Raw genomic sequence first — 72,089 nt, 5'->3', positions numbered from 1 at the left:
GTGACCTGCATATCCAAGCTCTTTCCCCAATCCTTTCCAACCTCTCCTGATTGATTCTCATGGTTGCCATGCAACACTCTATGTGCTCTACCAATTATTCCTTTCTTAATAGCAACTTCTATTCTAGATTCTACTAAAAACTCTACCAGTGCTAGTCTTTCATTTAGGATCCCCCCTTTTCTTTCTCTTTGCTTATACATTGATATCAATCCTTGATAGGGAAGGCAATCTCTAAAAACTGCAGTCCAAATAAGTTCTTGGTGTTTCTTCATTCTGTTACCTTTCCCTCTCTAGTTATTAGCTCCAAATACCTTGGTTCCTTTGCCAGTTTTCTGCAATAAATTCCAGCCCCCTCTTGAATATTGTCTGTATCCCTAATTACATTCATCCCTATTGGTGGAATCTCCTTTCTCCATTCCCATATTGGCTTAGTTCTTAGAATGTAGAACAACAGCAAATAGCACCAAAACACAACAGTAACCAACAATAAAAAGATTTTAATAGTAATGGTAAGCGCTTTCACACAGTAAATATGCTTCATCAGACCATATACAACAAAAATTCCATGAGCAAGGCTACATCTATTAACAGTTCAAATGCACCGATAAAAACACTCTATTAATTAAATCAAATAAAATCATTTAAAGAAACCTCTAGCTTTAAGGACAGGTTTGATGGAAAGTCTCCCATTAATGCCTGGAAATTTATCAGCTTGCATAGTTATGATCCAAAACAACTCATGTTGCTCTGTATAATTTCTAAAGTCACCCCCATGTTTATCCATTTTTAACATTTCTATGACTCTAAAACCAAAAGTATGTCCACTACCACACTCAATAAAATGTTTGGCTAAGGCATTGCATTAATCTAAATTCTGCATACAATATAGGTGTTCCCTCATCCTCTCCATAAGTGACCTGTTCGTTTTACCTATATAAAAACACTCACATGTCCTGCACTTGGCCAAATATATCATGTCCCTGCTACGATAATCTGCTGTCACCCTAAACCTATAATCCTTCTTTGTGACTGAGTGGACAAAATTAACTAGAGGATCTATATGCGTACAATAGTTACATCTTGAACAACTACGCATCCTAGCCATACCTGTTGTACTATCCCCCTTAGATGAAGTATGTCCCTTATAGCAAAGCTGTCTCTTCAATGATTTTTTGTTTCTAAAAATAAATCTAGGTTGTTCACCTTCAATGGTCCGAATCTGCTCAACTAAATGTAAAATGGACCAATTGTTCTTAATTATCTATAAAATGCTATTTACATCACTAGTGTAATAAAGAGACATTGATAATGTCCTCTCTAGGGGCATTGTATTATTAGTAGCATTCCCCATTAATGGCTTTTGAGAATAATGGGGGCGGGTTCTCTTTCACCTATGTTTAACAGTCTCACATAACATATTTTCTACCTCCTTCTTCTTATACCCTCTATCATAAAGTTCAAATCCTAACTTATGCAAGTCTCGTTCAAATAAAACATCATCATTATTTAAATGTGAAAGTCGCATCCCTTGGCCTTTGGCTACATTCTTAAATATATGGCCAGGATGCATACTGTTCCATTGTAAAATAGTATTTTTCATACAGTCTTTCCTATGCAAAGTAGTTATGAGCTTGAAAGAAGCATTAACTTCAAGTTTGGCATCCAAAAAATCCATTCCAGTTGGTGATGACCTATAAGTAAAATGTAGAAAAGGGGTAATATTCTGTAAGAAATCAATAAATTCCATCAACTGTATATAGCTGCCCTCCCAGATCAAAAAGAGGTAATCTACGAACCTCCTATAAAATCTAATAAAAGGGGCAAAGGTGGACGCAAAGACAAAAGTTTTTTTCCCATTGAGCCATAACAACATTGGCTTAGCTATTGGCACAACACGTGCCCATAGCTACACCAATCCTCTGTAAAAATGGGTGACCATAATAAATAAAAACATTATTCTCTAGCACTATCTCGAGGAATAAACAAATCAAATCAATATTCATTGAATCATAATCACTATTAATCTCCAAAAATTCCTTAACCATACAAATCCTTGTATCCCGAGAAATACAAGTAAAAAGAGACTCAACATCTAAACTTACTAATAAAAACTGTCCTCTGAAACACATCACCTCAGTATGCTCATACATATCCTCTAAAAACTGCTGTGTATTTTTTTAAAACCTGAGTTTGTGTATTTAAAATCGGTGTCAACTGTTTCTCAACAAAAATTGAGAACGGTTCAGTTATCCATCCCTTTCCACATACAATAGGCCTAAAGGGTGGACACAACAGGCATTTATAAACTTTGGGTAAGCCCTGAAACTGAGGAATAAGAGGATGTTCAACTGTTAAAAAATCAAATAAATCCTTAGAGATCAGGTCACTAAAAAAACAGTCACATAAACTTGCATTAACCCTTGTATGTATTGAAGCAGCATATGTAAAATCATCTTCTTCATAGGTGTTAGCATCTTGTAGCAGCTGTAAAATACTATCGTTATAAAACTTAAAGTCCATAATAATAATCGCACCCCCTCCCCCTTGTCTGCGGATTTAATGATGATATCTTTATTGTCCTGAAGTTCAAATAAAGCTTCTCTCATCAATAGTAAGATTCACAAAGCTCCTTTTCATCTTCCCAGCATCATAAGCATTCTTTAAATCCAGTTCTCATTTCTTTACAAACATCTCTAATACTGGATGGGGGGCAGGTTGAAATAGACTAGGTTTCCTAAAATTGCAAATCCCTGGTATAGCACTACAGAGCAGTGTGAGTTGTTTTGGATCATAACTATGCAAGCTGATAAATTTCCAAGCATTAATGGGAGACTTTCCATCATACCTGTCCTTAAAGCGAGAGGTTTCTTTAAATAATTTTATTTGATTTAAAAGAGTGTTTTATTGGTGCATTTGAATTGTTAATAGCTGTAGCCTTGCTATCTAACTCATGGAATTGTTGTTGTATATGGTCTGATGAAGCACATTTACTGTGTGAAAGCGCTTACCATTGCTATTAAAATCTTTTTATTTTTAGTTACTGCAGTGTTTTGGTGCTATTTGCTGTTGTTCTACATTTTGCTTTTGCTGACTAGCACCATTTATTCCATGAGGACTGTTTGTTTTTTTTCATCCTTAGTTCTTAGAATACTTTCTGTTACTTTATGAATATAATATTCTGTATGATTATTATTATTCTCCTTAAAGGTCTGCATCCAAATCCCAGTCTCTCCTTGTTTCTTGAGCTTCCCCCTGGTATATCATCATCTCTTTCCACTTTGAATTATAGTTTCCTGCTTGTATTATGTATAGGAGCCTTAACTGTGTTGCTCTGAAATACCCCTTCAAATTGGGTAATCCCAATCTGCCCAGTTCTATTGGAAGAATAAGCTTATCCCACTTGACTGTTGCTGTGTTCCCCTCCCAGATAAAATCATTCAGCTCTTTATTAATTGCTATTCACAACTTTTCCTCTGGTTGATAAAAATATGCCTGACCTATGTATAAGACTAAAGGGACTAAAAGTATTTTAAATTCTTGTATCTTACTTACCATCGATATCTATATAATAAAGTTTCCATTTTCTCAGTTTTTGTATTATCTGTTGTTTAGTCTCTTCCCATATAGCCTTAGTTGCCACACTGGAGTCATTTTTAATCCATACTCCTAAATACTTAATTTTATCATGTCTCCATAAGTATAGATATTGCTGAACCAGTTTGTATCCATTCATTCATCAACCCCTTTTTCCCATTGTACACATGGGGTCAGGGTGTCACTTCAGCAGTGACAATCATCTTGAGTCTGGGTTTACACCACTGGGTGACTAGCCCTGCTGTGGTAGCTCATTCAAACCACATACTCGCACACACACACTTACCTACAGCCAATTTAGAGTGTCCATGTCTTTGGAATGTGGGAGAAACCAGAACACCTGGAGGAAAACCACATGACTGCAGGGAGGACATGCAGACTCCACACAGAAGGCACCCCAGTTAAGAATCTAACCGGAGAACCTCTTTCTATGAGGCAACAATGCTAACTGCCGCAAAAATGCAGACACCCCAATATGGGTACATAATTTACCACTATTGCCTTTGTTTTACCTTCATTCATTTTGTATAACGAAAATATTTTAAACTGTCTCAGTATGTTCCACAACACTGTAATGCCCCCTTTCTGGGTTTGTCAGGTATAAAATAATGTCATCTGCAGATAGAGCCAGATTTTCTTGACTACCATACCAATTATATCCTTGAATTTCTGAGTCCCTTATTTTTTTTGCCAAGGGTTCTAAATATAGGGTGGGAAGGTGGTATAATGGTTAAGGTGCTTACCTTATAAGCACAGGGTACAGGATTTGATTCTCACATGGGTTAATTGGCTAGGTTTAAAATGGCCCATAAGGACAGTTAGCCTTGTATTAACCTATGAACCTATGACCCAATAATGCAAATAACAAAAGGGGAAAGAGGACACCCTTGGCTAGTTCCTCTGGTCAAGCAGAAATTATCAGATGACCCCACCCACTTTAATTTTCACCTCTGATCCCTCATATATCCTCCTAATCAGTTTTATAATTTTATCAGGGAATGTAAATGCTTTTATTGCTCTTCTCAGAACATCCCAGCTTACTCTGTTAAATACTTTCTCTGCATCAAGACCCACCAACAACAGCTGTATTTTCTTATATTCTGCTTCTCTCTGGATCATCAGTGTTCTGTTAATGTTATCAAATGTTTGCCTCCCCTCCACAAAACCACATTGATACAGATCTATCAATTTTGGTCTCACTTTTGCCATTCTTTTAGCCATTATAGACATAAACACTTTCTAATTATGGTTTAGTATTGAAATGGGCCTGTATAAAGCTGGATCTGATGGATCTTTACCATCTTTATAGGGAGATTCCTCAAGATTGGAGACATGCGATTATTAAACATATCTTTAAGGGCAAGGGGAGTAGGACAAACCCAGAGTCATATAGACCCTTACGTTTATTTTCATGTTGTGGAAAAATAATGGGGAAGGTAATATTGGATAAGTTATTGTCAGAACTGGAGAGGTTGGGACTTGAAACCTTATATCAGCATGCATATGTTAAAAATAGATCTATTACCACCTGTAACATGATGTTCTATAACAATATAATAGTTATGAATGAAAAAATTGTGCTGTGATATAATTTATATAGATTTAATTTCAGTATTTGACAGGATCATGCACAAAACACTGATCAATAAATTTGTATAACTAGGTATTGATGTACTCTTGATAGGATGGATAGCTGCATGGCTTACAAATAGGACATGATAAGTATCATACAGCAACTGGACAGGTGAAATCCCTGGTTAGAGTCAGGATGTCCCATAGGGCTCTGCCCTAGGCCCTTACTTGTTTAGATTGTATCTTTCAGACCTAACTTTTTCATCTGAGGTGTTTTACAGACTATATGCAGGTGATCTGAAACTGGGTAAACTGATTACATGTGTTACAGATAAGGCATGTTTTCAAAATAACTTGAATAAATTGACCATTTGGGCAGAAGAGAATAATACACTGATAAATACTTCAAAAACTATGCATATGAGATTTGGGAGACATAAATTGAAAGGTGAATATTTAATACAGCACACAGTGATTAAAACTCTAGACTAATTTAAGGACCTGGGTATATTGGTAGATTCAGCTATGAGTTTTTCTAATCATGTCAACCAATTGGTTAATGATAATTATAGAACTATAGTTGTCGCCTCACAGCAAGAGGTTCTCCCGTTCGATTCTCGGCTGGAGAGCCTTCTGTGTGGAGTCTGCATGTGGTCCCTGCGGTCGAGTGGCATTCGAAAGACATGCGTGAATGGGCGTGCCTTCGTTGAAGTTTGGGCATCAAGCTGGCACCTTGGCACCGTAAAAATCTACTGCCAATCATTAGCAGACCGGAGTTCAGCTGTGGCGACCCCTAACCAGGAAAAGCCGAAGAAGAAGTTGTATAAAAAGATTTATAAAGTCTAGGAAATCAAAAATGATGAAGTCATTGTTTGTTAGTTATGTTATACCCAAACTTGAGTATGGAATAAAAATATGGAAACCCTATAAGAAAACAACCATGAGTAAACTGGAAAGAGTACAGCAGGAATATACCAAGAGTATCCATGGATGTGAAAATTTAAGTTATTATAAAAGACTGAAATATAGGGCAGCCATGGTGGTGCAGCAGTTAGCATTGCTGCCTCACAGCAAGAGGTTCTCTGGTTCAATTCTCATCTGGGGTGCCTTCTGTGCGCAGTCTGCATGTCCTCCCTGTGGTTGCGTGGGTTTCCTCCGGGTGCTCCAGTTTCCTCCCACATCCCAAAGATATGCTGTAGGTGGACTGGATACTCCAAATTGGCCCTAGGTGTGAGTGTATGCGTGCGTGTGCCTTCTGTGGAAGGTTGGGTGCCAGGCTGGCACCTCAGCACTGTAAAACTCCACTGCCAATCATGAGCGGACAGGTGATCTGCTGTGGCAACCCTTAACCGGGAAAAAGCCGAAAGAAGAAGAAGAATAAAAGACTAAAATGTCTGAACTTGTACAGTATCTCTTACAGATATCTAAGAGGACATCATATTCAGGTATATAGAGCATTTAGAGACAAATACTTCTGGGAATGTTTGGGGTTATCAAAAAGTACTAGAGAATCATCAGACAACCAATGAAGAAGATTCTATAGGAATTAGAAGTGTACTAATTGGTTCTTTGACAAAATAGCTGATGCATGGAACAGACTACCAAATTACATTAAAGCAAGAACTAGTTTAGATATTTTTAAGAACAGCCTGGACATTTATTATGGAAACAATAGTTTTTGTATATTGGCACGCTAGAAGGCCATTAATGCCTATGCTTGAAATATTTATACGTATGTACGTATGTATCTTTAGGTATTACAGCTAGCACTACTTTCTTCCAGGATGTTGGTACTTGTCCTTCTCTTTAAATACTGTTAAACAAAACCTTCCAGATCTTTATCAGTATTTTTCCTCATAGCTTCCAAACTTCCACAGGAATACCATCTATTTCTGGGGACTTTCCTCCAGATTGGTTACCATTTTTATCTCATCTCCTCCTATCTTGTTAGTAATTAAGCCTCCTCTGCCTCTAACCTTGGCATATTTCATTCTTCCATAAACATTTCCATTTGTACCATCTCTTGATTTCCACATCTGTCTGCTTTACACAGACTTTCAAAGAATTTTCAAAATATTTCTAAGACGTCTACAGGATCCCTTGTTATCTTCTTTGTTATAGGCTCCCTAAGTTTGGTGACAGCCCTTTCTACTTATCTGTTGCTAAGTTATTGTGCTAAACATTTTTGTCTTCTAGAGTTATTGTAAAAAAACAGTTGCTTTACAGCAATCTTTCTAAACGCATGCATATTATTTAGGCAATCCCTTATTTTCTGTTCAGCATTCTGCAGTTGCTCCTCTTCTTGTTCTGTGAGATTTCCCCTATTTTGCAATAAAGTTCCCCTAAATAATTCTTGTTAATTCTAAACCGTATCTCCTTTCTTTTATGTCCACCCTATTTTTAAACTCCACTTTAATTTTATTCCACCCTCTAGCTGTATTTTCTGAAGAAGTTTCTATCTTCTCTAATAGCTCTTGAATAATTTCCACTACCCATTCTTTAAATTCCTCTCTTTTCAACAGATAGATGTTAAAGTACCAGTGTTTCATTTTTATTTCATTACCCTGTGTTTTTAATTTACTTATTATTGGCACATGATCTGAAGAAGTTATTGGGTGTGTATCAAGACCTTCAATTAAGTGCAGATGTTCCTGTGAAATGTAAATTATGTCTAGCCTAGCCCAGTGTTTTGTATCTTGGGAATAATATGTAAATTCACTCCAAACTCCTAGTACTGAATTCACATCTTCCATGCCAAATATTTTCATAAATTTCTTTAAAAATCTACCCTCATTTGTTATATTTCTCTTCCGGGCCCCCCAGACACATCTTCATTGTTGCAAATCAAATTCCACTCCCCACCTATAAGTAATATTCCTTGCTGAAAGCTGATTGTTTCTCTCTGAATTCTTTTAAGCTCCATTATAGCAGTTTTCGGTGGAATATAAATATATGCCAGTGTAATCCTCCACCCTTGCCAGTAGCCCCTTAGTACTACAAATTTACCATTATTATCTTTTTCATCCTCTTCTATTACTATTGGAACTCCTCTTGCAATTAATGAAAGTACTCATATCTTCCTTTGCCCCAGGTATTCCCCCTGAATAACCATCCTGAAAACCTTTATCAAATTCACATGTTCAGTTCTTTCCAACTGTGTCTCCTGTAGCATAGCTATTTGTACTCTACATTTTTTTAATATAGTTCACTATGCTTTCTTTTTTGCATTTATCTGTGAGACCATTAACGTTTAAAGACATTAGAAAGGATCATATTCTTGAGAAATTATTATTCCCACCTTTTATGTATAACAGCATTTTTTGTTAAATGCCTAGTTCCAGCTTTTGTGTTACATGCACGTACTATTTGGCAGGTTAATCTTTTATACAGTTGTCTCTTGTCATCTCCATTTGAGCCTATATCACACCTTATAGAACTTTTTGTTTTATTGAAAACCTTTAAACAAATACACACACACACCTAATACCCCCCCAAACTTATTAACTTAATAATAACACACAAAACTATGTACATCTTCAAATACTGAAGTTTTATCCTCCTAATAGGCACACATGATCCAAGCTGACAGCCACAGAAAGACTTGAGCTGACCTAAAAGAATTATTTATGCAAAGATGCATGGTACAGCCTTTCATTCTATTAAGTGCAGTCTGGTTTAATTTTAACTTTATAGTTCTCTCAGCTGGGAAAACACTTGAATGCTTTCAGAAAACATTTTCTCCAAGCCTTTTCTCTTTATCAGATTGTCTGCTAGTGACATGAGAACCAGGCACAAAACTGTTTACTGGCAAAAAAGCCTTATAATATTCAATATTATTTTTCATTTACTTGCTTTCTCTTAAAACTTGTTACTAGATTAAGTTAGTGCCTTAACCCAGTCATTCCCCTATGCAAGAATGAGAAAAAGCAGACTAAATTTTCTTTTGTTATGCTCTTTTAGCCAGATCTATTTTTGTTACATTGCAGTGCCCACATTTCTTAAAACTGAACAAGGAGAAAGAGAGGAAGGGAGAAAGACAAAAAAGAGAAAGCAGGAGCACCCATTTACATTAGTATCCCCATTATGCTTAAAAAGTAACTGAAAAAAACTTTACTTTATAACATGAAAAAAAATCAGGCACTTTTTAAGTAGCACTATTAAGAAAAAAATAGTTTTACTTACAGTTAACTTTCTCCCTGCCCTTCCCCTCTCCTGAGTATTTTTTCGAACATTAATGACATGAAGTAGGGCATATGGTTTAGAGACTCCTGCAAGTTTAACAAAGTCCAAATAAAGTCCAATATTTACAGATTTTCTTGTTCTGTTATGTTTTATAAATATAAGTATTGCTTTGTAATCCCACACTTGTCAATTTCCAAGTTACTGATTTTATTCTTCAAATGTTAATGAAATGAAGTAGGGAATATGCTTTAGTGTCCCCTACAAGTTTAGCAAAGTCCAAGAAAGTCCAATATTTTGAGATTTACTTGTTCTATTCCTGTTCATCTCCATCTCCCAACCCTATCTCTGCTTCATTTCCAATGTACTCTTGATTCTTCTAGTCAACTTTTATACCTTTTTCCCACTGTCAAACATTTTATTACCAGAAGGACAAGAAGCAGAATCTCCTCCTGTTTCTCACCTCACTTTTTGTTGGACAAACTTTTGTATTTTTTCTTTAGCTTGTACTTCCTCCTGGGAAAATGTTTTGAAGATAGTTGTGTATAGCAGTTTCATGCCTGCTTCTCTAAATTCCCTGAATAATGGAATGAATCTACTCCTCTTCTGCCTGGTGTACAGTGAGTAGCCATTCTCTGCAAACACTCTGATGTCTCCCACTTTTAGTGTTTTGTCCTTCTGCCACAGTTTTGTCAGAATCAAATACTTCTGCTGGTAAGACTGCACCTTTACTATTAAAAATCTAGGTTGTTTTCTCACAGCCAGGTTGGGAGCCTACATATAATGTGTCTTTTCAATTAACAATTCCTATTGTGGAATACCAGTCCAGTTGCTTATTTGTTCTTTCATAAAATTAATACAGTCTGTTCCTTCCATCTTCTTGAGTATCTCAGAAAATCTCCGGTTTTCCCTATGTGCCCTGTCCTCTAATTCTATTATTTTTTTTGAAAAATCTCTTCTTGGGCAGTCTCATATTCAGCCAGCCTTTTCTTCATTTTGACCTTTAAGTTTTGCAGTTTAAACTTTCTCCCATTTTCCACCCTTTTATTGTTTGCGTTGATATACTCCATCAGTGTTTCATTTATTTTAGTCTGGTCTATGTGCAGTTGCCTTATACGTTTCTCATGGTCAGTGGTTCTGAAACTTTGCAAGCTGGAGGACCCCTTTTATAAAGGAAATATTTTGGCAGACCCCTATTGGTGGCGGTACACATATTGTACATTTGGATCAACCCCCCCAACCCCCCAATTAGCCCCCCGCCACACAGCCATTTCAGTGTCCCATTACTTGGCTGTTTCTTCCCAGTTGCCATAAACATTGTTCAAACTTCTCAGTGTGCATACTGTTTTATGCTTTACTTCTACAATGATTACAGATATTTGGATTTAATATAAAACTTTTATTTCAAATTTTATAGCACAAACACTGATATACATTTGCTAAAGCTAAACAAAACAATACAGTCTCACAATGAAAACAGACTTAGCATTAAAACTTCTCTGTCTTTGAGACTCACATTCATAGAAACAGCACTGAAACCCACATTCAAAGAAAATGCAATTGGCCAGTGGCAGATTAAGTTTACCTTTGGGCTGTTTTCAAAGCATAGATCCCTTGTGAACATTTTTAGGACCACACAAAAGTTCTCTGATTCACCTTCCTGATGCTATAATTAAATTTTAATGTACAGTAATTAAATTATATCATTTGTATGATACAGCACCACTTGGTAGAGCGTGTTTTAAATGTATAGTTTTGCACATTTTTTCTAGTAAGCAATGAACAAGACACATGAACCAATAATGACAAAACTGCCCAGTTCAGAGCATTTCAACCATAAAAGGCCACTCAGACTTCTGCCATTACAATCCACCAATATCAGTCAATATGCACAATCTCTGCAGAAGTAAATCACCCGAATAATTCCACCTTAAAGAGATCTGCAACTAATGAAAAGGTTGCTGCTAGCAAACAACTTTATATTTCAGTATTTCATCTACAAATTCAGTGCCTGCTGCCCTTGAAGAATAATTTGCTTACTTATGTTACATTAAAACATTGGTAAGCTTGTAATATTGCATGGATGGCAAACTGAAAACAAGTTCATAGTTACTAGGCATCTCATCCAAAGGAGGACATATTCAGGACTTCAGCATGCCGCACCCTGAAAATGCAACACAGTATCAGCAAATCCATCAATATGCTGTGAGAGTAAAACCCACAGCCTACTGCATCAGAATGCAAGCATACTACCTGTTGTGCTACTAACACTGCTTTAATGCTCTGTACCACAATAGTGATACCATTTATTAGCTAGCTAAACAAAGTTGCACATTGTAAACAGACTTAGCATGAGCAACAATAAACTTCTCTTCCCTTGAAGCTTACAATTCCTTTGAAAACGCACTTTAAACTAAATTTCTTGAAAAAATGCACCTGTCATATTGGGGGGACAGAGGGCCAAAACTAAGGACACATTTTAATTATGCTTTTATAAACTTAGAAAGATAATAGAACAACAAGTTTTGCATTAGTACGAAGTCTAAAGCTCAAATGTCTGCCATTATTTTCTGACTTCAGTCCTCAATGATTTGCCAGGGATTTTCCAGAAAAACACAATTTTATTAGAAACAGACTAAAGGTATGAGGCAAAATTCTGGACATTATTCAAAAACCTGGACAGCTGAAGAGTATGCTGCCTACCTCTTACACACACACCTACGTGTCTGCCTCCCTCTTACACACACACACACACACACACACACACACACACACACACACACACACACACACACACATACCTATCTGCCTCCCTCCCTCTTACACACACACACACACACACACACACACACACACACACACACACACACACACACACACACACACACACACACCACTACCTGCCTTCCTCCCTCTCTCTTACACACACACACCACTACCTGCCTTTCTCCCTCTCTCTTACACACACACACACACACACACACACACACACACGCACGCACACGCACACACGCACACACGCACACACGCACACACACACACACACACACACACACACACACACACACACACACACACACACACACACACACACAGACACCTACCTGCCTCCCTTTCTCTTACACACACACCTACCTACCCCCCTGCCTCCTTCCCTCTTACACACACACACACACACACACACACACACACACACACACACACACGCACACACACACACACCTAACTGCCTTTGTCCTTCTTATACACACACACACACACACACACACACACACACACACACACACACACTCATACACAAAATACCTCTTAACCTCTTCAGCTCAAGAAATATGGACAAAGCCTGTCATAATGGTGAGAACAAAGGGCCAAAGCTAAGGACACATTTTAAATATTGCTCTTATAAACTTAGAAAGTTGATAGAACAGCAAGTTTTGCATTAGCACAAATTATCTGAAGCATATTAAATCTAAAGCTCAAATATCTGCCATTATTTTCTGACTTCAGTCCTCAATGATTTGCCAGGGATTTGCTAGAAAAACACCATTTTGTGAAAAACAAACCAAATAAGGCAAAAATCTGGACATTCTGAAAAAATCTGGACAGTTTTATTCAAGCCTTGATTTAAAAAAAAATACCTTCAGGATCTTTCAACAAGATCATCTGGATCATCAGCTCTGCAGTAATTTCTATTAGCTGGCAAAAGGGAAAGAAAGCATACCCATACACATACACATACAGTGACCAACATAAATCCAGGACCTGTCTTACATGGAGGGACAGAAGAGTTGTTTAAATTTCCTCTGAGTACTAACTGCTGGCAGAAAACAAAGGGCAATTGAGCAACTGCTCAGCATCAGCCACAAATATGGAAGGTGTTCCTTCCTCTTCTCCAAAAACTAAGGCCAAGCAGCTGCTTAGTCACAAATGCAGAAATTAAGCTGCCCAGTTGCAAACAGGGAAGTTTATTTCTTGTCTTTTTTTTTATATTAATAAATTGTGGTTCAGCCGCGCAACTTTTCTTTCTTAATTTACATGGTCAGTTGTGGATGATGCCCAAAATCCAGGTGGGTGGAAGTGAGCTCATGGACCCCTAGAATTTAGCATATGGATCCCAGTTTCATAAAGACTGCTCTAGGTTACGGGAAGTCATGTCTGGAGCTTGCACTGCTTTTTGCTGAACAACTACAGTATTTTTCCCGGTCATTGTTTTTTTTGTCTCCTTTTGTAGCTAATTTTCTTTTAGGTCCTCGGTATTTCTTTTTTCCTGGAATCCAGGCAGTGCACTTACTAGCCAGTTATTGAAATTTACCCAGAAATATAGGTCCATTGGCTTTTTCGGCTATGTTTCTGTTTTCAGACTGGGAGAGTTAGAATAAGCTAGTACTCAATGTGCAACCATCTTGGAAGTCCTCACAATGGTTCTAGTCTTAATGACAGCTCTTCTGTTAGACTCTTTCTTTAAGAATACTTGGAAGAAGATATTTAATGTATATCATGTCATTTCAGTTATTCTAAATGGTAACTACATTCTAAACACATTTTCACTCCCGGAATGCATTTTTCTCCATAGAAAATGATTCATTGACTGTCACATGTTGTACACTGAAGAAACAGACTGGCACAGAGATGCTGCATTAAGGGAGGAACATCTAAATTATAGTTTATTGATATGAATTATTTATATATAACAATACAGGCATTAGTTTGTAGGGAAGAAAATGCCCTCTGGGAAGAGAAAACGTGTTGTCTTTTAAATTAACAGAAATCATGTGACATATATCATTTAACTTTTTCAATTTTTTTAAAAACACAGTCTGACAGAAGATTTGTCATTACGACCAGACCCACAAATGGCACCTAATTTACACTGTCAAAAAGGCTTCAGGGCTAATAAAGTATCTGAAACATTCATTCATTCTGAGATACACTCTTTATCCATCTCAGCATTATAAGGGGGTCCTAATTCTGGCAGGATGTTAACCTTTCAGAGGAAAACACACACATAATGTTGTCTTTGGGATGTGAAAGGAAAGCGCAACACCCAGTGAAAGACCATGCCAATATTGGAAGGACTTCAAGGAAATGAACTGGAGAACCAATAACATGAGGCAGGAATGTTAACTGTTACATAGCTGTACCACTCTTATGTGAAACATTTCCTGTAATTGCTGGCAGTTTTAAACTAGCTAATAAAGCAAAATAAGCACATATATGATTAGCCTATGTGTTATGTTTGTAACATAGAAATGTTTTGATTTGCTCAGAGTGTAGCTGTGTAAAGACTTGAAACTGCACTGTATACTCAAAAAGGGGCAATAAATATCAATATGGGGTTACAGTATCTATAATTTATTTAATTTAGTATTTGTACCAGAATATGTGTGCTATGTTTTCATTGCCGGTTAAATAGGAAATGTTTTAGTAAAATAATTTTAGAACAAATTAAGTATGTTAAAAATGTTGCAGTTGCCATGCTTTAATCAGCCACAACACAAAGGCTAACCACTTATGCAGATTTTATTTCTTTGTATTAGCTAGTTTAAAATGTCATTATTAGTAGAATATGTTTCTGACTGACTGTCTGGTTAGTGCATGGGATTAAGATTATGAGCTACTAACAAGCTTCATACTCCAGTCCTGGCCTTGATTCCCTTATCCTCCATCTGCTTACTCTGTGACTCTGAACAACTCGCTTAAGCAGAGAGTTCTGCTCGGTCATTCCTGAAAAGAGGCTTTGCCTGGTTTACCTAGTTAACAAACAAATAAGTAAATAAAATAAAATATACTTATTAAACATGAAGATTTTTAGATGCCAACAATGGCTTATCACCAATCAGAACCAGTCTATATTTAAAAAGATTAAAATAAATAAATAAACAAATAAACAAATGATGGATATCGTGATCCCGGTTATTTTTAAATGTACAGTATTAAAATATGAAGTCGATGTTGTTTGTGTGTAAGAAACCTGAAATCTCCGAGTTACATATTTTATTATATAACACTTCATTTTTTTTTTGCAGTACAGCGTTACTTTTCTATAGGTGTTTTCAAACAATCGCACTATATAATTCTTAATACACAAATTCACAAAAGTTTTATTGCCTTTTGTTCTCTCTCCTCACCCACGCTGTTCACAGGGTTACCCTGTCCCTTTTTATAAGACTGTCCCTATTTGAGCAGTTGTGTCCCAAAAAAATTAAAAAGACATGAAAAATGGCAATTATCCTGACATTTTTTTAGGACAAAAAATATTCCTTCATTTTCCACTAATGGTTGCATAAAATAATTATTTTGCATCTGAAACACCTTAGTATTTTATAAAACAAAAGGAACAACACAAATTGTACAAGAGCAAGCTTTTATTTTGACAAAAAAGATGAAGCTCAGTACTTTGTAGTAGTTGTAGGTATGGTTTGTTCCACAAAATCTTATATTTCACTACAAAATTTTCAAAAAGGTGGCAATTCTATATTCATTCTATGCCAATATAAAATTTTACTGCTCTTCAGCAATCTCCAAGTTCTGTTTACTTCTTTATAATCTTGAATAGTGTACAGCTCTTTCACAAGCTTCATTTCATGCAATGCATCTTCTTTGTCAGATCTCACACCACCAACACTTTTAGCTTTCTTCTTTTTTGTTTTCTTACTTTAACAAAAAAAAGAAGACAATATTAACATAAAGCATGATTGCAACTCTAGGTAATGCTATATCACACTTTGATTTGTTCTAAGGTCACACAGTACAGTAAAATGTTTACAAGATTACAGATTTCTTATTTTTTCAACATATTATCAGTTTTACAACTACATGAAACCAGGAATAAAGGTAACGTAAGTTAGAATGAAATGAATAAAAATGGAAAAGAAGTATATTGTATGTTGATAAGTGTTTTGAGACGCAAGCACAATAAATTATGAGCTAGAAGAAAGACCGTGAAATAAAAGTGTACCAATCTGAGGTATACTACCAAAGATCAGGAACTGGATGTGTTATTAGCAAAAGAAAAAAAGAAGAGTCCAAATGAATCTACAGACCTAAAAAAAACAAAAAAAAAACCCCAAAAAAAACCTTGAAACTGTACCCAGTCTATGGTTAATCATCCAAGGGAGTAAATATCGAATGGCAATTCATGGAAATCAATCCATCAAAAGTCCATCCGTTGAACGTGCACTTCATCAAACCTGTGAGACGGGGAAAGTAACTCGTTGGCCAACACTTCCCTGTCTCACTTTTCCCCACTGTAGTGTGATCTCAGAATTGGAATATATACTTAGGGGGGAGTGGGCATAGGGGGGGGGCAAAGTTCCCACATGTGGGCTTGAAATACTGCCATTTGTGAGATGGGGAAGTGTTGGACAACTAGTTACCTGCCCCTCCTCACAGGTTCGTTGACATGCATGTTCGATGGATGGACTTTTGATGGATTGATTTTGATGAACTGCCTTTCGATGTTTGTGCCCCTCGATGATTAACTATAGTCCTATATATATATATATATATATATATATATATATATATATATATATATATATATAGTACCTGCTTTCATGACACTAGCTAATTTTGCAAAATATTTATTGTAGCTCTTTAATCATTCTACAAGTTTATTTGTAAATAAAAATAATGTATAATGTGAATGCTTTGTTGAGAAATGTACACTATATCGTGGAAAATTATATAATGTGAATACACTCATGCATCATGTTCTTATATAAACATTGTGATAGGTTTATATGGATGTACTAAGTATTTTGTATTTAATTTTTATGGATACTGTACATGTATACCCTGGTTATGACTGAAAAGGTCAGTGGACCAGCTCACCTACCTAGTTATCAAATTATAAAATAAAATAGTAATAAAGAAATTTAGAAAGGTGCAGTTTTCCAAAGAACATCACCAGAAAAATGGAGAACTAAGAACATGGCAGCATTAACAGTCCATCATAAGAGCTCAGGTACTAACATACATGCCTTATCATCAGAGGAAATGAGGAAAGCATACAGCAATCAGTAAGGCTAATCTTGGACTAACACATCCTTGCTCTGTCCATTAGGTGGAGGGATGAGAGAAAAATTACCAGCACTTGGCATTGTCAGAGATACAAAATGTCACCCATTAGAACCTTCGCTTGGGGTGAATATGAATGAACCTTCACTTCATCGAGTCTTTCAGAAGGATGGACCTTCCTAGCATGGGACACACCAGGGGGCTATCGCATGATATGGAATTACTGAAGATGAAAATATTAGGGAGATGGCCTTATGGAGTCCCAATGCCAGCAGAAGGGGTGGAAAAATATTACATTAGCATTTGGAAATGTAGTTTTCATTATAACAAGGGAGGCTGCATAGTACACTGCAAATATGTTTTGAAGGCATCTGGAGACAGTGTTTTCATTTAGGCTTCCCATTATCTAGCATGTGGAAATGCTGATGAACTGCTATTGTACTGAATGTATTACCAAATCTATGTATACTGTTGTTACAGTATAGTTAGCAATAAAACTGTTATGGGTAGATAAAGACTCTCTATTCGAATGGCCTTGGTCACAGGCTACTGCATCTATGAAGATATATAGACAAACTGTACAATTTGAAGGCTTTTATATGTATTAAAATATGGTATGAATTTACTGTCATTTGGTAATCTAAGAGGTGGTCTGACTTATTCAGACACGAACAAGTAAAACTGCATGAAGTGAAACAAGTAATACAGTAATGTAGTTATAGAATTCTTGCAGCTTGTATAAAATATAGTATGGAACTGAATTTATATATTTGCATTAGTATGCAATTGTACTACTTGGTATGCTCCTTTTCAGAAAAGGTCTGGAAAGAAAAGTTCCAAGATTTGTTTTATGGTGAATAACTACAAGACAATGCAATGTAAGTGCCATCAAAACTGACCATTAATACAAGTATATACAGGGTAAAACAATTTATTTGTTTTATTTATTTGACATTTGTTAACCCAGTTGGTCCAAATGGGCTGCAGAGTACTTTTTCAGCGGAGACCCAAGGAGAACAGCTCCACAGATAGACAAATACAAAAACAAAAACATCATACATATTAACAAACAAATGTATACATACAGACAAAAGCAAATACGACTTATAAATGAATATGTTAGAATGTAGGAGTAATACTGAGGTTTCAAACAGCCTTGGTACATATTAACTATATAAAATATGATATAAAAAGTTAGATTCCATCTAACAATTACCATCAGAGAGAAATTCACGGATGGTAGAATATCTTAAGGACCTAAAAAGAGTAGTTGTAGTAAAGTGAAAGAGCTGAGAAGGGACAGGGAAGAGGGGAGGGAGTAGCTTAGGTGGGAGTGGGACAATGACAGGTCAAGGATTTAGTAAATAGGTCTTTTAGAAGTTTTTTTTAAGTTAAGGAAGTTGCTGTTTGTTCTTATAGCAAGGGAAAGCTTGTTCCAGGCAGTGACGATGGAGTTGCTGTATAAAAGCTTGCCAATATTTTTATTAGGTTTGTAGATGTCTATGAGGTTTAGGTCAGTGCTACATACGTTAAGTTTAGAAGAGCAGGGAGTGATGAGATCCATAAGGGCAGGAGAGCGAGAGGATTGATTTAAGAGAATAAACAACAGTCTTAAAATATATTTTTTTATGAATTCTAAGTGTCATACAGTAACATTTTAGCAGTGATATAGTGAAATACAGCAAACCTTCAGCTAAATATTTATGTAAGAAAGTCATGTCAGCAGTTGTAAATTACTGATTCTTGTTTCTCATCCACCTTGACACTGGCTAGCAATGTGCTTACAAAACTAACAATCTACCACACAAACTGCGTATGCCGTACTTTACTTTTCAAGAAAGTGATGATCAGAAATGAAAAGGATGAAAGGTATGGCTGTGGGGTCTATATCACTTTATCAAAGGTTCCCTGCCACGAACCACTGTTCATCAAAACAAATACAGCAAATGTTCACTTTAGCAAACATTTACTTCAATGAATGACTTACCCAGAGAATGGAACGAGTTGGCCATCATCAGAATGTACCCTTTTCTCCACTGTAGTGTGATCCTGGTGTTGGTACATGTAGTTACGGGGGTGTGGGGGGGTGCAGCCCCCCACCTTGGTGGTTTTGAAATACTGTGCTGTGTGTGATGGTTGGAACGCTGGGCAACTTGTTCCTTTCCCTGGGTAAGTTATTCGTTGAAGTAAAGGTTTGTTGTATTTGGTTCAATGAACAGTGGTTTGTGGTAGTAAACCTTCAATAAAATGATTTAGACCCATGGCTTTGATTTTTATGTGAGGGAGAGGAAGTGCTATGGTCTAGAGCTATGAAAAGTGAACACTGTCTCCAGGATATAGCTTTTGAGGAACATACCAAGCTACGATTTGGGAGAAGACTGCTGTATTCTAGCAGAATGAGTGATCTGAAAGGAGTGCACTAATGTAGAACAGAAGCTCTGGTTAAAAAGTCTGAGCAGCAGACAGGAAGGAAGGTTGAATCAGATTAAAGGGACAAACATTTTGATCTCAGAAGACTGATGCAGGAAGGTTCAGTGAAGGAGAGAGCAGATGGATGAGTCAAAGAAATTGTTTCACAAAGGTTTGTAAAGTGTTAGTGATCTGAAATGAAGTAAATGCTGAACTTGGAGGGCACAATCATTCAGGGACATATTTCTTAACTTCTTTACTGAAGAAGTTTGGACAAAACCAAAAATAGTGGGAGGAGAAAATTATTATTGGCTGACTGTAATCTTCAGTGATTTACCAGTAAATAAAATGTTTATGAGAGACAGGGGAAAAATATGATGCAGAGTCAGGGATGCTATGCAAAATCAGGAACAGCTGGAAATCAGAGGGGATGAATACTCTTTCATTAAGAAAACTTTTTTTAGATAGAGCTAGCAAGTTAGAAATTCTGCAGACATATTTTAATTGTAGCTAGATATTTATGTTAAATACATCAAGATAACAGGAAAAAGTGAAAAGCAATCAGTCTTGAACTCTGGGTACTTGAGCTCTATGGAAATTATCTGTGTTATAGTAATCTTATGGATGGTGTTGTGTCAGTTGTTTGGTCCATTTCTGAGTCTGGCACCTCAGATGTTACAGTCTTGGCTTTTGCTTTTGTTGTAAATGGTGTAAACTAGGTGGTGCAGTGGTGCAGTGGTTAATGTTGTCACTTCATAGCAAGAGGTTCTCTGGTTCGATTATTGGCTGGGGTGCCTTCTGTGCTGAGTCTACATGTCCTCCCTGCATTTGTGTGGGTTTCCTCTGGGTACTCCAGTTTCTCCCACAATCAAAAGACGTGTCTGGAGCATTTCTCCCCGGGTCCATGCTGAAAACAGGCTCTGTCCTAGTCAGACTTTCCTGGTCAACAAATGTTAAATAAATAAAATTAATTTATTCTGGAAGGGGAATCTACTGGTTACTAGATCTAGATCAGTATTTACTTGGAAGATGTTTGATGAAGGAATTAGATAATCTAACAAGAATCAGGTTATCTGAGCATAGCAAAGCATTCAGTTATGACAGGTACCAGGAGAGTGAAATGATGTAGAGAGAAAATAACCCGGCATACAGATCTGAGGAATACTAGAAAGAATTCAGTAGAGAGTGTCAACAGATGACAAGTATGACATGGCTGGCAAATGAAAGAATCTAGGAGATAAGAACTTCACAGGTCTTGCAGACGAGATAGTTTTCAAACCATTTTGAAGAAATGTTTACGTGATAAATGTGATGCAAACCTGCATTAACTGTACACAAACATTACTCATTGCTACTATGTAATGACATTATTTAAAAAGAAATGTCTTATGGTTTTAAAATCTTGTCATTGTATTACGGAACCTTATTTCTATTCCATTTCTTCTTATGAGGTTTGTTAACTGAAAGCAAGTTTAATGATATATTTCATTGCGGATGCGTATGTCCATGACTGTGTCAACACTTGTAGAGTGTATCAAATTTAGTGCAACTTTTGATGCTTTTTTAAGGGAGTCATGAGTGCACACACATCCATCTGTTTATGTTATAGCACTTGTGCACTCCTAATGTACCATGAGTGAGTTTTTAGATTTTATTTTAATTTTTATATACTGTTTTACATGGGGGGAGGGGCAATACCGTGAATGTCAGTTTTGTTTCTCTGCCTAATGAGTCAGAGAAATTGGCAGATGTAATATTATTTAAGTATGTAAATATGTAAGTTTTTACTTGCAGCTCTGGCTGCAGGTATTTCTGTTTGTTTTTTATTGGAGATCGATTTTTTTCTCATGGCTAGTGCTTTTTCACCCTTTTTTATGAACTGTGTCAGGACTAGCCACCCCGCAATGTAAACATTGGCTCTTAATGATTTGGTCACAGTGACAAAGGAAAAAGGGTCATGACGTCAACAATGATGACAGCTTGTAAACAACCAATCATTGTGCATGTTTCTGAATAATAACATTCTGTCACTCATATTTTTGAATAATAAAGGCTTTTCATAGTATAATAAAAAATGAATGCAGATATCTTCACAGCCCATGTTGTCCAATGTAAGGCAAAGATATCCTGGTAGGGACATTATGATCCTCTATCTCCAGCAGTCTCAAAACCTGCTCTATGTTATGTATCATCTGGTCTGCAAGTATTTGTTAGTATAATTGAAATATTGGGGTATTGAAGCTCGTAATATCTTCTTTGCGTTTGCTTGTGGTTATAGGGTAGTACTTAATTTCTTATGAACTTTTCTTTCCAGGTCTTCAGTGAAAAATGACCTGATCATTTAGGATAAGACCAGCCAACAAAAATATTTAATAAATAAGTAAATACAGATGGCCTATTACTGTGAAGTATTCAATATTTGTTTTTTAGGGATCTTAAATTTGACCTTCAGCAACAAACCTATTCTGAAAGTATTCATCATTTGCATTAGTTGTTGTGTCTTTTGGCTTTTCCCAGTTAGGGGTCGCCACAGCAGAACTCCGGTCCGCTAATGATTGGCAGTAGATTTTTACGTGCCGAGTTGTCAGCCCTGACGTACAACCTTCAATGAAGGTACGCCCATTCACGCATGTCTCCACACAGAAGACACTCTAGCTGAGAATTGAACCGGAAAACGTCTTACTGTGAGATCATTTGCATTAGATGGAGTCTTAAATCGTATCTTTAGCAACAAGCTATGTGCACCTCCTCCTCTAATGGGCACATTACTTACCCTCTTCATACTTTTTCACACTTCTGTCATTTTTATGCTGTGCTAAATATACACATTTTTTGCTGTCTACCTTGCTATTTTCTATGTGTGTATTATTTCAAATTCTCATTTGATGCTGTTGCTCAACTTTCTTCACGTTATACTACTATTTTTATCTTGTGAATGTTATTCACATGGGCTCTGCCTACAAATGGTCATTTTTGATCAGTGTACTACCATGGGAAACAAATAACTATAGGGCAGCCCAAATGTACAAAAATATATAACCAAAAGTTGGCTTACAAATCATTTCCTAGTTATAACCATGCCATGCGTGAACATAACAGATGACTCCTAATGGCTTACAAATCATTTCCTAGTTATAACCATGCCATGCGTAAACATAACAGATGACTCCTAATACTGCAGGAGTAGGAAACAGCGCACAAATGTCAGCAAAGATAAAGTGTAAAACAAAACTGGATGCCTAGACTCTCATTTTCTAAACCTATATCTTTTTTTTTAAAGTCTTTATATAGGGACAGTACAATTATATAAGATATCATAACCCTAGGTTTTTGAGGAGCAGTCAGAGTAACAGTAAATCCCAATGTGTGGGTTTACCCACCTTTTGTTTACTTTTGCCCTTCCAGGTTTTCAGATGTTTACTCAGTTGTCCAATAGTTGTCTGTGAGGATCAATGCTGGTCTCCTGCCTTTGAAGGCACTTGGAATAAGGTGTGTGAGACAGTGGAGCACTTATATGTATATATATATATATATATATATATATATATATATATATATATATATATATATATGCATACAAATAATCACAACACTCTCTGGTCTCATTCTCATCTGGGGTGCCTTCTCTGTGGGGTTTGCATGTCCAACTTGTCTCCGTGTTTTTTTTGGATGTTCTGGTTCCCCCACCTCATAAAGACATACAATAGATGAATTGGTATTCTCCAAATTATAGGTGTGTGTATAGTGTGTAAATGAGTAAGTGAATGTGTGCTCTGTGGTGGATTGGTACATTGTCTAGAATGATTTTGAATCCACTGACTGTTAGAAATCCTGCAAAGGATAAAGCATTTTGATCAGCTCTGTTAGAGTTGGTCAAAAGATGTATTTTGTTGAAACTGGAATGTTCAACTTCCATGAACAGTTCTTGTTTTGTTCCTGTAATTACAGCAACTTTTGTGGTAGGCTGGCAAACAGTGGGGTTAATGAAATTTGTCAAGAGTTGGTACATTTAAGTAGTGGTGAGTTGGGGTGCTGGGGGAGCTTGCTCCCCTGCAAAACACTTGTTTTGTGTATTTTTGCTATTTTCAACCAAACATTCTGTTGATGTAAGTTGACAGAATATTAGTCAATATAAAAAGTTTATGATCTTTTGTTACACACACACACACACACACACACACACACACACACACACACACACACACACACACACACACAAGCCTTTCAGTTTCACAACTGCAGTTTCCATGAAAAATGTTTCTTCCGCTTTTCTCCACTGTTTTGCCACATCAAAGTAACATTGTCTTGAACTTTCTTTAGGTCTCCTCACTGTTTTTGAACAATAAGTCCCTTAATCATACTGTGCTTTGTCTGCCTGCATTGAAACCTGAACTAGTCCGCTATTGGTTGTTTTTTGTTAGAACAAAAAATAAAGTCTGAATAAATCTTCAACATAGTGTCAGAGGAAGGAAGAGTATGTCTTTTTCTTTGCATTAATTAAAATGGCACTTGTGGTATGGAAGCATTACTACATCATTGCTTTAATTAATTTAGACCCAGATGTTAATATGACTTAAAGCACTATAATATTGTATAACTGAAAATGTCTAAAGCATCTGACAAATGTTGAGAGTAAACCTGGTTAAAAGATATGGGGGAAGATGAAAAGGCTGACATTAGATAATAAGGAAAATAAGGATCTGACAAAGAGGAAGGAAAGATGAAATCTAAGGAAGGTGCCAAAGAAGTGGTTACAAACCATATCTTCCACTGCTGCACCAAAGGAGGGTATTCCAAATGTGTTGGCTCTCAAGAGATATCATAAACTGCCCATTAAAGTCTTCTCACTGACCCCATGTAGTGCAAAAACAAAACTTCAATCAGCACCTTCAGAAGTAACTATGTAAGCCATTTCCAGGTTTGCACAGCAAATGCACACGATATGTGTCTTAGAATATCTATCATCTATCTATCTATCTAAATCTATGTATCTATCTGTTTATATGAGTGAACTGAATATTGTCAAATCCCCCTTTGTCTGGAATCTGTTTACTCAACAAAATTTAGTCGACTACACTGATGGTCGACAGGTGTGCGAGATTGCACAATTCTTGGGTTATGGTTATGATTTATTTCAGAGTTAGTATATATAATTAGCTGGGAGTGGGGGGGGGGGTGCAGGGAGGTTTGCCCTCTGCAAAATTTATGTTTTATTTTATTTTTTAATGTAAATTTTGCATGCTTTGAGATTCCTGCTCGGTACATGCATAGTATCATGTTAATGTTTGCAAACTTGATGTTTTCTGGTCAACTTTCCAAATGTAAGTGTTTGGGTGTTTTGGTAAAATTCAGAACACATAATAATATATAATATATATATATATATATATATATATATATATATATAGGTTCATATGTTAGTACTAAGCTAACTGCCCTTGCAAGCCATTTTAAGCCTAGCCAATTATCCCTTGTGAGACTCGAACCCCGCACCTTGTGTTTGTAAGGCAAACACCTTAACCATTAGGCCAACCTGGAAATGTGGTTGATCGAACGTCAGTTCCAGAAAAATACACTTTCAAAAGTACACAATCCAGAACTGACATAGTCCAAACTCACAATAATGAATGTACAGTGTGATTCATTTCTCTTTTAATTTCTCCAAATTTTTTGGGTTTCTAATATCATAATGGGAATTGATCCCATTCCTAAGTCAAAGTATGATTAAAGTTCATGAAATTAGTATTGTTTCAATCTTTTGATGTCAGCCAAAAGTGCTCTTTGCAGCACCCACACTGTGCCCAGTAATGACTCCTTCTGCAATTCGTATGGAGTAACATAGATTGGTAGCATATCTAAACACGATTGTAGACTCTTCTTTATAAGACCTGTTGCTTATACTACTATTGGAACTGTCTGCATGTCTTTCTTCTACATTGCTCTTGTTTTTGCCTGCAGATCCTGATATTTTATGACTTTGTGCCTCTCTGTATGTAAGACAATGTAGTCACTGGTTGCGGCTATTTCAAGGATCAATGCTACTTTTGTCTTCTTTTCCTGGACCACTATATCTGGTTTTCAAGCATCTATCTTTTGAACTGTTGGTAATGGGTAATCCCATGTGATGTAGACATCTTCATTTTTTACGATGCTTTGTAGCTCATGTTTCCAGTGTTTTTCAGCCACTTCAGTACCATAATGTTTGCACAATCCCCATTGCAACAGGCTTGCCACATTACTATGCCTTTCAGTATACAGTCCTTCTGCCATTAGTATGTCGCAACCAGCAATGAGGTGTGTGACTGTTTCCAATTCAGTTTTACAAAACCTACATTTGTCTGCTTCTTCCACATGTTCAATGGACTTTGTAAACCAATGTGTATGCAGCCCACTATCTTGGGCCGCCAATATTAACCTTTCATCTCTTGGTTTGAATTTGCCACTCCTTAACCATTCCTACATTCATTCCTGATCAACATGGGGATCGTCCAGAAGTTTTCTATAGTTGCAACTATATTTATGCATTTTCCACATTCCTTGTCTTCTCATCTGATTCTTCACCTTATATTCTTTCTTTTGTTTTTTGGCACATTCATTTGCTACCTGATTATCTACTTCTGGTTTGATTTCCATTCCTGCTTGACGCTGATATGCCTCTGCTAGATTAAGCAGAGAAGTCATCTTAGATTTATTCTCCTTATGTTTCAAAACTTTCACTACATTTGGGTCTTGTGAGGCCAGCAGATGATTCATTATTATGAGTTCAGCAATGTGAATGGAGATCACGGTACAATGAGGATCAGGGCATTTACCCCTCTCCTCACTGTAGTGCGATCTTGGAGTTGGTATATATAATCTGCAGGGGGTGTGGGGGGTGCAGGTGGACTTGCCCCCCGCAAAACAGTAAAAAACTTGTGCCGTTGATTTGAAAGTCTAACGGCAATTTACATTGAATAGCCTGGGTGACTAACAGCACCTAAAGCTATTTCGAATTATGTGTTTCCCGACAGATGACTTTACTGACACGTATTACACCGACACGTCAGTTCGCCAACATTTCCAAACCCGACATTAACCATGCGGTTAGTAAACACTCGGCCATCAACTTGAACTTTGCCCATTACCTTCGTGGTAGTGTGAAGTTGGTATATTTAGTAAGGGGGTGTGGGGGTCGGTGGGTTAGGTTTTTCGGGTAATGTAGTTTGTCGGGATGGCCAAGTGTTTACTAACCGTGTGGTTTGCGTCGGGTTTGGAAATGTGTGTTGGTAAAGTCATCTGTCAGAAAACTGAAGGTAATCCATATATATATATATATATATATATATATATATATATATATATATATATATTTATATTTAGTATATATGTACATACAGAAACATAAGTCACTGTACTAGCAGTGAAATTTGTGTGAGACTGGTAAATACATAAGTGCCCTGTGCACTTTGCATTAATATTTTCAAAGGAAAGAGACCAGTGTCTGGTTCTTGTAAGAACAGTGGGACATCTTAACAAAATTCTGACTGGATTAAATGGAAAAAGGTAGTTTTATGTGTGTGTGTGTGTGTGTGTGTGTGTGTGTGTTATAATGTAATGTTATACTGACTGTCTCTCTGAAGATGAAAAAATTCTTATATGTTGCTGTTATATCACAATAAAAAATCATATGATCATCATGTAGCAAGAGTTATTTGTTAACCATACAGATAACTAAAAATGTAACTGCCTAGGCTGGTTTTATACTTTTTCTTTATTTTGAAATACTTTATTTAATGAAATTGCATTGGTTCTATCATGCAGCAGAATTATTTATATCATGCTAATTAATTATGTACTCTAGATTAAATGTAACAAGATAAAGAACATAGCATACACTTTTCATTTAGGAAAAATCAGTGCTAGAGTTACATTCTTTGCTGACAAAAAATATCAACAGTTTATTTATTTATTTGTTGTCAGGCTGGTTGGACTAGTTCAAAAAGTGCTTCCAACCAGGAAATGGTCAAGAAGAAGAAGCAGCACTAGCTAGATGCAGATTCATGTCTGTATTAGTTTATAGCAGAAGAACTGTGCAAAATGTGAAGAACAGATAGAAACATGTTTTTCTACAAAATTCACAAGTTATATACTTTATACGTATTTGATGTAATTGCAGATTTTATGGAATGAAGCATAAGCTTTATATAATTTTAAGTATCATCTGTGACAGAAAAAGCTAGCCACCTGTGGGTGTAAATCTAGGATGTAGATGATTATTACTTTTGAATTGACACTCTGACCGCATGTGCAAAAATGGGAAAAAGGGGTTGTGAATGGATGGATGGAACGATGGATGGATGGATGGAGCGATGGATGGATTTGTGATAGAAAACATGTGCACAGTTTAAAGAATAAGCATTTAAGGCATGTATATATACACATTAGTGCTGATATTAAAGATGTCCAAGAAAAAAAATATGTTTAAATGGAGGCAGGCAGGGAAGGCTATTCTGAAGGTATTTATAGAAGACACAATTAAATATTAAATCTTAGAAAGATGATATCCAGGCCTGAGTGTGGGTAAAATGAATTGAAGATAAATGAGTATCTGTGAATGTTTAGAAAGGATACTGAAGTTAGGGATGGTCACTGAACATTCGGCATGAAGGGATGCATTTTGTAGCTGATATTGTTGTTGCCTGTCACTGTGCCTCACTCTGCAAAGCCACATCCAACCCCACCAATTAAGGAGTATCTCTGGGTCTGCTCATTCTGCAAGTTCCGCAGTATGGCTGTGGTTCACTCCCATGCCTTCTGACTAACCTAGTTATACATACTTCGTTAGACTTTCACCAAGCCAGAAACTGATGGCAGGGGCAGAACAAGTTATGCCAATTCTGGTTTAATCTAGACAGAATGGAAATTACTACTGCTATAAAAGTGATGGATGGTCACTTAGAAGAAAGAACTATAAATTATATGAAAACAAACTATACCTGATGGGTAATAGTAAAAACAAAACCCTTCTTCACCAGGCACGACTTCTTCAGAACTAAAGAAAAAGAAGACAAATTAAACATGTTAGTTTTGTTAAAGATAATTTGTGTGTTACATGTAACTACATAAATGATTTTGGCATCATTTCTTAGTTCTACTTTTTCATTAACTTTTATTCAATTCCTCCCCTATATATGTATTAATTAATTATTAATTTCCCTAAAATGTAAGCATGTTGCTCAGCTGGAAAAGACTCAACATTTTTAAATAAGACAATTAAAGGTCTTAAATCTTTCAACTATCCTGATAGAGTAGTACAACTCTTCCTATACTTAGTACATTACTGACTGCTACAAGGTGACCTGTGTCTTTCTTTTTGAGCAATGAAAGATCCAATCCTATTTTGACCTCCTGTTTCTTTGCAAAACCGGTGTCTCTACAGACACTTATACTAGGAACCTAAATTTGCATACACAAATAAGCAAGACTTGCTGGAGGGATAGGCTCCTAATTCATTGTATTAATAGCCTATAAAATAAGTTATCATTACAGGTCAAGCAAAGTACTACTTTGTCTGACATTAAAGCTAGATTTGATACAAATTTACACCAGGGTTATATCGTATGGCCCTGCTTGACTTGAGAGATGAGCACTATTAAGTGCTTGTAAAGGGTGGGAGGAGTTTCTCAAAATGGACATTCCTTCATCTTCTCTCATTCTTCACTTATCAGACACCATGGCTGCCTCCATCACACTAGTTCTCCATGCCAGGTACTTCATGAGATTATTACATTGGACTCAATCAATTCAGTGGATTCAAGCCATGGAGTCTGTTCATCACCCCATAGAAAGATCATCCTTTTTTTCTCAAACATCTAAAATGGTGGCTTCATTCCTGTCTAGTCCAAGAGAAACAGCCATTTCCTCTCCTGCTACTGTCAGCCAGTAACAGATGCTTCCTCTCTGGGATGGGAGGGGGGCATTGCCAGGGAAAAACAGTCCCAACTTAACTGGAGGCCCATCTTCACATCAGTGATCTAGAAACGAATGCAGCCATCCTGGATTGCAGGCAAGGATTATCCCAGATCCATCTACTTTTCATGAAGGAGCAGAGAGCACTGTCCCTAGAACTAAAAAGCAAGGAGGAGAGAGACACTTTACAAAGGAATGGCTGCTGCCATATTTAATCACACTCGTGCGATCGCTATAGTGATGAAAACGGTTTAGCACTTTAACTAGTCTTTGCTTTGATGCTGCAGTGGTTAACTGAGAATCTGTAGAGGAACTGTTGCTAGGTTGGATTTACATAACACATTGTCCTACACTAGATTAAGGAGACATCACATAAGGGCTGCAGTCTTGCATTACACAAAAACGTAACATTTTAATAGCTAAACTGTTCTTGGAATTGCTTATTTTTACTGAACTGCAGAGTTAAAGATAGCTGTGAGAAGGAGAGAGAATTGAATTTTGCTGCCAAACATTTTCAAACTTAGCTAATTGGTGGAACAAGTACCTGGATGATTTAGTTGGAGTTTGTTGATGGGCATATTGTGAAGTGACCATGATTAAAAAGACTTAATCCTTATTAAACTTTTTTCTCTTTCAGTGGAATTCTTACAGGAGATTCTTTTTTCTTGACTTTTTTTAATGCATAGGATTTTTTTTTTTTGCAGTCATCACAGTATACATTGACATCTGCTTTCTTTGGTGATAGGGGATATGTGATTTAGTCCCTGTGACAGCACTGGACAGCTTTTATTTAATGAATTACTGTGTCTTAGATGAAAAGTGTGAGCAGATTTCATGCTTTTTAAAGTAATGTTAGGAAGACTTTTGTTTCCTTATATTCGAGTCTGCTTTATGACTAATAAGGTCAGTTTACATTTATTTACCAAGCCTTGGCATTAAGTATCTAGAATGTTTGAATGCTTTGGAGTTTTCTGTTAAAGGCCTCATCCAAGGCAAAGAACACAGCTTCCATGGGACTTGATAATATTCCAGGCTGTACTCTGCATTATCTTCAGCAAGAACTAGTTTCACCACTGAGCACCCTATTCAGCCACAGCCTAATTACAGGCGTTATTCCAGCAGAGTGGAGAACCACCATTGTCACCCCCCTTGCACAAAGGTGGTGCCACTACTGACCCAGGAAACTATTGCCCCATTTGCTTGATAAGTCTGATCTTTAAAGCCATGGAGTGTATTACTATGGATCTCATAAACAAGGACATAGGCAATCTCCAAACACTCGACCCCACCCAATTCTGATTCGTCAGGGGCAGATCTTGCCTATTGAACCTAGTTGACTTCTTTGAGACCATCACCAAGGCCCTGGATGAGGGAAAGTCAGTACATACAGCTTACCCTGACCTGGCCAATGTCTTTGACACAATCCCCCACTCCGGCATCATTGAAAAGCTAACACAACTTGGTGTTAATCCCTGTCTCATCCGACGGGTGGTCAACTGGCTCACAGATAGGATCCACAAGGTCAAAAGAGGTACCACTACGTCCGACAGCAGACCTGTCACTAGTGGTGTTTCCCAGGGATCTGTTCTGGGACCCCTACTGTTTGGCATCAACTTCTCAGAGGTCCAGTCAAAGACCAAGGGCCTGTGGCTGACCAAGTTTGCAGATGACTGTAAGATGGGTGCTGGTATTGCCTCCTCAAATGACATTAACATACTGCAAGAGGGTCTCACAGCTACAAATAACTGGTGCCAAAGTCATGGCCTTAAGTTAAATGCAAAAAAAATGTATCATCATACCATATGGCAAATACATGGCCCCAACTGATTACCACGTCAACAGCAACCCCCTAAACACACAACCCGTGGTGAGAGACCTTGGTACTCAGGTTGACAACAATTTCACATTCAACCATTATTTGGTGGCAGTAGTCAGAAAAGCCTTCTACTTGGTTCATCTCATAAGTAAAGGGATTGCATCCAGAGAAAAGAAGGTTATTACCTCTCTGTACTCCTCCCTCATTAGACCTATAATTGACTATAACGCTCCATTTGGTATGTACCTCTCCAAACACCTACACCAACTGGAAAGGCCACAGAAATACCTCACAAAGAGAATCCGTGGCCTCCAACACCTGTCTTATGCGGACAGGCTGAAATCACTATCACTTTACTCGGTATCATATAGATTGCTCAGAGGTGATCTGTGTCTTGCCTGCAAGGCAATATCAGACCCTGCCCTACTAGATATGTTCCATACCCATAAGTCTAACTCCTCATGCATTACCCACTCGATAGGCCTAACTCTAATATGCGATATCAACAAAACCTACTGGAGAGACAGGTTTGTCTCCCAGAGGCTGCCTTGTCTCTGGAATAAAGTTCCCATACATGTCAGAGTACCTTGCTGACCCTCTTCAAGTGCAACCTTGATGAAAGGATGGGAAACCACAAGGGTTTTTGTCCCTCATTGACAGGGGCAACAGTTGCTGACTGAGGTTTCATTTTTGGGGATAAACTTTTGGCTAGGCTTGTAAGGGCCCCAGGGCCATTAGCCTAGTAACCTTCTATGATCCAGGGGAGAGTAGCCTCTGATGGCATGAATGTGTGTTTATCAAAATGAGACACTGAATGGTTTCAGTCTCAGGTATTGATATAGGATCACCTTCTTCCTCACTGTAAGCAAAATGGGTCCTTTTTATATGAGTTTGCAATTTAAGTGGGTTTCGATAACATGTTGAAGACTTGAGCAATGGTTATATTGCTTAGATTACAGACAGACTGTATTACATTTAAATATATGTATTAAATATAATTGGTTCTACTTAAGGGATTTCAGTGTTTTCAATCAGTCTAATGCCCAGATGAACACAGAGTCCTGTAAAGATATTAGCAATAGAATTGTGCAAGATTGAATGTAATTTTATATCTCAAAGTCAAGGTATAAGTGCCAGTAATAACGACTCCAACAATTCAAGTGAAAACAGCACTTAAAAGAAAAAGAACACTAAATAGTTCAATACCGGGCAGCTTTGGTATAACTTTATTAGAACAATAAATCATAAAATCATAAACGCTTAACTTGTTCACCACGTTTTCATTTCTCAATAAGAGACTTCATCAGGTGGTACTTTTATGTCTTTTATTTACCTTTGAAATGTATGCATTGAACTAATGGGCTTCAAGTCATGGTGTTAGGTCCACCTGTATGTGGGACTATGTACTTTAGGTTGTACCCGATGGGAAGGCAAACTGCCTGCAGTACTAAGTTTCACATACATGTGGAGCTATACTGCAGGCTTCAAGAGTCAGAGGCAGAGAGCCTGGAGCTATTCACATATGCAGTTTGGTGTAGTACAAGCCATCCTCCAAACCTTGGAGGGACAACTCACAGTGTCCTATTTTCAAAAATAGATGTAATTCTCTTGTGGGTTAGTGGCCCCACAGATACATCCTTATGTTGGATATGGAGAATTCAGGTATGATGGCTATGCTGTCCTACATGTGGAGATCCCATGCTAGACAACATCTAGCCACACATCTACATCTGTATACCAGACTCGGTTTCCTAATGGCAATACTAGATTAGGATCACTACCTGCTCAAATGCTCTAGTTGGACATTTTTTGCAGAAATGTGAGATTTTGCAGGACAGATCATACCCATGGCAAGCGCAAAGGACATACATTCACATTTTTGTCAAACTTAAAGCTTCTTCTTGCAGCATTTGAGTTGCTTATGCTGATTCATATAACATTCAGGTGGTGCAGACACAAAGTAATTGTTTTATGCAACTATTAGAGAAAACTTAGGAAATATTTTTGTCCTAAAATCTCAGAACATTTGCTATTTTTTATTTATTTTTCATAGTACACAACTGCTCAAATAGGGACTGTCCTGCACAAAGAGGGACAGGTGGAAACCCAACCCTATACTAGATCTGATAAACAGATGGAACTGCTGTGCTTGATAATGTTGTCCAGACTGAGTGGCTGCAACAAGTCCTCAGGTAAAATCTGGCTATGTTCAGAATAGGTAATGGGTTTCATTAGAGTGTTCTGTCACGATTTTTTGACTTACCTGATACACCACTGTATGCAGTATATAAAGCACTGCTCTGCATCCTTGTTATATCAATGTTTTTTTTCAGCCAAAAAGAAAATGATAATTTTCCCACAATGATGACACTGAGGTTTAACACTGATCTTTAACATTAGTGACATCAACTGAAAGGAAAATATGAGAGGCATCCATAGACTGTCTATTAAAGACAAAGGACAGCCAGGCAAGAAGACACAATTTATTTTTGCCATGGATATACTAAAACATTTACAATGCTTGTTATTAAAAAATGGCCCAAATAAATATGGATATTCTTGTGCAAACTGCATCTCGTTATTTAACTCACCAGATGCCGGGATGCAGCCTTGTATTGTGACAAAATACTTTAATATCGAATGTTATAGAATCTCATTACTTGTTCCTGGCACAGTGGGATACCCTTAAATTCAGCACCTCAAGGCGTTGAATTACAATGTTTGCCCCCTTTATGACATCATCAGACAGTACTGCCAGATGAGAGAATCAAGAAGTAATTGGCAGCTGCTCAACATACAGTAGCAACAAGCATAAGTTATTAAACTTGATAAATATATCCTAACTTATCTAATTAAAGCAGAAATTACAGATTATGCAATCAGAAAGCCAGATTTGCACGATGAGAGCGTAATTACAGCAAGAAAACTACAGTTGTTTAAGTAAGCTTACTAGAAAAGTAGATGTTCAGAAGATCACTGCTGCAGTAGCCTAGGTTATGTGGGCATACCTCTCAACTATCCAGATTTTTGCCACATATTTTTGGTCTGTTCATTATAAACTTTGTGTTTTCTAGCAAATGAAGATTGAAGTCATTAAATAACAACATACATCTAAGTTTCACATTTCATATCTTTCAGAAAATGCATGCTAACACAAATGCTGCTATTCTAACAAATTTCTAAGTTTATATGAGCAATATTTAAAATATGTCCTTATTTTTGGGCTTTTGTCCCCCTACTATTTAAGCCTTTGTCTAGATTTATTATACTATTAATCTGTGAGGTATCATTTGGGTTAGATAGTGCACAGGCTATAACAGCCTTCCATTTTCACACACTCACCTTGAGCTGAGTAATGGGTTTGGAGTGTAAACATGGACAGCTGTTATATACTGCATAGGATATAACAACCATCCATGTTCACTCTCCCAATCCATTACTGTCATGCTAATTGAGAAGCTGAGCCCTGAGGGATATTGCTGGAGCAAAAAAAAAAAAAATCTACACCCTGGTATAAAAACACACTAAAAAACAAGGGGATGGAAGTAGGGAATGGCTACTGCAGCAGTTATCATTCAAACATCTATTTTTATGCTAAGTAACCTAAACTATGTGGGTAGATTACCAGAGCTTAGAAAAATTAGGAGGTAGAAAGAGAAGTCCGGGAGCCCCTGGAGAATGGACCTTGCAAAGTCTCTACTAGACATGGAGAAGGAATCTAGCTAATAGTGCTCTGTAAAAGTACGTACAGAGGACCAAGCTGCTGCTTCTAGAATACTTCTAGAATTGAACCCTTTTCAAAAAGCCATATACGAAGCCAAAGCCCCAGTAGAATGTGACTTGACCCTGACTGAAATAGATTTGTTCTGCTGGGATTAACAAAAGGTAATAGTCAGAGACAACCATTTGGGAATAGTCTGCTTTGACACAGGTTGTCTCTTCTTCTTGCTGAGGTCAAAGCAACCAGTAAAATTGCTTTCTATGCTAAGACCCTCAAGTCAGCCAGATGAGCCTGTTCAAATGGCTCAAGTGTTAGCTTCTCTAACACAAAATTAAGATCCCAGGGAGGAGTCACCAGTTTTCCTGGAGGTCTCTTATACAATACCCCTTTCAAAAACATACTGATATGGGGATGCTTTAAAAGAGGGGGATCAATGGACAGACATGCTGAAATGAGGATCCCAAAGTTAGCGGGTGTGGCTCAAATAGGGGTGTTCCTTGAGTTTGGTGTGGGTGGGGCTTAAGAGGCGCCAGAGCAGTACTTCGCCTAGGGTGCCATTTCAGCTAAGGCCGGCCCTGCTCCTTCACACGTGGTTGCGTTCCTGGGATTTCTGCTAGACACCTCAATATGAGCAACTTTTCTTCCGCAGGAAAAAATATATCTGATTAACAAAAGTGTTCTAACAATATATGTCTAGGTTATACAGTTTTCAAGACATGAACATTTGTTTGTGAAAGTTTACAAAAAATATAATTTGAGGTTTGTACGCATTATAGCACATTATAGTAATTATGGAAAGGCTATGAATGTACTGACTATTATTACTGTAAATAATACTTCATGCTGAAAACACAGCTATTTGTACAGATTTAATAGCTTTTGCTCTTATGCTTTTCAAGTTTATTTTTCAGAAAAAGCTCTGGAATGTAAAATGTGTGTAGGCTGCAGGATCTGTGACATTCCATACCACATAGGCATTAATGAGTTAAGATCTTATCATGCAGGTAGTCAGCTGAAGTTGTTTGGGGTCAGGATATATTAAACACCCCTGTTCTTGTGTGAGTAAATCCAGTCTGTGAGGATGATTTTGGTAATTGCCCCTGTTCAGTTCCAAAAGAAGGGAGAACCTCTGTTGCCTGGGCCAGAAGGGAGTCACCTCAGTGATTTTGGGGGATTCCTTCTGAATCTTCAGAAGTACCCTGGATATTAGTGGAAATGGTGGAAATGCATACAAGAACACTACTGTCCAAGGAAAAGAGAAGAAAAGGCACCTGTCTTTTAGGCTTTCTTGCATTGAGTCCTAGATCAAAGTGTTGCCAGCTGATTGTCCAGAAATGAGGCAAAAAAGGTATGCTTGAGGAACTCCTCACAGAGAGATTAAATCCTGGAAGATACCCCGATCTAGTTTCCATTTGTGAGGATGCACCTTTGTCCTGCTCAGCTTCTGTGCCACACAATTTTGCATTGACGAAATGTAGGAAGCCTGTAGAGTGAGATTGTGCTATAAAGATGTATCCCATGCTAACATGACTAGTCTGCATAGGAAGTAAAATCTGGTTCTTCCTTGCTTGGTTATGTATCAAATCACTGTGGTGTTGTCTGTAACAACTTCAAGTGGTCCTTCAGATCAAAGGTAATTCAGAGAGTTGAGTGCCTTGATAAGGGCAAGCATCTCTTTTATATTTATGTACTTGTGTTTGTCTTTGTTGTCCCAGATACCTTGCACATTTATCCCATTTGAAACTGCTCCCCAAGCAAAATCTGAGGAGTTTGTGGTGACGGACTACTTTAGAGAAGGAGGACAGAAAGGAAGACCAGGCTGTGTTCAGGGATATTTAATGTTTCCACCAAGTTCTCCTTCTTCTCACAAATCCCTGAATTGGAATCTGAAAAGATAATGGGTGTTGGTGCTAGGACCAAAGAAACATCCGATACCATTGTATTTTTCTCATGTGAAGTCAGCAGAGATATCATGAGAGTCATAAATGCCATGAAACAAGAATTATGAGCTATTCCCTTGCAGTGACTGAAGTCTGAGTGGAAAACCAGTGGAATACATCTAAATATATATATTTTTTTCCTGTGGAAGAAAAGTTGTTTATATTGAGGTGTCTAACAGAAAGCCCAGGAACACAACCACATGTGAAGGAGTGAAAAAAAAACTTTTCAATGTTCTCTTGGAATCCTAGTCTACATAAAAGATCTCTCACCCAAATAAGAGATTTCTGGCACTTTGAAAAAGACTCTGCAAAGATAAGCAAGTTGTCTAAATATGAACAAAATGTGGATACCCTGTAGCCTACAATGAGCTATCACTGGAGCTAGACATTTTGTGAGCACTCTTGAAGCAATGGATAGTCCAAAGGGTAGGGCAGAGAACTGATCATGTGATCCAGACACATAAAACCATAAGATATATCCGAAGTTTGGATGGATAGGAATGTGATGACAAGCATCTTTTAAATGTAAGGTTACCAAAAAACTCAAATGAGGAAAAAAAAGGGTAACAGGTTGTGAAGTGAAAGCATTTTGAACTTGGGTTCTGTCACATACAGGTTTAGGAAATAAAATTCCATGAATGGTTTCCATGTGTTTTCTTTCTTTGGCACTAGAAATATTCTCTCCTTGGAAAGAATAACTTTTTCTATTACCCCACTGGGAAAGTATGAGCTGTAGAATATGAGGGAACAGAGGGTTTGGTCTGCTGAATGAGGAATAATTCCCTGAGAAGGAGGGATTCCTTCCAACTGCCATCTATAATTATGATGAATCAGTCTACAAACCTATTTGTCTGAAACAACCCATTGCCAAAAAGAGAAATGGAAATTCAAGCTTTCTAGGAGGGTTAGGGAACTGCCAGGGTAGGAGTGAAGACGTTACCTAGTCATTCTGACTATTTGACTGTCCTTTGCTCTAGAGAAGGGTGAGGTCTTGTTTTCTTTTTGGAATCTTCATGCCATTGTTTTTAACCAGCTGCTTACCAGCATTTTGCTGAGACTGTTTGTTGTGTTTCTTGCCAAAACCGTATGAGGGAGCAGAAAATCCCTTTGAAATTTTTGAGAAGAAGGGCTGAAAAGACTGAGAGATTCCCTTTATCATCTTAGCCCTCTCATAACATTTTATGATAACCTCTACAGCACAGAGTTCAAAAACTGAATCTGTATCCAAAGGTAAATGTAAAATCTCATTTTCAAATTTTGTAAGAGGTTTTCAGACTGCATTCAGGCAAATCCCCTCAACACAGTACCAGATGCAGTATCTGCAGAGTCATAAACGCACTTTAAATAATGAGTGGTGACCTGAGAAGTTGAAGAAACTAAACCATACAAAGGAGATTTTCTCTCACAGGAAGGTACTGCAGATAAAACATTCACCATACTTTCACAGTTAGTCAAAATAAACTTTAACACATGAACCTGACAATTCAAAATGTAAAAATTAAATTTGCCAAAGCATACCCTTTTCCCCAAACATCTCAATTATTTTACCATTCTTGTCAGAAGAGGAAATATTAGAATTAACAAAATGCTTTGTAGCAGCTGGCGTAACTAAAGCTGCATCTGCTGGGTCAGGTCTGGGATGTGAATATAGAAATTTGAAAGAATGAGGGACCTTGTATATTCTATCTGCTTTCTTTGATTCAATAGGCTAGCAATCGGGGAAACCACAGGCTGTGACAAACACATCCTCTACTGCTGACAGCACTGGAGGATGGGAGGAGGTTCTTAGAATTCCATTTGTAACAAATCAGTATTTTCGGAAAGACTTAGAAACCTTAGTTTTCTCCCACTGAAAACACTGACAATTTCTGGAAATAGTCTCAGAGAAAGAAAATCCCTCATAGAGAGATTCAGATAATGTGGTCTCCTCTTATTCTGAATCAGAATCTGAGAAGAAAAAACAGTTTTTGCCCCATCCATTTCTCTCTAAATTCAGTTTCTCGAATCTCTTCAGGAAAAGAATCCTTTTTTCTTTTACCAGAAACCACTTCATAAAAAGAGTCAATAGCCTGTACAAGACTGTGAGCCAGACTTAATAAACTACTCTTTTCTAATGCAACCAGAACAAGGGAAGATACATGTTTAGTTTTCTGTTTTGTTTACAGGAAAGTTATGACAAACAGGGTTATTAATGGCAGCAACAGCTTCCGTATGGATTGGAACAACATTCTGGCTTCCCTGCTCCTTCTGCCAGCGCTAACAAAAGTGGCTCTTCCTTGTCCACTGAGAGGACCCAAACAGCCACAGAAAATGTACCTAGACCCAGTTCATAGTGGCTATATAGGCAACACTAGAGGGAACCGGGGGTAAACTTAGGGGTCTGAGATACAAACTGGCCATAGCAGAGTCACGCTCCTGTGGCTGGGGCAAATTGCTAGCCTGCCGTGATGGCAAAGGCAGTCTAGCTTATTTTTTCTATTTGTGGTTGGAAGAAGGACCCACCAAGGGAATGGTAGTCTGTTCCATGGTCAAGCTAAAAATGGTGTTTCTTTACCAAGAAATCTAAGCAGCTCAAGCCAGTAAAATTTTAAAAGTAGGATAAAGTTACTGTTCCCTATAAAAACAAAGTAAAAGTACTCTACTACATTATACCAGCCCCCCAAAAAATTTAAACACAATTTTTCTACAGAAAAACAGTTTTAGAATGCTTAAATCAACATTTAAACTGTCAAACACAAAAGTGCACTCCCATTTAAAAGAACAGCAAAGTTAAATGACAGTCAATAAGAACACATATTCCTAGATTAAAACATACTTTCCTTGACAAGAAAGTACATTTAAACATTAAAAACAATATGTGGAAGTTTTTTCCCCCAAAGACAACTTATCTGCCCAGCAATGGAATAGCAAAAGCAGACTGTTGATTCTTGAAAGTTCACTTAGGAGCACTCTCTTCAACAGCAGGAAAGCTCTGAAGGGATTAGCACCCAAACCTGTCCTTTTAGTCAGCAATGCTTGAGGTGACTAATGGTTTGGGTATATTGAATTTGCCCTGAAGCTTTGGAAGCTGTTTGGTTCATATATCTTTTGCAGGATATAACCCATATAGCTTAGGCTGTTGCAGCAGTGATCAATATGAAGAACATGAAGTGCTACAAAGACCTTTAAACATGATCTTTAAAGAAAACACTGAATTGCAGTTCTCTAGTACTTACCGGCTTGTATTAGGTTGTTCCACAGTTTGGAGATAATCATATGGAGTCTCTGGAGAGTATTTCTCTACTATGTCGTCATAGCTGAAATTGTAGATATTAGCCTCAGATAGAAGGCTTTGTATGTTTTCATGTCTCTCGTTTGATGAATCATTGTCAATCTGGATGTGCACAGTCTCTATCTTGACTTCATTCTTGGCATCCTCATCCTAATTAAAAAACAGAAATAAGTTATTGTACAGTAGAGATTCCTGTTATTGCCAGTTAAAGCTTACATTCATTATGCAATGATCTGTGTTATATTACACAAAAATTATCCCTATCAATAGGAAGACATAAAAGGCTGTTAATTATTGGGGCTATATTTCATGAAATCTAACAATAAATATTAACAGATTATAAAAGTCAGTTGTCTAAGTATAATTACCATACCAATAAATGTCTGCATTATTCTAAATTGGAATACAGACAGCTGTTAGATGGATGCCAATTCCTCAGCCATATTTTTTCAAGATGTAAGGTCCCTGTGAGCTCAAGCTTTTGCAGTACTATGTTGTGATGAGTAGAAAAAAAAAGGAACAACTGTACAGAGTTGCTTATTCTGTTCTTTTCTGATGTTCAGCTGAGAAATGAAGTAGTGTACTAAAACTGACCTTGGAAAATGGCCACAAGGACTATAAGCTCAGAACTATCCTTAAACATCAAAGGGTAAAGCTTAAAAGAAGAAAATATGTCTAACTACACCACAGAACAAAAAATAGAACGCAATTATAGCAATTCTAAACCATGTTTGTAACACACAGCAGAACTAAGTAGAAAAACAACAGATCCATAAGGTGCGCATGATCAGAGAGAAGAAGGATTGGATTTGGCACTGGTGCAGTTATCAATGATCCTTAAAATTCTGCTGTTATGCTGAGCTTATTCACAAACTGTACTATAGTTATTATCACAATGAACTTCTAAGCCATGGATAATCTAAGGCAACATGCCCCATGTGATGGCATAAGCAAATCTTGATCCTTCCCTGAGTAAGACATTCAGTGCTCCTTCAGATGATACAGGTGTGTGAATGAATTTATCATGAGTAGATTTTCAAATAAAGGATCATTACTGCAGGACTAGATCCTACCCTCCTTCTCCTGATTCTGTTGACCTTATGAGTCAAACATTATGTATATGTACAGTCCTACACAGGGCACCCAGCGTTAGCCTTGCACTGATTATTTCATTTTCTATGCTATTCTAAAGCATCCTTCTTTGTCCACTTAATTTCATACAGTTGTATATTTGTTACACGTTCTTTCTACCTTCTTTTTCAGCTAGGTGTCATACTTCTTTCCATGTATACCCGCTTACCCTACGTTCTGGTTTCCTTTTCGTCAATATCTATGAACTAAAATTGTTGAGTAACTTACAAATTATAAAAATGAAGAGTATTATGCCCTGATTTGTATACAAAAGAGAATATAACATTACTAGATTTTTAGAAGAGCTAACATTATTAATAAACAACTTTACTATAAGAAGAGTACTTTGAATGGCAATTTTTCAGCTTGTACCTACATTTGAATTATGAACTGTTTTATACATTATGTTACAAATATATATTATCATTTCATGATGACTGCAAAAATTTGATCTGCATGGCATCCCATAAAAATTTGATTGATACTGGGCAGATAAATCAAAAAGGAGTCTGCAAGTAAGAATTTATCAGCATTTATATGTGAAAAATGGCTTTACTGGGATGTACTGTACAAACACAGTAATTGTAACTGAAGGTTTCAAAATGTACATGTTTTCATGGGCTTACTTACAGTCCATTGCTATTTTTTCTGATGTTCACTTTGGTGCAAAAAAGTTATTATTGCGGTGAGTTTCACTGTAGTGGGTGTTATACAGTGCAAGCTAGTGGTACACTTTTCAAGGGATTTTGCCTTTTTTTTTCCAGTGTGGTGTAACCATGGAGTTTGTATATCTTTTGTGTTTTTAAAGGGTTCTCAGCTCACTGGTTTTGATATTTATCTTTTAGGAAATGGTAATCTGGAATATTGTGCTTTGAAAAAGAATAGGTTAACTGTGTTTCATGTGTTAGAAGTCATAAAAATGTCTTACTGGAGTGGTGAAAATCATAGCAGTCTTAGAAAATAACTGGTACACCAAATGCAAAGTCACAGTTTACCCTGGGTTGAACAATTTTTATCTATATTAAGTCTTTACTTAAACTCAATAGATCTTAAGTACTGACAAAATAAATGCAACTGGTTATTTCAGTGATTTCTAATTTAAACAGGTAGTCTGACCCAGCTTTTTAGCTGTCTGATTAACTTCTGAATGGATAACATGCTCGGTGTTTATGCTTTTCAATTAATTATGGATTTTCAATTAATTCTGCATTCTTAGCTGGGTATTTCATAATTTTTACTGTGGATGTATGTCTTCAATCTTATTTTATTTCATTGCATTGTGCTTTTTTAATTATATCTATCTATGAAGTACATGCACATGGATTACTCTGTATTCTACTCTGTTCCTTTCCTAGGATCAGATACTTTTGTCTCATTTCTCTCCTTCCTTTAATCCATAATGCTACTATACCTTTTCCCACCTTTTTTCAGCTTATTTCATGCTCCTCCCCAGTCTTGCATTTCCTTACTACCATTTTTATTGCTTCCAAATTATTTGGCTGATTCATAAACACTGTGGACAATCCCTTAAACTGTCTGTGTGTGGCTAGGATGTATGACTATAACATAGTGGAGATACATGAAACATAATCACCCTATGTTAACAAAAATAAAAAGAGATATTGACAGTAGATAGTGATCTCATACACAATGTGCACCACCATCCCACTCTGCCTTGCCAGTCCAATTGCTTTATCAGCTGCACATGGTACATATCATGGTATGTAAGTTGACAGAGCTGTATTTGCCGTGATGCACTTCAAATGCACAAAGTGACACCAGGATAAACATACTGCAGTTTACATGAATACAGTAATAGTCCACTAACTGACTAGGCCATAATTCCTAGTGCATGGATGTGCACTTGTCATCTGCAGTGCTTCCCACTGATGGCAATGGCTGTTTAATGGAATTTCAGGCAATGCTGCCATGAGCTTGGAGATGGAGTCATACGGACTGGGTTTTGCTGCTGTTCCTATTAGTGAGAGCTTAACTGTGTCACTGTTTTGGGAGGGGTGAAGTGTGATTTTGGTAAGGCATTTATGTGCACTGTGCTCCACAGAGGGATGTCCCATAGCACTCCTTTATAATATATATTGACCGTTGTGGTGTCTGTCCAAGTAATGATGACAGTATTGCTCACTTATTTTATGTCAAGCACCATATCACGGTTTCTTCTTTTTGGGTGCCAGGATGCACACTCTGGTGTAAAATGCCTGCACTTTACTTGCAGTAATCACTGCCAGCACTTCATGGTGTAATCTGTGATTCTCACATTTATGAACTGCAGACTATGCCTAAGTCCCCATTTCTACATCTATATCGCATACTTGGATTCCTTCAGGTATGTAGTAATGTATGTTGATACTCCACTGTGCATGAGTCTGTTTATGAATCATGCAGGCCTCTGATATGTAGTTTGTTGATAGTCCAATGCATTTGGTTCAATTCATGAATCATGCAGGGTTCTGGTATGTGACTTGGATGGTGCACCAACTATGGATAATGCTTAATCCAGACCAGATGTTTTCTTGTTTCTATGACTTTTGCATCCTTCACTCCATTTAATATTTCTCTGCTGTATCTCTCCTATAAAACAAGTGCTGATACAAGGTGAGGAATATGGAGGAATTACATTTCCCAGAAGTCTGTCTGTTCAAATCTAACAAAAATTCTGTTTCAGTTTAAAAACATTTCTGTAATTGTACGATAATCAGACTTATATCAAGCATGTTCTGGCTAAAACTTCATTTTCATCACTTTTAAACTGAATATTAAATTCAGAAAATTTAAAATCAATTATGCTGTCACTTCATGGCAATGGGATCATTAAAATGAACTGAGTTAATCTTTGGGCTCAACATAGTAGCTTTTTCTACTGAGTCCTTAACTGAAGAATTACTGTATATATTTGTTATTATTATTTTACTTCCTTTTAATTTCTGCCTTTCAGTTTGGGTTTAAGTTGTGACAAGAACCTCTTTGTTGTCCTCCAACCACTTCAAACTATTTAAGCATCAACAGCTGTTCTACATCCTTGCAGGCAAGATAGGATTCTTGGGATACAATGGGCAGGGGTAATGGGGTAAATGGCTTTACACACGTTATGAGTGGGGTGAGCAGATTCCTACTTATTATGAGACAGCATGCTGTGGTGAAATCATTTGGGGATGTAAGCTCTCTTCATTTTGTTGCAATACCCACAACAGTGGTTTCCAATCAGAAGCTGACAAATAGAAACTATGTTCCAATAGCTTTGCCTAATAGCCTGCCAACAAACAACAACTCAACATGCAAAAGGCTCAGTACAGTATCAGATTTTCTGTGTGATGATGTCTTTGCATTGTAGTGTAGATTTAGCCTGTTGAAATTCTTTTTCCCTGTGACCATGCTACCAGATATTTCTGTTATTTAGTGCCTTAGGCCTGGATCCATTAGAAGGGAAGCAGCCATCTGTTTTACATTTGACTAGGGCATGGTTCAGATTCCAAGTGGGTTTACCAGTTCTTTAAGATATGTCCAGGACTGAGCAACAAGATGCAGACACCTCAACTACCATCCACTAAGTAGTCTAAGAAACTCTCTGCAAGAATTCACCATTTATTTTCATTGATTTACTGTTTACTCTCCAAAACAGAGCTAAGGAAATCATCCAAATTTTGGAGGTATCCACTATTTGTCATTGAAGGACGATTCCCTGAGGAAACAACTCCCCAAACACAACCCACCAAAAATCAGCATGGCAAAAAAATTGCTCTTAGCATTTTTTTGCAGGAGGACAGGTTCCCCTGCAGCCCACAAGAACTTATATATACCAGCTCCGCTGTCACACATAATTAAAGTAAAAAGATATTTGGGAAAAGTGTCAGAATGGATTTCTTAAACTAGAATTATTTCAGACATCATGCTGTCACTACTTCTGTGTAAGCTGAGACAGGAAAACAAAACTATTTCTAGGCAGAAGTGGCAGGATTGATTTCTTCAAGTAAAATTATTCAGACATTACTGCAAATTAGAAGAGGAAAGCATAACCATGCTTTGTTTGTCAGGCTGCAAGGTGACTAAATAGTATTGTCAGAGGCATATGAATAGAGATGCTGTTAGAACAGAAGCATTATAGAGAAATATGAATAGAGCATTGTTAAGCATATGATGCTATGACCTCACTCTGTGATAATATGACCAAATTCTGTTGAATAAGGTATTGTGAGGCATACAGAAATTTTTTGGACATTCGAGTTTGAGAAGTAACTGTTATGAGACAAGGAATTTTCCAGAACAGTAGCTATTATTCAGATAGAAAAGAAAAGTTTATTGGATGATGTGACAGTCAGCTAAGAAATGTGGAAAGTATTGGAGAATATTTCAAACTACCTAAACAGAGAGATTATGACCTGCTGATTCTTGTACCTTTTGTGAATAAAGGTAACTATAGCCTGCTATGATTTAGACTCACTTTTTGTGTTTCTCAGAATGCTGCTGTATCCTGTTTGTGAATAAACCTGCTTGCTACATCATGACTTTTTTTTCTAAAAGATTTACTTCAGATCTATAGCTTTAGGTCAACAGAAGTAATCTCCCAAAACAAAAGGAATTGACACCAGCACACACTTCAAAACTGCAATGGCAGTGATTTCTTTTGGAAAACAGTAATCAAACAGTTGAACTGCAGTGAGTTATGCTCAGTGAGTTGCTTCCTAGGGGAGTAGCTTTCAATTATTAATATTACTACTCATTTAAAAGGGCAGTTATTTGACTTGATTTTCAAGCAGGACATAATCACTTCAGATCTGTGAATGGAACCACTTTCTTGGTCAGAACATTACCTGACCCTTTTCTACCTGTAGTGCTCCCAGAATGTAATCAACCAATACTGAGGAGATACAACTTAGGAAGTTGTAAGATTTATTTAATAGTGACTGTTGGAACAGTTCTTTCTGATATAGTGCAAATGATCTTCATCCACTAGTAAAGGTCTGTGAAAAAGGGCATCAGTAGTTCTGTGAAGTAACTTGTATCAGTTTGTATATGCCTAGTAACACGTGATATTTTCAAAGGCTGATACATTCAAGAGCTTCACAAGCACAGAAGATTTGAATAGAGGTTGGTGCATAAGTGGAAGTGCAAGAGCTTCACAAAGCACAGAAGATTTGGACTTAGGTTGGAGTACAAGTGGAAGTGCAAGAGCTTCACATGCACAGAAGATATGGATAGAGGTTGAAGCACAAGTGGAATTGATTATACTTAATATACAAAAAGTTGGTTTTCCAATCAGAAATTTAAGAAAATGAAATTGCTGTCTGCTACTAGCTTCTAACCATACACTAATACTTACACAAATCATGAACAGGATATGCTAATTAACTGTAAAGCCTTTTCTAATGCTAAATGTAAAGTTGTTGTTCAGTATTTTGTTGATATGGTTGCCTGCTTTAATGCTGAAACCCTCCAAAATATCCACAGTGTACTTGTTTGTGATACAGAGTAAGTATTTCCTGGTTGGTTATGGACTGAGTTTTGATATATCAACTATGATGAGATCATGGATCTAATTATAACTATTTGCTATCTCTCACTGCTGCTAGAACTCAATCTGTCTACGCTGATCTTATCATCAATGAAAATCCCAGGTCGTATTATTTTATAAACTGTGCATTCCTTACTGTGAATGAATGTTTACACACTGCAATTAGAGACCACTGTAATACTCACTCTTTATTTTATTTTATTTATTTTTATTTTCCATTTGTTTAACGGGTTAGTCTGATTGGACACAAGGTGACTGTTTTCAGCAGAGGCTCGGGGAGTAAAGCTCCAAATACATAGTAAAAAAATTATAAAAAAATAATAAAAATAATAAAAAAAATTGTATAAACATAGCTATTTTGTACAAAGAGCATAGAACATATAAAAGGAGTAAAAATCTGAGTTTTACAATTGATGCAGCATACAGTGGCTAGAATATTGACAAACAATTAAACAAGATATTACACAACAAATATAGGATTGCTTGAACATAAGTTCAAAAAGAAGTTTCCACAGAAAAACAGGGTCATAAACTAGAAATCATAACTATAAAGGTGGATGCTGGATCCACATGACCCGAAAATTAATTCTTTTATCATCAGGTTGTATGAAAAGTGGCTTGCATTCAGTTAGAGTGTTATACATCTTTTCAGCACCTCTTAGATCTTATCAGGACAAGTTTAGGTGTTGCTAATACATTGAAACCACTTTATCAGTGTTGGTATGACATTCTGGTGGTAAGAAATCAATGTTTATATTCAGTTTTGGTCTTGCTGATAACAGTGACTGTGATCTCATTGTAAACGTTCTGCCAAAGTTCTTAACTGTTTTTTTGTCTTACCTCTTAGGGCACTCACAGAGAGTTGCCTCAAATATAAATTCTGCTATGATTCACCTTCTCTGTTTCAAGATTGTTCTGTAATTCAGACAATGTTTCAAGGATCTACAGGTTTCTATTCTGACCTCATTTCTTTTCACAGAATACATTGTTCCCCTAGGCGATGCCTTCAGAGGGAAAGGTTGGCAGTACCACTATAATGCCAGTGATATTGTTATGTCTACTTCCCTTTGGAGCACACAACCCTAATTGTCTAATTGAAAGAAACATGGCTTCAGGAATGCTTTTTGCTATAGCATGATTAACTGCTACTTTCACTATTTACTGTAACATCAATGAGTTCTTTGTTACAGATGGTATTTTTGTTGACATGACAAGGACTTTCAAAACTGTTAACCACAAATTCCTCCTTACAAAACTGCATACACTTAACATTGGCTAAAATGTTATCACATGATCCTAAAGTTAACTAGACAGCAGGATATTCCAGGTTTATGCCAACAATTATGTCTAATACTGAGATCCTAAATACAGGAGTCCCCAGGCTCTATTTTAGGATCCTTACTGTTTTCTCTTTTCATTAATGATCTTCCTGATGAACTCCTTATGCATGACCTACTTCTTTATGCTGAACACCTTCTCAGATACATATTTACATTTCAGTAGTTCACATCCCTTCCACCATAAAAAATCAGTAATTAAAGGTCAGTTAGTTCGGGCTGCAAGGATGGTCACAGTTGATATTGAATTTTTGAAGGAATGTGAAAAAATAGCTGATATGTTTTTTTCTAGGGAGTATCCGAGAGACCTTATTGAGGAAATCATGACCGAGATTACACAGAAGAGGTCTAATGGTGTCTATACCCCATTATTACAGGGTAAAGCCCTTTCCCATAACATGACTAATGGTATTACCAACCAAGTGACAAACAGGTTCCTGGTCTCTTTTATACTAACATTCAGCTCAGAAAGTGGACAGATTCTTTCAATAATAAAGAAAAACTGGAATTTGCTTTGTAAAAATTCTGAATTGCATTCACTATTAGGGCCACTTACCTCTTTTACATTTAAGAAAGGTAAGAACTTGAAAAACCTTATGGAGGCAAGTAACATTAGAACTGTATGGAACCCAGGTATGACCAAATGTGAATCCTGTAATTATTGTAAATTTATAGATATAGAGTACACATTTTATATTAGGGATCAACGTTACACCATTACATCAGGTAGATTTAATTGTAATTCTACCTATGTTATATATTTAGCTCAATGTCAACTATGCCCCACTTTCTACATTGGGAAAACAGATCGTAGATTATGAGAGTGGGTATATGAGTATCTTTATTATATCAGAAAGGAGAAAACTGAAAATGCCCTAGCTAGTCATATTAAAGGGAACCCTACTCACAGCTTCAGGTTTAAACTTATTGATCATATCCCAAAAGATGTAAGGGGTGGACCAAGATCTGTACTTTTTGAGAATAGGGAATTAATGTGGCAGATCTGGTTGGACGCTTGCCACTATCCTGGCATCAATGACTGTTGTTCCATTCAGTGCCTCTTGAGACTTAAGAGCTTGAACAGGTAGTTTAAAATGTAATGTATTATGTAAAATACAGCAGCATTATTATGAAAAATACAACAGCATTATTAAGAAAGGAGGTAGGTAGATTATTTTTATTTTTACCCTTATGCCTATCTGCCTATCTTACTATTTTTTCTTAATATTCTTTATTTAATGAATTTTTTACTTATTATAAGTTTAAAAATTAATTTGTCAGGGTTTGTAGATCTCCTATGTATAGGAAATTGACTAATTATAAACCCTTAAGGTTAACAATTACTGCATGTTAGTTTTATATTTAAAGAAAACAAGGTCCGTTCCTGGTCACAGCATGTACAATGCACTGGCACAATAGCGGATTAACGAAATGTCTCTTTATTGACCACAAAATAATTATTTCATTAATCCGCTATTGTGCCAGTGCATTGTACATGCTGTGACCAGGAACAGACCTTGTTTTCTTTTACTTTGTCTTCTGTTCCGGTGCCTACTAGTTTTCTTAGTTTTATATTTAACTAACATGCTGGAATGCAAAGGCTGAGTATGATTTCTTTTGCCTATCCTTGTAAGTACAGTAGTTTATTTTATTTTATTTAATTCTATTTCATGTTACTGTATTAAATTTTGTATTCTGCACCAACTAGTAGCATTTATTGTTGAACTTAAATTGTGCTGCAAAGTTTAAGGTAATTTATTATGTTTAATTGATATATATTAAGTAATTAAGTTAATAGGAGAAAGAAGTGGGAAGTGTATTTAAGTGAATTTGAGCTGCTGTTTGTTGTCTGAAGAAGTCTAGTTACTAAACTAGATGAAAAGTGCTTAATTCTACTTGTGATTTGCTACCAGTTTTTTACTCAAGTTATTTTAATAAAGAGCTGAAGAGCTGAAGACTTTGGGGTGCTGTTTGTTCCTGCTATGATTGGTTTAATGTCCATTTATTTAACAAATTCTCGAGTTTCATCCACAAATTTAAAGAGGAAGTCATTCTAGTGGTTAATGCTTTATATTTTGAGCTATCTGATTACAAACCTGTCTTGTCTACAGTAACCTAGAATTTTATGTCCTTCATATCAAATGCATTATCATACGTTGATTATGTCAGCTTCTTTTGACCAACTCACTCTAGTTGCTTAGCATGGTTGTCATTTTAAGTCTTATTGATAATTCAAACCTTATGTGACGCCATTTACATCCTTCTCAAAGAAACATCATTACCAGCAGAGCTATCAGCTCTATTTATCTGGTGAGGGACTGTTAGTTGTTCCTAGAACACACTTATCTCTGTCAGGTGCTCATTTGTCAGCATTCCGCTGTCTTGAAGAATTCATTATGTAATCATCAAGCAAGTAACTCAAAGGCCATTTTAGGAGGTTCCTGAATATATCATTTTTTTTTAATTTTATTACACTCTTTGAGCCTATTTTTTTTTTTGCTATTTATTGGCAATATTTATTTCATTAATATGTTTAATTACTTTATCTTTGTAGAGTGTTTATTTTGTGAAAAAAAAATGTAAAGCTATGAATCTATATTGCATATGCATAACTTACTAATTTGTCTTAGTTTTGTTTTTTCATTATTGTTAATAAGTCTGTTATTTTTAAAAGTTAGTTTATGTTGTTATAATTTTGAATTTAGGCTTTGCAAATGGCTCCCTGTCATTCTGAGACCTGAACCTATACTTATGAGTCCCACTGTTTATCTGTTGACTTCAAAACCACTAATCCTGGGAAATATTCTGTGATACTACAGTTTTAGACATGGTATATACTGCAATCTAAAGCATGGTATATACTTGTTGATATATTTATTTATTGTTTGTTTGATTGTTAACTCTGTGGGTGAGCTGGCCTATCGATGCTTTTCAGCTATGATCCGGGCTCCATCAAGCAGGAGTATTCATAAGTTCATAGGTAGGTACTAGGCTATTGGCCCTAGGGTGTAATTAAGCCTAGCCAAAATGTTTCGGCTTGCGCCTCCCATGTGATTTAGTTACCTGCACCTCTGTCGAGCAGGGCGACAGAAGTGATTCCCTGGGTGAATTTCCTGTTCCCCATCCGCTCATCAAGATTCTTCTTGAAGAGCACTAATGAGGAGCTCTGCCTCACATATATGGGGACCTTATTCCAGAGCAGGGGAATCCCTGGGACATGAATCTGTCCCTCCAACAGGTCCTGTTTATTGTAGAGGTCAGGTTAAGGTCCCTAGAGCGTGTAGCTTAGGTAGATTGGGTTTTCCTTAGGTGGAACATTTCCAGTAATTTGGGGTTTGACATAGCCTTGTATGTCAGGCAAAGATCACCTCTGAGTAGCCGGTATGCAACCGAGCACAGTTGAAGTTTTTTCAGCCTGGTGGCATACGGCATCTGTTTTAGACCTATTATCCTCTTGGCGAGGTATTTTTGAGGTCTCTCCAGTTGCTGCAGGTGTCTAGTAAGGTACATCCCAAATGAGGCACTGTACTCAATAATGGGTCTAATGAGTGATGAGTAGAGGGGTCAATAACATCCTTTTTTTCTAGATGCAAACCCCTTTGTGATAAGGTGGGCCATATGCAAGGATTTTCTAACCACCTTAGCGATGTGGTTATCGAAGGAGAGGTTACTGTCCACCTGGGTCCCCAGGTCTCTTACACACTCTCTGTGTTAAGTGAGCTGCCACCTATATGGTAATTCGTAGGCACTTGGTTTTCCCGAAGGGGATGGCAATGCACTTTTTGGCATTTAGCTTGAGGTCATGATTTTAGCACCATGTATCTGTTTCAATGAGAACCTTTTGAAGGATATCTACATCAGTAGGAGTCTCGATTATGGCACCCAGTTTGCAGTCGTCTGCGAACTTTGTTAGCCATAGTCTCCCTGTGTTTACTTGTACCTCGGAGAAGTAAATACCGAATAGGAGACGTCCCAAGACTGAGCCCTGGGGTACTCCACTTGTCACTGGTTTGGAGTCGGACCTAGCATTTCCTATTTTCACTGTATGGGTTCTGTCCATGAGCCAGTTAGCAACCCATCTTGTAATGTAGGGGTTTATATTAAGGTTTGTGAGTTTGTCTATAATTCCAGAGTGGGGAATGGTATCAAATGCTTTTGCAAGGTCAAGGTATGCCGTGTGGACTACTTTTCCCTTATCAATTGCTTTGGTGACTGTCTCAAGAAGTCAACCAGGTTTAGAAGACATGACCTGCCCTTTACAAAACCAAACTGAGTAGGGTCCAGGGTCTGTAGGTTCCCAATGTTGTTGTTTATGAGTTCCATGACGATGTGCTCCATGGCCTTGCAGATGAGGCTTGTCAGGCTGATGGGGCGATAGATCCCAGGGTCGGTGGTGGCTCCTCCCTTGTGAAGTGGGACAACCTTTGCCATGCGCCACTCAGTGGGCACATAGCCTGAGGCAAGGCTGTGGTTGAACATGGCACTTAGGTGGGGAATTAGTTTGTTTTGGAGTTCATGTAACACGCAGCCTGGGATGCTGTCTGGTCCCATGGATGCTGTGTTTTTGCTTTAGAAAGTGCCGTTCTCACCTGGGTGTCTGAAATTATGGGGGCAGTGCAATATTCTGGTATAGATATGGGCCCTTTAGGGGGTGAGGGAGGGGTAAAGTTTGCACTGAACCTATCTGCCAGTATATTGGTGATATCAGTTGGTTCCGTGAATTTTGAACTGTTATGTTGTAGCTCAGAGTAGATCTGAGAGTTGCCACTTACAGTTCTTGACATAGCTAAAAAATGCTTTGTGGTTGCACTGGTGTCCGTTGCTATTTTTCTTTCAAAGCTTGCCTTTGAGGGTTTAGGAAGGGATCTTAGCTTTTTGCTGAGGATGGTCAGTGAGCTCTTCCCTTCCTGGGTTTTTACCCTTTTTTGTAATCATTTCTTTCTTCTGTTATAGAGCTTGTTTATGGCTAGAGTTCACTAGACTGGCTTCTTTTTTTTTTGGAGGAATGGGTCTTGGTTTTGTTTGGGATAGCACGGTCCATGCACTCATGCAAGTGCTTGCTGAGTGCTTCTATGAAGGCTACAGCAGATTCAACCAAGTTGTCATTCTGCATGGGAGTAACGAAGTTTGCCACCTCTGTCTTAAGTAGCATAAAGTTTGCTTTGGAGAAGTTTTTCACTGTGGTTTCCTTGGGGGGGGGGGGTGATATGTGGATATCGAAGGTGATGAGTTTATGGTCTGATCTAACCAACGAGTATTTTACTACAGGCACATGTCCCCCATGTTGGTGATGACCAATTCCAGTATATTGTTGCCCCTTGTGAGGGTGTTGATAAGCTGGTCCAGGGCATTTGAGTTCATATATTTCAGGAAGCGTTGGGCAAAGGTATTTGTGCTTGAGTAGTTTTCCCAGTTGGTGTTTGGGTAATTGAAGTCAACCAATATTAGGGTGTTTGTTTGGACTCCCATGTTTTCCAGTACCTCAAGGAACAAGGAGTGGGGGTCTTGGGGCAGGGAAGGTGGTCTGTAGAAAGCTACAATCTGGATTTCAGTTTTGCCCATTGTCAGTTACACTTGGATGATCTCTGAGGCATTGTACTTTGCAACTAGTCTCGAGGTGTGGTTATCCAAGATGAATATGGATACGCCACCTCCCTTAGTGTTTCGGTCCAGGTTTTGTGGCCAAAATGTGTGGTATGAGTTGTAGCCTGGAATCGCTGGGGTGCTCTCTTGAGCCTTGAACCAGGTCTCAGTTATTGTACAAATATCGATGTTCTCCATTTTGAGAAGAGCCTCGAGTGAGTGCATTTTGAGGTTTAAACTCCTGGCGCTGAGCAGCATTACCCTCAGTTTTTTGTCACTGGAACTTATTATGGTGGTGGGTTTGTCTTTTGAGCCCTGCCTAAAAAAGGCACTATGGGGGTGGCAAGAGCCTTGGCCAGTATCCTGAATACCAGGGGTGACAGGTGCAAGCCATCTCTGGTGAAGCATTGTGGCTTGTCGAGCATGTCGTCCCAGGCAGACAGATACTGGATTCCCTTTGAATGACACCAGAAGCTTAGCCAATTGTTGAAATTTATAATTTTTTCCTTGTACTGAGGTATCATTCTTGGTGACAGTAAGATGCTACTCAGAGCTAGGGTCATACCTGCCTGGGTTACATGATCAGAGAGGTCTTCCATGTCTCTTTTCGTGTAGTCCAGGGAGGTATGTCTCAGGTCATTCACAAAAACATGGACTATGACAGAGTCATATTTGTACTTGTTATGGAGTGACCTGAGTGCCTGCATGATATGGCAGATTCTGGCACCCGACAGGCAGCTGACAGTAACCTTCTCTTTGTCCAGCCTGGTGAGAGGGACATTGGTGTGCCTGACTATGGAGTCCCCTATTACAAGTGTGTTAGGTATGATGTTATGCCTTATGGGCTGTGGTTGTGTGGCACACTGATTTTGGAGGTTATGTGTCGGTTGCGGTGTGTTTGTGGGTGGAGGTTGCTTGTGTGTCTGCTTTGGAGGTCTCTGTTATTTCCGCAGATTTTTATTTAGAGCCTCTGAGTATGTCTTTGTGTATCTATGTGTAGGATTTGCAGTTGCAGGTGTTCATAGGTTCATAGGCTGGTACTAGGCTATCAGCCCCAGGGCCTATACAAGCCTAGCCATAACAATTCCCTGGCTATTTCTTCCCACACTATTTACTTCCCTGGACCCGTGTCTAGCAGGGCAACTGACGTGATCTCTGGGGTGAATTTCCTGTCTCCCATACATTCTTCGAGGTTCCTTTTGAAGAGGGCCAAAGAGGCGCTCTGCTTGACATGTATGGTCAGTCTATTCCAGAGTCTGGTAAGTTTCTGGGTCAAGAACCTATCTCTCCAGCATGTTTTGTTTATTGTGATGACAAGGTTTAGATCTCTGGAGCATGTGGCTCTGAGGGATTGGGATTTCTTTAAGTGTAGCATGTCCATCAGTTCTGGGTTTGACATGGACTTGTATGTTAAGCAGAGATCGCCTCTGAGTAGACGATATGTGACAGAGTATAGCTGGAGTTTTTTAAGGCGGTCAGCGTGGGGCATCTGGTTTAGGCCTGTGATTATTTTAGTGAGGTATTTCTGCAGCCTTTCCAGTTGTTGCAGATGTCTTGAGAGGTACATACCAAATGGGGCATTGTATTCTATAATGGGTCTAATGAGGGATGAGTACAGTGGGACAATGACCTCCTTTTTTCTGGATAAAAAGCCCTTAATGATGAGGTGTGCCACATAGAAGGATTTCCTGACTGTTGTGGCAATGTGGTTATCGAAGGTGAGACCACTGTCCACCTGTGTCCCTAAGTCTCTTATCACACTTCAATGTTTAGTGTACTGCCACCTATGGTAATTCACGGGTACATGGTTTTTCCCAAAGGGGATAACTATACATTTCTTGGCATTGAGCTTGAACCCATGGCTCTAACACCAAGCATCTGTTTCTGTAAGGCCCTTTTGTAGAGTATCCACATCATTTGGGGATTCAATAATGGCTCCTAGTTTGCAGTCATCTGTGAACTTTGTTAGCCAGAATCCCTTAGTGTTGGCCTGTACTTCAGAGAAGTAGATGCCAAACAAGAGCGGTCCCAGGACTGAACCCTGAGGTACTCCACTTGTCACCTGTCTGGAGCTGGATTTGGAGTCGGCTACTTTTACAGTGTGGGTTCTGTCAGTAATCCAGTTGGCAACCCATCGAGTGACATAGGGATTAATGCTCAGCTTAGTAAGTCTATCTATGATTCCAGAGTGGGGGATGGTGTCAAAGGCCTTGGCGAGGTCCATATAGGCTGTGTGAACTGCCTCACCCTCATCCATGGCTCTGGAGACTGATTTGAAGAAGTAAATCAGGTTCAGGAGACAAGATCGGCCCTTCACGAACCCAAACTGGGTGGGGTCCAGAGTTTGAAGGTTGCCAATCTCTTTGTTTATAAGTTCCATGATAATACGTTCTATGGCCTTGCAGATCAGGTTCATTAGAGTGATGGGGTGGTAGTTCCTGGGATCCAAGGTGGATCCCCCCTTGTGGAGTGGGATAACTGTAGCTGTGCACCACTCAGTGGGCATAAAGCCTGAGGTGAGGCTATGATTAAACATGACACTTAGGTGAGATGCCAGTTCATTTTGTAGTTCATGTAATACACAGCCCGGGATGTCATCTGGTCCCATGGATGCTGTATTCTTAGCTTTGGAGAGTGTGTTTTTTACCTGTGTGGCCTTTATACTGGAATTTGGCAACCTTCTGGTATTGAGATGGGGCGTTTAGGGGGTGAGAGGGGGGTGAAGTTGGCACTGAATTGATCTGCCAGGATATTGGCAATATCCTTGGGATCAGTATATTTAATGCCATTATGTTGTAGCTCAGAGCAGATCTGAGCATTACCATTTAGATTCATGACATAGTTATAGAATGCCTTGTGGTTGTCTTTGGCATCTTTGGCAATTTTATTTTCATATCTAGCTTTGGAGGATTTTATGAGGGATCTCAGCTTCTTACTGAGGCTGGTAAGGGAGTTTTTTGCATCCTGGGATTTTCCTCTTTTCTGCAATAGTTTCTTCCTTTTGTTGTAAAGTTTGTTTATGGCAGGGGACCACCAGATTGGCTTCCTTTTTTTTGGAGGAGAGCATCTTGGTTCTATTTGGGATGGCATGATTCATGCATGAGTGGATGTGTTCATACAGTGCCTTAGTGTAGGATTCAGCAGTCAAACTTTCAGTTCCCATCTGCATGGGTGTCATGAAGTTTGTCACTTCTGACTTGAGCAGCATGAAGTTAGCTTTGGAGAAGTTTTTTATGGATGTTTCCTTACTGGGAGGTGGGGGTGGGATGTGGATGTTAAGGGTGATTAGCTTATGGTCAGACCTGACCAATGAGGGGGTGACCATAGGTGTGGAGCATCGATTTTCCATGTTGGTAATGACCAGGTCTAGGATATTGGAGCCCCAGGTGGGACTATGGATTAGTTAATCTTGGGCGTTGGAATTTATGAATTCCAAGAACTGTTGGGCAAAGGTGTTGGTACATGAGTAGTTTTCCCAGTTAATGGTAGGGTAGTTGAAATCACCCAGTATTAGGGTGTTTGGTTGTATCTTAATATTTTTCAATATGTTTAGAAAGGTGTAGTGAGAATCTTGGGGCAAGGTGGGGGATCTGTAGCAAGCTACAATTTGGATTGCAGTCTTACCTAGTGTTAGTTGCACCTGGAGAAGTTCAGATGCATTGTGTTGGGCAACTAGCCTGGTGGCGTGAATATCCTTGGTGAATATGGACACCCCTCCACCTTTAGTGTTTCGGTCCTGGTTTGGTGGCCGAAAAGTGTGGTAAGAGTTGTACTGAATCCCCTTTGAATGACACCAGAAGCTTAGCCAATTGTTGAAGTCAATCATTTTGTCCTTATATTGTGTTATCATGCTGGGCAAAGACAGGATGCTGCTCAGGGCTAGGATCATACCTGCCTGGGCCACATGATCTGAGAGCTCTTCCATGTCTTTTCATGTAGTCCAGGAAGGTATGTCTCAAGTCATTCACTCCAACATATACAATGACAGAGTCATATTTGTACTTGTTGTGGAGTGACTTGAGTGCATGTATTATTTGACGGATCCTGGCACCTGACAGGCAGCTGACTGTCATTTTCTCCTTGTTCAGCCTGGTGAGTGGGACATCAGTGTGCCTGACTATAGAGTCACCTATGACTAAAGTATTATGTATGTTGACTTGCCTTAGGGGCTGTTGCTGGGTGGCACACTGGTGTTGTGAGCTATGTGACACTTTGGTTGTGATTGGTGTTTGTTTGCATTTCAGCTTCGGAGGTCCTTGTTGCTTGGGCAGGTTACAGTTAAGTGCCTCCACATATGTGGATTTAATGTTGCTATGTGTGGGTGTTGGTGGTGTGATTTAGAAGGGCTATGTGTTGCTTGAGGTGTAGTGCGGGTGTTAACCTTCTCCTCTTGACTTTCTAGCACAATCTTGGGTGGAGAGAGCTTTGCTTCCCGTTTGTATATGTAAGTGCATTTCTCACAGGTTGTAGTGTTGGGTGGTAGGAGGAGAGGGTTGTCTGCGTACATGAGGCAGTTGCTGCATTGCCCCAGTATGCCCAGATTCACCAGGTGGACAGGAGAAATCATCGGAAGCTGACCCTTGGACATGCCTGGTTTGGTGCTAAGTACAGGAGCTGTTTTGCCTTGCCTTAGCAAGGTACTTTGCAATTATAGGCTGTTTAGTGCCTATGATTAATTTCTCCTTATTAACAAGGAGAGTTGAGTGCTTATATGAGTTTAAGGCTTCCTAGTGCTTCCAGCAGGTATTAGAGCAAGTGCTAGTCACAGGGATGCTTAAAGGTAAGATGAAAAAAAATGGTTTATCCTAAACACTGCAGTGTGCACTAGATAAGTTAGATGTGAAAGTAGGTAACTTAAGTTTTACCTGTCTAAAAAGTTAAGTGTTAGTGGAGAGTCACTATTTTTAAAACAGCAAGATAGATTGAAAAGGGGTTGTCACTTTTGTATTCTGGTACTGTGGAATACATTAGGATGGCCAATAAATTTAAATAGTAGAAGGGGAGTGATTTCACAAAATGATAATTTTGTACTTACTCACACAAGCCAGTGAAAGCAGAGAGGAAATGTGATATATGGTCAAATTAACATAAGAGGCAGGCAACTAGAAAGACAGTGGTATTTAAGAACACAACAGTAAGCAGGTGGGTGGGGAAAAAATTTCTGCCTGACTCACAAGAGACAGAGCTGTGGTCTCTTTTGAAGTTTTAATATGCAGTTAAAAGCAGAATACAAGTAAAACACAAGGTAAAGAAAACAAATCACAGTATTCAAAATATAAAAAGGCAATAAAGTAATATAAAATACAACAAATAAAAAGCAAACTAACCTTTCCTTCACAGCAAAGTGTAGAAGAGTCTGGTGAGCTTTTCTAGCCTGTGGTGGGTCTGTGATGTGTAGTATTGCAGGTTGTTACCTTCTCCTCTTGACTGTCTATTCCAGTCATGGCTGGAGAGAGCTTTGCCTCAAGTTTGGCTATGTAAATGCATCTCTTGCAGATTTTGGTGTCGTGGTAGGAGGAGAGGGTTGTCTGTGTACATGAGGCAGTTGTGACATTGCCTCAGGATGCCCAGATTCATCAGGTGGACAGGAGAATACACTGAGAACTGGCCTTTGGACATGCCTTAATGGGTTGAAGAACTTTTTCTAGTTTGTCTGAATGGGTTGAGGAACTTTTTCTTGTTAAGCTGGTGGGCGGGAGTAGTTTGACTGTTCCCTACAAGAAATGTGGGGGGTTGATTACTGTAGTTTATTAGTGCTTCTGTCATTTTTTGAGCAAGTGCGGGTCTGAAAGTGCTGATTTGAGTGCTAAAACTGAAAAAACTGGCTAGTACTAAGGGAAAAACTGAAGAACAGACTCTGTGCAGCTGGGAATAGTTTAACCGTAGCTAACCGCCACTGTGCTATGCGCAAAACCGTGCAAATGCGGTTTTTATATCAGAAAGATAAAAGAGGTAGAAATGAGCCTACAATGGCCAATAAAACTACAATTTCTGGGCTGAAACCACTCCTCCAAGGACAGGTAGGCTGTTCAAAGCTCCCCACTCTCACTGATGAACAGAGTAACTTCCTTCTATCCAAGTAAGGTATGGGCAACACAGAAGCTTAAACACAGTACAGGTATCAGCAAATATCTGAAAACCGGAATTTTCTAGCTTGGAAAGGTGGGAAATAGGAAGATTTTTTTTGTTTTTTTGTTTTTTCTTTCAAAAATATAACAGATACAACAGAAAAAAACACTTTTAAAGTATAGAAACGGCTATTGTACTTGAGTGTGAAGCCAAATACAATTAAATAATGCAATATAAGACAAAAATGACTTTTTTAAAGTGCAGGCACAAAATAAATACAAATGCAGTTGAAAACAAGCTTCTAGAGTACCAATAAATGCCAGAAACCGAGCGTTTAGGCGGAATTAACAATAAACAGCAAGAAAAAACAGAAAAAATATACTTAAACAATCCAAAGTCTCCCAATTCTCTCTCTGGTGCTAGGGACTCTGCAGGACACCTGGGCAGGATTTTGCTGAGCTGATACTCCATTAAAACATATTCCATTAAAACATACATATAATACAATAACATACAGGTCAGCGGCATTCACATTTAGAATGAAAATGACTTACAGAGTCTAGGCAGATTAAATTTGGAATTGCGTATGTTAGATTCCTTCTACATAGATTTAATAGCATACATAGGCAGTAGAAAGTAAATTGGCTTTTTCCATTTACAGTTTAAAGCAAATGGAGAATCAGAGGGGAAGTGATACACTTGTGGTCACATTCCTTAAGTTAATTATGTACAAAGCCATTCAGAATTAGAAATTTATTTTAATTGGTACATATACAAACAGAAATGTACAAAGTTTTTAATTATTCCAGACATACTGTAGCACATTGTGGCTGGTACGCATTAAGACGGTTTTGGGTTAAACAGCATAAGTGAGCAATAGCTAATTAATATCCGTAACATATCAAGATTCCTGACATTCCCTGAATCATAGTTAAGATTAAAACTCCTACTATAGCCTTACTGCCTTTTTTTGCTGATAAGCTGCTAGTTTTTTTTATTTCTGTTGTAGTGCTGACAAGCACATTGCACTGTAGATGAAACTATCTTTGTAGATATTCTATGTCATATGAAACATCACCAACTAAATATGCTTTGATTAATATCTCTGCTTCTCTGTGCAACACCTAAGATTAATGTAACCTTGTGTTTTACTGAACAAGTTGTACTAGTATTATGTTTGCACTGCTTATTTTTATTGGATTAGTTATTTAAATGACTTGCTCTCTACTTTTTACTAATTAATATCTACTGTCCCTGTTCTCATACCATTTATCCACATCTATCTCTAGACTTTCTCTATACGACCTTACTAACACTTTACTCCCCTGTAGAAAGCAATATTTCTGCCTCATCTCTATAGCACTTTCCCTGCATCTACTAGATTATCTAACACTTCTGTCTCTCTGTCTTACAGTTAACTGTCCTCGGGTGCTCCACCCCATCATCAAACCAAATGGGTTTTTCCCTCCTGCATAACTCAGGAGACTTCTATGAATTTTATCTGCTAGCCTGGCTTCACAGAAGGTTTTCTCGGAGAGAAATCCCAAAATCAGAACCTTACCAATGTATGTAGCTTAAGGCTAATTTACCTGAACAAATTATTCTTTTGTACCACCATTGTGTACTAGCCTGCCTTCCCGAGTGTGCATGTTAAGCAGCCTATCGCAGACCCTTGGCCACTTTCCCCCCCTGTAGTCCTAACTTAACCTCTTTTTGTATTATAGAATCTGCTCTTGCTAATCCCACAGGTTAATATCTCTTTCAACCACTAAGTGCAAATATCTACCACTATAACTCTACATAGCTGGACGACTTATATTATCCTAAGGATTTTACTTTTGGGTTTATTTTTTATTCCCATACTAAATACAGGTTGATTATATAACTACTCCTTCCCTCTATCCCTAACCGTGTTTAAATACAAACTTTATCTGTAACCCTGTTTAAATACAAACTCCCATCATCCCAAAGCCCAGACCAACAGTAGGCTTGTAACTTACACTGAATACTTATTTCCTTGCCTGTTGTTTTAACAGCAGTGGCTGATACTTTCTCAGCTGCATTCACCTCCTTTTACTCTTGCCCCGCTCCGTTCACCCTGCGGGCTCACTCTGCTCCCCTACCCTACCCCCAAATACCACCCACCTCCAGGGGTCCTACTCTTATACCATCTAACCACACCCCCTTTTACCTATCTCAACCCCTTCACCATTATTAATTAACTCCAATATCCTCATTTTACTTACCTATCACAATTTTCCTAACCACACCCTCCTCCAATTTCCTTCCACACTTAGCATACCTCCAAGCCTTTAACAAGAACCTAACAACATACTCTTCCAGATGTATAAGCTACACTCCCCAGCCCTCTTACAGAGGTTATTCATACTTACACTTCTACCACCTCTAAGTTTAGCTTACCTGCTAACCTCCTATGAACACCCAGTATATTCACACCTTCTCCACCCCAATAGGCTACCTCTTCTTCTCTACCTATTCTCATTTACCATGTTAACATAACCTGTACTCCCAGCTATCTACTATCAAAACACCATAGGATAACCCATATTACATATGACTCTACCAATCACAGAAAATCTCTAACACTATATAGTAAATTCCCAAATCCTAGATTTCAAACACTACTCCTCATCTTCTTAAAATATGGAGACATTCACCCAAACCCAGGCCCAATAACTGCTACTACCACTCAACGCCATAACCCCAACCCCCATACTATCCAGTCCCTTACCAAACCACCTAACTCACTCTTATTAGCTCACCTCAACATACGTAGCTTTAATAACAAAGTTGCACAACTCCATGCTCTCCTAGAATTCTACTCCTTTGATATTCTTTGTTTAACAGAAACTTGGTTAAAACCTGTAACTAAAGACAATGAATTCATATCACCCGGTTATAATATTTTGCGACTTGACTGTACAAACAGAAAGGGTGGTGGTATAGCAATCCTTTTTAAATTTGAGCTACAAATTACTACCTACAACTGTAAACCACCTCAAGACTCCAACACTGAAATTCTTATTACCAAGCTTCAACTTAACAAATTAAAATCCATTTATATTATCTGTCCCTATCTTCCACCTGGTAATAACATTACTACAATAGAGAATATTCTTTGTTGGCTATCTCTAAATTTACCCTAAGAAACCATAATCCTAGGTGATTTTAACACTGACTGGAAGTGTTGTAGCAGTACCCATCTTACAAGCCATATTAACCGTTTTGGTTTTTCACAAATCATTACCTTCCCTATCAGGATAAACAAGCCTAATAAGAAAGAAAGTACCTTAGATTGGATTCTCATAAATAACCATTCACAAACATATGAATCTGGAACCCTCCCTAATGATGTAAGTGACCACTCACTCACCTACATCATCAGGCTTAAAACCAATCTATCCAAAACAGAACAGTAGCCAGCAAAAAATGTTGATCCCGAAAGACACTTTCTTTTTAACGTAAAGTCAATTTAATAAAAGTTTTTCTCACGTTTTCGTCACTTTAAGTAAAGTGACTTCTTCAGACACACAGACAAACAGCAGTTACACAGTTTCTACAGCATTTAAACTATGTAGCATGAAATCATGTGACTGATAGCAGTGAATTAAAGGTGCAAAGGCACAGTAATTCTAACACTATTAAAGTAAGTCTTAAGACTTCCATACTACTTCAAATAAAAAGTGCAATCAGTATACAATATACAAAGATCGTATTAATATCATTACTAAAAAGTTAACACTGAAAATACACTATCGTGTAAGATTTCTTAATTTAAGCAAACATGAAATATTGCAGTCCTCATTCAAACCAGGAAAGCAGAAAGCATTAAGTGCTAACTGCTATTCTAGTTCTCGTACCTTTAATAGTACTGAATATGGGCCACCTCTAATGTCAGGAAGTACCTGGTCTATAGCTTGGAAAGTGAAACTATGTCCACCATTTAATGAAATATGTTTTGCTAAAGCATTTTCTGTTTTATTTTTGCTGATTGCATAAGAGTGTTAGTAAATTCTCTCACGAAGCTACCTGTCCATTTTCCCTATGTAGAAAGCCGGACATAGGTTGCAGGAAGCTAAATAAACAACACTCTTAGACTCACAGTTCAACTTATGGTTGATGTAAAATTTACATGTGTTCAGTGCTCTAAAGGAATTACCTGTTTTTATATATTTACACATCCTACATGCTCCACACATAAAGGTTCCAGTAAGTCTAGAAGTAGGTTTAGTGCTTTTAATTTCAAAAAAACTTTTTAAATTTGTGCCTCTTCTATAAACAATTCTGGGTGACTGACCAATTCTATCAATTAAGGAAGAGTCCTTGTAAAGGAAACTCCAGTTTTCATGGAAAATTAGTCTAAGTTGGTCACTATCTTTACTAAAGGTGGTTATAAAAGTATTGCATAAAGAGGTCTCCCTAGTTTGCTGAGTCAGTGAAGGTTTTATAAAGGTAACGAAGTCACTATTTGGTGACTGTGTAGTTCGAATAGCAACCTGACTAAAAGGTGACTCTACTAGGTTAATAGAACCATCAATGAAGGACACATCCCTACAATATGGAAGGTCTCCCATATTATCCCCCTTCATAAGGTAGGTAACTCTACTGAACTCTCCAATTACCGTCCCATTACCCTACTGTCTCCCTTAGCAAAGATCATGAAAAAATGCATCCATAGACAATTGCTAGACCACCTAATCCAAAATAACTTACTTTCCAACTCTCAACATGGTTTCAGACCTTCCCACAGCACTACTACTGCCCTCCTTTCCTTCACTGACTGTATCAACAAAAAACGTAACCTCAATATGCTTTCCTCTGCACTGTTTATAGATCTGTCTAAGTCGTTCGATATGGTAAATCACTAGATACTTATAAATATCCTCAAATCTCTGTCACTAGACACATTAGCTATAAAATGGTTCCAGTCCCATTTGGACAACAGGCCGTTCTTTGGCATAACACTCTATCAACCCACTCTATCAACCCATCTGCCCATTAACATAGGTGTCCCTCAAGGATCCATATTAGAACCTCTCCTATTTTCTTTATCAACAACTTTCACCTAGCAATCCCCCAAGCTACATGCATACAATACGCAGATGATTCCACACTTATATGCTCAGCCACATCCATATCTGAACTGCACTCCCTTACCCAAAATGTCTTTAACACAGTTGAACAATGGTTTACTCTACACTTCCTCCTTCTGAACCCCCAAAAAACTAAACTCCTCCTTTTCACCCCTACTTGTAAGTCCCCCTCAATAGACTTCACAGTAACATCCAATAACACTACTCCCATATCCCCAGACCCAACTACCAAACTACTAGGTATCACCATAGATAACAACCTTAACTTTGACACCCATATTAACAATACCCTAAAATCTGTTAAAAGAAAACTAGGCTCTCTCTACAGGATCAAACCCTTCCTCTTTCCTGCAGCTAGAATAACTATTGCTCACACCCATCTAATTTCTACTCTCCTCTATGCCTCACCCATATATACTAATCTCTTTAAAAACAACCTTAATAAAATGGAACACTCCTACAATAACATAGCCAGATTTGCTACAGGTAACCTTTTCAGAACCCACCACTGTATTAACCTAAAGCAACTAGGATTGCTTGAATTACAAAATCAGCTTAAATTCCACCAACTTACCACTGCCCACAAAACCCTCTACCATCCTGCCAATACACCTATACTATCGACCCTCATTATAGGTTCATAGGTTCATACTAGGCTATTTGCCCTAGGGCATTTAGAAGCCTAGCCAGAGTGTGTTTGGCTTTCACCACCCATTTTAAATTAATTTTGCTATGCCCTTTTTTGAGGTTAGTATACTGTGCCTCTGTCTAACAGTGACACAGAAGTGATACCCGGGGTAAACCTACGATCTCCCATCCACTCATCAAAATTCCTCTTGAAGAGAGTCAATGAGGGACTCTGCCTAACCTGGACTGGGATTTTATTCCAGAGTGAAGGGAGCCTCTGGGTTATGAATCTGTCCCTCCAGCATGTCCTATTTATTTCAGTGCTGAGGTTCAAGTCTCTCAAGCACGTAGCTTGTTAGGATTTGGATTTTCTAAGGTGCAGCATGTCCATTAATTCCGGGTTGGACATGGCTTTATACGTCAGGCACAGATCACCTCTGAGCAGGCGGTATGCCACTGAATAGAGCTGGAGTTTCTTTAACCGGGCAGCATATGGCATCTATTTGAGCCCTTTGATCCTCTTGGTGAGATACTTTTGGGGTCTTTCCAGTTGCTGCAGGTGCCTGGTAAGGTACATCCCAAAAGGGGCATTGTACTCAATTATGGGCCTGATGAGGGATGAGTAAATAGGCACGATGACCTCCCCTGATCTAGATGTGAATCCCTTCATGATTAGGTGGGCTATATAAAATGTTTTTCTAACCACTTTGGCCATGTGGTTGTCAAATGAGAGATTGCTATCAACTTGGGTCCCCAGGTCCCTAATTACTTCTTCTGTACTTAATGGATTACCACCTATGTGGTAATTTGTGGGCACTTTGTTTTTGCCAAAGGGGATGACTATACACTTTTTGGCATTTAGCTTGAAGCCATGGCTCTGGCACCAGTTGCCTGTTTCTATGAGGCCCTTTTGGAGGATGCTTGTGTCGGCTGGAGAGTCGATTATGGCGCCCAGTTTGCAGTCATCTGCGAACTTGGTCAGCCACAGTCCTTCCGTGTTGGCCTGTACCTCCAAGAAATATATACCGAACAAGAGAGGTCCCAGGACTGAGCCTTGTGGGATGCCACTTGTAACTGGTTTGGAGTCTGACATGGCTCCAGCAATTCTAACCATGTGGGTTCTGTCCTTGAGCCAGTTTGCAACCCATCTAGTGACATAGGGGTTTATATTTAAGCTGGTGAGCTTATCTATAATGCCCGAGTGGGGTATTGTATCGAAGGCTTTTGCGAGGTCTAGGTAGGCTGTGTGGTCCACCTTCCCCACGTCAATGGCCTTGGTGACTGTTTCAAAGAAATCGACCAGGTTTAAGAGGCAGGATCTGCCCTTAACAAAGCTGAACTGGGTAGGATCCAGTGTCTGTAGGTCCCCAATATCTTTATTTATGAGGTCCATGATGATCCTTTCCATAGCTTTGCAGACCAAGCTAGTCAGGCTTATGGGGCAATAGTTTCCAGGATCCGTTGAGGCACCACCTTTGTGGAGAGGGACCACTGTTGCTGTACACCACTCTTTGGGTACATATCCTGTAGTAAGGCTGAGATTGAACAGTAGTTTTATGTTTGGGTTTAGCTCTTCTTGGAGTTCATGTAGGACGCAGCCCGGGACACCGTCTGGTCCCGTTGATGCTGTGTTTTTTGCTTTGGAGAGGCGGCTCTTACCTGAGCATCTGAGATGTCAGGGGGGCAGCACTCTGCTGGGATAGATATTTGCCCTTTTGGTGGGGGGGGGGAGTTTGCGCTGAACCTGTTAGCTAGGATGTCGGCAATGTCTGTGGGTTCGGTGTATTTTTTGTCATTTTGGACTAATTCTGAGCATATTTGGGAATTCCCACCCAGGTTCCTAACATAAATAAAGAAAGCCTTGTGATTATCCTTAGTGTCCTGTGCAATTTTTCTCTCGAAGCTGGCCTTAGACGATTTTATGAGTGCCCGTAGTTTTTTGCTAATACTGATCAGAGATGCCTTCCCTTTTTGGGATTTTGCTCTATCATGTAGTAGCTTCCTCCTTCTATTGTATAGTTTGTTTATGGCTGGGGTCCACCAGACAGGATGTCTGCCTTTGGAGGATTGGGTCTTGGTTTTATTAGGGATTGCATGATCCATGCATTCCTGAAGGTGTTCATAGAATGCATTTATAAAGGATTCTGCGGTCTGGGCCGTTTTTTCCACAGGCCGCCGGGCTTTGAAGGATTCCACCTCGGTTTTGAGGAGTGTGAAATTTGCTTTAGAGAAGTTTTTCACTGTGGTTTTCTGGGCAGGGGGTGGGGTCGGGATGTGAATATCCAGTGAGATTAGTTTATGGTCTGATCTTACCAGTGAGGGATACACTTCTGGTCTGGAGCATAGAGTCCCCATGTTGGTGATGATCAGGTCCAGTATGTTTTCCCCTCTTGTGGGAGTGGTAACAAGTTGTTCCATAGCATTTGAGTTTATAAATTCTACGAACCTTTGGGCTAGGGTGTTGGAGCTAGAGTAATGCTCCCAGTCTATGTTTGGGTAGATGAAGTCACCCAATATAATGGTGTTTGGAGAGACCTTCATATTTTCCAGTGTTCTCAGCAAGGCCGAGTGGGGTTCCTGGGTTTGGGAGGGTGGTCTGTAGCAGGCTATAAACTGGAAGGCAGTTTTACCCACTGTTAGTTGCACATGGATAGTCTCTGATGCTTCGTGCTGTGCCACCAACCTGGAGGTGTGGGTATCTTTGACGAATATTGATACTCCCCCTCCTTTTGTGGTTCGGTCCAAGTTTTGGGGCCGAAAAGCATGGTATGAGGTATAACCTGGTAGTGCTGGGGTGCTCTCGGGAGCCTTGAACCAGATTTCTATTACTGCACAGATATCGATGTTCTCCATGCTAAGGAGAGTTTCGAGTGCGTGCATCTTGAGGTTTAGACTTCTGGCATTGAGTAGCATTACTCTTAGTTTCTTATCCCTTGTGATACCTATGGAGGTGGGTTTGTCTTTTGAGCCTTGCCTAAAAAAGGTACTATGGGGGTAGCAAGAGCCTTTGCCAATATCCGAGAGCCCAGGGGTGACAGGTGCAAGCCGTCCCTAGTGCCCCTACAACAATCTAAAGACCTTACGTTCATCACATAAACTTCTTGTAAATATTTGTAAATCAAACAACCGGGCTGGGGACTCTTTCTTCTCTAATTTTGTGGGAAAATCCTGGAACCTTCTTCCTAGCAAACTTTCCTCTCTTCCCTCTATTTCACTCTTTAAAAACAACCTGAAACTTTTCCTCAGAACACACAGGTTGTGCCCCTGTACTAAACCTGACTGATCTACTACTGCTCTTACTTGGACATGCCTACCCTCCTATTCTCAGTAGTCTTGTTCCTTTTCTTAGAAACAACTGACCTAGCCCTTCAAGATATTTTACTCACATCCTCAGAATTTATTAATGGAGACTACTTTTACTCTTATACTGCATATTACAGCTCCTACTTTTTCATTATCACAACTTGTTTACTAATACTTTATATAACTCAGCTGCTATCTTTTTACATGTTGTATTGCAACTAACTTTGTATTGTACTAACTCTATCTGTGTATTTTAGCACTTTGCTATAATCAAATGACCTCTGTGATTTTTCTCTGTTCTGTACCTGCAATGTTCATTGTACATATTAATTTTTTGTGTAAGTGATTGTATTTTGCTTCCTCGGAGCTTATCTCCCTGGGCCTCTACTGAAAATGGACATACATCCATTTAGACTAGCCTGGTCAACAAATGTAAAATAAATAAAATAAATAAATAGCTGCAGTCCTCAGAATTTCATTAAGACTGGTTTCGCACCTATGTCTCTAATGGACATAGGCAGCCTGTAAATGGTTCATCTCCCAGGCCACTGCTTGTAAATGTTTCATCTCCCAAATCACTGCTTACACTTATAAAGGGTACCAGAACTTGTCAGAGATTTGGGATGCATAGCTAGGATTACAAAGGCCCTTGTGGTTGTTTGCCTAGTAAAAATCCTCTGTGCATAAAACAACAAGCTTAACTTTTATGAAGGATAGGGCAATAACATGAGACAAATTCAGGACAGTAAAGTCATATGGGGGACAGTTAGCCACCACAGGGATCCATGGCGTACATGTCTACAACAGCGTTTCATTCATGCTGTCCTTGTGCAACTGCCTGAATTTCCCTGGTGGCAAAATGCCATGTAAAAGTTTTCTTTTCTTTCCTGTGCTATCGCCTCTATTGCAGTAAACCTTCTCTTTCCTCCTCATTCATTCTGGTACCTCCTCCTCTCATTCATGCAGTTCAGTTTACCAATTTGTCATTCATTGACTGGAATCTCTTGGACCTAATTGTCAAATTACTGTTTATCTGAACATTCATCTTGTCAAGACATTTATAGCTTTTTTCTTCTAGAGAAGAGTACCTCTGTGTTTAACTATATAACCATACAGATTTTAATAATGAGAAAAACAAACACTTCTTATAGTCATCTTTGAGGTTGTCTGGCATCCATACTTACAGTTATTTAGTGATCTGGCAAACCACAACATTAGATGAGATTTTCAGATGTGAAAGAATCTATTACTTTGGCAAAATATTATTGATCAACTCTAAATGTAGAAATTACAAATATATTCTTCTTATCCACCATGCAGTGATAGCTTTCAGTTGAAACAATTAACTTCAAGTAATTGATAATAACAACCAATGAACAACAATTCTGAAAACAGTGAACCGAGTTTCATGAATTAATGGAGAAGGTGCCAGAAAGAATGAATGAAAAAGAAGGAGACGGAGTTACTGGAATAGAGGAGGGAGACACTAGGGGAATTCAGGGAGTTGCACTAGGACAGGATAGGTGTACAAGCTGTTGTAGGCATATACACCATGGATCCCACTGGTGGCTAACTGTTCACCATACGACTTTACTGTCCCTGAATTTGCCTCGTGTTGTTGGAAGCCTATAACAGTCTCTTTTTTATTATATAAGGCTGCAGCAGTGCATTCTATAACTTAACCCATAAAGTACTTACTTAGTTATGCAAAAGTATTTTACTACTTGCAAAGTCCAGATGAAGTGCCAAGAGGAGCTGAACAAAAACACCCAAACTGTAGTTACTTATTTCAGTAGTCTTCCTTGAAGTAAGATAGTGCTAACATATTCACAGACTTTTCCTTCAGTGAAATTAGTTGCAGCAATGACGATATACTCACCTTTGTACTAACACCAGAAAAGGATGGCTTCTGAGATGCCAGACGATTAAAATGCAGTAATTTGATTATCCTCAGCCACTGGTCAAATTCATCTTCTTCTTCCTTGAGAAGTTGTAGGTGAAACACATAACCAGTCACAAGTTTCAATGTCAGGCAGTTTTTGTTTCTCCAGTTTAGTGACAATTTCACAAACTTAAGTGGAATAATTCTACAATATACAAACAAAATTAATTTAGTTAATTCACTGCCATATGATTTTCTGATATGCTGCTCCCACATCAGTATTTTGTTAATGGAAAATTTATAAATTTGGCTAGTTACTGCTAAAAATATTTGAATAAATACAGCTCTAATGGTTAAGATGTAAGGTAAATGTAACTATAGTTTGTAAGTAAGACTAATTAGTTTATATTGTTTTAGTGTTACAGAAATCAGAAACCAAACAAGATAGTATAGATTGGCCAGCTTACATTGTGCAATGGGAAGCCACTGTGATAGTATTTTTTAACGTCTTCTACCTAAAGGATGGGCATGTTTTCAGCAGGGCTCAAAATTCAGTGCAGAACTCTTTCCTCTGATAGCTATACCGTACTTTGTTATGTGTTTTTTAGCAACATTAAAAGACACCTCTGCATTACCTTCACTTACTTTTACCAAACCAATGCTCAATATACTTAAGCTCTGTAGCTGACTTTATAAAAATTTCTGTTTTATTATTTATTTGCTTTTGTTGACTGGGAATGTCTGTCTCGACATGTTGACCATAGCATAGTCTAGCATAACCAGCATAGACCTAGTGAGAAGAACTCCACAAGATAACAAAACAATGCAATAAAATTCATGACTCAGCATCAGTAAACAATATATAACAAAAAATGTCAGTTAACCTATTACAATACATGTGTACATAATTAAGTGTGATCTTCTAAAATCTTTAATATAGGTACATTCCTTATCAAAACAGAGACTGCGTTACACTAGATTTATGCAATCAGAGTCAGTACATTTTATACCAGTTATTTACATAGGTACGACATAGTTTACTCTTAG

At 38.2% G+C, this 72,089-nt stretch overlaps 1 long non-coding RNA gene across 1 annotated transcript; it reads right to left on the bottom strand.

The window, feature by feature from the left end:
- Nucleotides 1-15,692: 15,692 nt before the first annotated feature.
- Nucleotides 15,693-71,234, bottom strand: LOC122791548. Its single transcript, XR_006363165.1, has 4 exons — nt 71,040-71,234; nt 40,414-40,619; nt 28,749-28,804; nt 15,693-15,999 (listed from the first exon to the last, which is right to left on the bottom strand). It is a non-coding gene; the product is annotated as an uncharacterized LOC122791548 (long non-coding RNA).
- Between the last annotated feature and the right edge of the window lie 855 nt (nt 71,235-72,089).

This window comes from Protopterus annectens, chromosome 17.part0 (genome assembly GCF_019279795.1).
Source record: "Protopterus annectens isolate FY-2018-M chromosome 17.part0, PAN1.0, whole genome shotgun sequence".
NCBI lineage: Eukaryota > Metazoa > Chordata > Ceratodontiformes > Protopteridae > Protopterus > Protopterus annectens.
Note: the sequence above shows the minus strand (reverse complement) of the source record. Positions and strands in the feature narration are given on the sequence as shown.